This window comes from Eupeodes corollae, chromosome 2 (genome assembly GCF_945859685.1).
Source record: "Eupeodes corollae chromosome 2, idEupCoro1.1, whole genome shotgun sequence".
Taxonomy (NCBI): domain Eukaryota; kingdom Metazoa; phylum Arthropoda; class Insecta; order Diptera; family Syrphidae; genus Eupeodes; species Eupeodes corollae.
The window spans coordinates 92,978,759-93,039,706 of record NC_079148.1 but is presented as its reverse complement, the minus strand read 5'-3'; the positions used below and the strand labels follow the sequence as shown (position 1 = coordinate 93,039,706).

Sequence of the window (60,948 nt, the reverse complement as noted above, 5' to 3'; positions counted from 1 at the left end):
ATCTAGTTTACACAACTTTAACGCGATTTTACAAATTAATACAGTCATTTCGATTCCTCAGAAGAATATAAATCACCATTAAACCAAAAACAAAGCCATACCTCCCAAACAACCACAAACACCATCATTTTATTCCTTGAAAGCCCATTTTTCCATCTGATGTCTCACATTTACCACAAACACATAAATCAACCATATGTCGATAGAGCCCCGATTGCAACCTCAAGGATCCAGACAGGAAATTCTAGCACAAAAAAATAACTTCCTTGTACCCCAATAAAACTAAAAAGAACCAGAGTATAGGTGGTATACCTTCCTACATATGGAGGTTCCATATGCATTTGATAGAACCAAAGAAAAGGAAGCAATAAATTGGCTAATGTAAGGAACAAACTGCAAACCGAGTAACCTAGACTTCCATTTTTCCAGCAATCCGACAACATTATTTTAGGAATTTCTTCCTTCAATTTCCTCATGAACTGACTGCTGCATCGAATGCATGTGTTTATGGTGTAGCTCCCAAAATATCTATTCGTTTGGGTGGTAATAGGTGGCTTACATTTCCTAGGCTTTAGGGATTTTCTTAGACAATTCCATTAACTAGACGAGTATACGAGTTCGAGACGGACACATTCGTTGGAAATTCACACCAAGCAATGGTTTTGTGGAAGATGCAAGTATCATTCCCATTTAGCTTTTGTTGGTTTCTATGTTTGTTTTAGAAGGCTGATGAAAAACTGAGTTTTACAGATGACGGTCTGATTTTGAACGGTTTTTACATTGCACGAATTCTTTCTCATTCGAATCAAATCTAGTGCTGGTTTGAATTACTTGACATACATAGATTCGATTCACATAAAAAAGCTAAATGGAATCGGCATCAAACAAACTCAAATTAGAGACAGAATGTAAACTGTTGATGTCCAAGTGCAACGATATATCCAACACAGATTTAATCTCAATTAGGTTTTACTCACTAAGCTGCCAGGAGATGAAGGTGAAAACAAATCAAGAGTAACCATAAACTAATATAAAGGGTGATTTTTTAAAAGCTGTAGGCTGAACACAATTTTTCGGTAAAAAAGTGGATCTTCGGCCAACTTTAAAAGTTGCAGTAGGCCATCACACCTAAGGCCTTCTGCAAAATTTTCCACGTTGTTGAGTAACAGAGGCCCAATTGCTGCGAACGGTGGCAACATTGCCTTGACGCCTTGAAGTGTTAGGTTTCACACGGCCACCACAGTGAAACCCCTGGTTTTACGACGAATGCCGGCAAGTGCACGCAGCGAAACAACAGGCATACAAAACGGCGCTGCACAAAAGGACTAGTGCTGCTCGCGAGCTCCTACGAGCAGAAGAGGAGAGAGGTACACCGGCTTCTTAGATGGAAAAAAAGATCGATCGCACGATCGAGGACGTAGAGGAATGTCACAACAGGAATAAGGTTCGTAAATTTAACACAAGGTAAATAAAACTTCCCAAGGGTTCCAGCCACGAACCGAAGCCTCTAAAGGCGATCAGGGGAACATCGTAGTAGAACCGCAGGCGATGTTGAGAATATGGAAAGACCACTTCTCGAAATTATATAAAGGCGTTGTTGAACCGCATTCTTTAAGGGAGATAGAACCACTTAACCTCGGCGACGCAGATCAACAATTCCGCCTACCCGACCTTGACGTAGTGAAGATAGCTATATCTAAACTTAAGTCAAACAAAGCTGCTGGAGCTGACGGCATCGCTGCCGAACTATTCAAAGCAGCAGGTGATGACTTGGTAGGGAGCATGCACCAACTCATCTGCAAAATATGGTCGGAAGAAAGTATGCCCGATAAGTGGAATCTCAGCATAGTATGCCCGATACATAAGAAAGAAGACCCTCTTAACTGCGCCAACCTTATCAGTGTGGCTTCAAACCAGGAAAGTCTACTATCGACCAAATATTCACACTACGGCAGATCTTGGAAAAACCCAGGAGCTTCAAATCGATACCCATCATCTCTTTATCGATTTTAAGGCCGCGTGTGACAGCATCTATAGGGAAGAGCTCTACCGAGCAATGTCTAGTTTTGGCATCTCTGTCAAACTTATCCGTTTGTGCAGAATGACGATGGAGAATGCACGCTGCTCTATCAAGTTCGGAAAAGATCTGACCCATGAATTTGATGTCAAAAAAGGTTTTAGACAAGGCGATGTCATGTGACTTCTTCAACATCGTTGGAAGATCAAAGCGAGATGTCAGTGGAGCGTTTTTGAGCATTGCGAGGGAAGCGAAGAAGATGGGTTTAGTGGTCAATGAGGAGAAGACCAAGTATATGTTGTCATCAAAAAAGGTCACTGAACGACGACGTCTTATACAAAACGTCACCATGATCAGCTATAACTTTGAGATAGTTAAGGACTTTGTCTAACAAGGCACCTCTATTAACATAGACAACGACAAAAGAAGAATAACTCTTGCAATTCGCTGCTTCTTTGGACTTGGAAGGCAATCGAGTAGTAAAGTCCTCTCTTGAGCATCTTAAATCACCATCTATAAGACACTCATCATCCCGGTTCTCATTTATGGCGCTGAGGCCTGGACCATGTCAAAGAAAGATGAGAGCGTCTTAGGATGCTTCGAGAGAAAAATTCTTCGGGTGATTTTTGGTCCCGTACGCATAGATTGAGAATGGAGTAGAAGATATAACGATGACGGCGAATGGACATCAACGCTCCAGCCCGGAAGGTCTTCGAATCCAATCGATAGGGACGGCGGCGCGGCGCGGCGCAGTAGATTAAGACCGCGACTCAGGTAGCGCACCCAGGTGGGAGAGGACCTCAACCAACTTGGCGACAGCTAGCTAAGGACCGAGCTGGCTAGAGACGCATGGTGGTTGAAGCCCACGTCCGCCCCGAACTGTAGCGCCACCTTAAGTAAGTAAGTATGTAATGTAAATTTTGTGCGAAATTTAGTCACCATAGCCGCTTGGATTAAAGTGACCATCAAATGTAGTACCCGTGGCATGATGGTTAGTGCGTTGGACTGTCAGTCGTTCTTTGACTTTCAAAGAGAAAACAAGTTATAAGTGGATAGTAGATAATTTTTAATTAATTAAAAGTGCATTTGTAAGGTTTTCTATTTAACAAGGCAGTAATCCACAATTTAAAATAACTAATCGGTAGCCTAGTGGAGCTGGCGTCCGAAGATAGCTCCAAGGGTCGTGGGTTCGATTCCCAGGCGGAGTTGACAAGAAATATTGTCGCTTTTTTTCATAATAGAGAAATAGTCGATTTTATTAACTGGGAAGAAAGGAAAATGGAAAAGGGGAAGAAAGCAGGGGTATCGAAAGATACCTCTGCCAATTCATCAGGTGATGCCAATGTGGTGCCATCAGCGGTACACAAATTCACCGCAACATCATCAGGCCATCAGTCTGATAGTCAATTTACAACAACAAATGTTAAGAGGAAGCTCAAGCCTAACCTTGTGGAAAGGAACAATGCTGCTAAGCGCGGAGCGATGCGACAAGGCGTGCAGCAAAAAAAACAACAAGAGGTGACGTCACAAAGCGAGTCGTCAGACGGTGACATCGACTACGTCTCCGAAGGTGGAGAGGGGCACTATAGGTCACCTAAAAATAAAAATAAAAATAGGTTCTCAAGCCTAGCGCCGCCAGAGCAGCCTAAAGAAAGGGAGATGGAGGTGACTGAAGCCCCCAACGACAACGAAGCCGATGAAGCGGAGCTGGCACAAGTGCTGCAGGCAAAAAAGCAGCAAATAGATGCCTATGAGGACCAGCTAAAAAAACTGAAGGAAGAGATGGAGCCCCTTCTCAGTGCACTGAAAGCCAAAATCGAAGCGCGCCGACAAAAAGAGGCAGCTGAGAAGGAGGAAAAAGCAACACAACGGCTGCAACAACAACAACAGCAGCAACAGGCGAAACAAAAAAAGCCAGAAACAAAGCAACAAAAACAACAACCACAGCAGCAACAACAAAAGCCCGCTACCAAAATCACTGGGGCGGAGCAAAAAATGAAGGCTTTACCAGCAGGGACAGGCCCAATGCCTGAGGGCCCATCCACCTCGAGTAAGGCCAAGCAGCAGCAACAACAAGAGCTACAAGCAAGGCAGCAGCAGCAGCAGAAACAGCAACAGAAGCAGCAGCAACAGCAGCAGCAACACCAGAAACAACCACAGGCTGGAAAAGAAAAAATACCACCTATTAGGACCCATAAGGTTGACATACAGGACATTAAACAGGTATGTAAGTCGGCCACTAAGGGCAAATTTTTAATTAAAATTCTTAACGAAAAAGAAAAGAATTATTCGGTCCAGTGCTTCTCACTGGCCGAATACAAGCTAGTGAAAGAATTGTTAAAAGAGGCCACAGCTGAGTTCTTCAGTTACACGCCAAAATGTGAAAAGTTTAAGACCGTCCTTCTCAAGGGCATAAGTTCCTGCACGGAACCGGAGGAGCTCTTAGCTGAGCTCCGCCAAAAAGCCAGTGACGATCTCGATTTTATCGGGGTCAAACCTTTCACTACGGTGAAGTCAAGACGAGGGGGTTATAGGCTGCCAATGGTCCTGGTAACATTATCGCCCCAAAGCAGTTTTAATAGTGTCGAGAGAATCACATCTCTCGACAATCAAGCTGTACGCTGGGAGACATTAAAAAGGCACGACGACATTCTACAATGTACGAAGTGCCAGAGGTTTGGCCATGCCAATGCCAACTGCAATATGCAGTTGCGTTGTGTGAGGTGCGGAGAAACCCACAAAGAAGGAGAATGTAAGCTGGGGAATGAGCGGGTTGAGGATTTGACCCTGCTCAAGTGTGTCCTTTGTGGAAACCAAGGGCACCCGGCTAACTATAGGGGTTGCCCTAAGGTCCAACAAATGAAACAGAAACAGGCCAGCCAAAAAGCCGAAAAAAGTCGAACAGTTAGTCGACAGGCTCCAACACAAAAATTCGTAGATCCCAAATTTTCCTACGCCCAAATGGTGTCAGGAAATGGGAACACGAGACAGACTCCACCAACGGTTGCCCCAAAGGCCCCTGTGCCTAAGGCACCAGAGGTGCAGCCTGACATTGTAGCCTTGTTGTTGAGCATTCAAGGTCAACTAACAGGACTGCAAAGTCAGATAAAGGAGCAAGGCAAAAGGGTAGATCATCTCTACTCTTTGTTGCCTGGCCTGGCGCAATTTAGATCATAATGGGCGCGCTGCCGGAGACGCGCCTTAAAGTCCTAGCTGTGAATGTAAATTCACTGATTAGGATTGAACGAAGAGCCAATATGTTCCAATTGTTGACAGACTACAGTCCCGATGTGTTTATGGCTAGCGAAACTAAGCTAAACCACAAACACAAATTGACTCATAAAAATTACAATATCGTAAGAAGAGACCGGCCCGACTCCACTCAAGGGGGCGGTGTCGCTCTTTTTATACGAAAAGGCATTAATTATAAAGTCATATACAACAATGAATTGCGAAAGCTCAAGACGCTAGAAGTTTGCGTTGTATGCATCTCTCTCACTCAAGGGAAGCGGATGTATATGATTGCGGCTTATGCGGCTGGAGCTCCGCAGGTTACTTACTTTGCTTCAGAGCTCGAGATTCTTTTTAGGGAACTGAAACTGAGCTTGGAAGAAAACTATTTCATCTTGGCCGGTGATTTGAACGCAAAACATGAAGATTGGGGAAATCAACATAGAAATCCCAGAGGTAATCATCTTTTTAATTTGATGAATCTTTACAGCGTTGAATAATGGCGTCGACCTGCTGGCTACCGAAAAGCCATCGTATCCAAGAAGCGGCTCCTTTCTGGATCTTTTGCTGTACGACACTAGACTGACAGTAACAGACAAAGTGGGTAATCACCCTCGAAACTGCTTACAGACAGTCGAGTACGACAGTGATCACTGCGTAATGCAGATTCCGAACGAACGCGTGGAGTTGGAGGAATACGTTGCAACGCACTCTTACAATTACAGTAAGATGCGTTGGCCTCGTTTCACCAACGCCTTAGCGAGAGAACTTCGTTCGAGTGACATAGCCCCACCAAACAACAGAAACCTGACAAATACATAAATTGACCAACATTTACAACAGATGGACGAAACAATAAAACGAACGATGGAACGGACAATCCCAAAGTACAGAGAACGGGACCAAATGGACGCTTACAGAAACGCGACAATCGACGCACTGCGAAAGCACAAGAGTGGCTTACTGACAAGACTCAAAAACTTGTACAGACGACTTACAGACCCACACGACTTGGAGGTTAGGACACTGAAGTCGTCAATAAAAAATGTCAATCTGTTGATTAAGGAGAACTACAGGCTATCAATTAACAAGTACTGGGACCGCAAGATCCGGTCAGTTAATTCGAGCGACCCTAGTATGTTCCCTAAAATCAACAAGATATTCAGAAAAAAGAACGACAATGACCTTCCGAGTCTGAAACTCCAAAGAACCGAAGAAAACAGAGACGTACTCATGACAGCGCAAATAGATCCAGAAGAAGCCATCTTTGACGATGACTTTTATATAATTGAAGATCCGAAGGAAAAAGTGGAGGCGGTGGGAGCTGCTTTCCAGCAAGTGTACAAGGTGAATGTTAGCATTCGCCCCAACCACGACCTGGAAAACAGAGCCCTACTTAATCACTTTTACCTTCGAAATGATATGACACAATGGCGATCTGAGAACCGCGGTTTCATGCGGTTCAATGACGATTCCTTGGCAAATGCCATAATCGCCGAGCAAACGGAACCAATTCCCTTGTTAGTGACGAAGGTTGAGCTTCAGCTCATCTTCAATTCAATAAAAAACAAAAAGTCAGCAGGTGTCGATGGTATATCCAACGTTGTACTAAGACATTTACCGATGAAAGCAATTGACATATACACCACTCTCTTCAATAATGCACTGAATAATGCATATTATCCAGCGCATTGGAAGACCGCTGTGGTTCATCCTCTCCCGAAAAAGGGAAAGGACAACTCCAACCCGTCAAATCTTCGGTCGATAAGTCTTCTTCCGAGCATCAGCAAAGTTTTCGAAAAGATCATTAATAGGGCTCTGACTAAGTGGGCTGCGGACAACAAAATAATTCCGGATAAACAGTTCGGGTTCAAGGCGGGTCATGACACAATTCATGCTGCGTCTAAACTCGTTTCTGATATCCAATGGAATAAATCAAAACAACAATGCACAGGTGCTGTTCTGGTTGATTTGGAAAAGGCCTTTGACACCGTATGGTTAGAGGGTCTTTACCTAAAACTGAGCAGGCTTGGCATAAGCAAGCCATTGTTGTATATACTTTATGATATGCTTAACGGTAGAAAGTTTGTTGTCAAAAGTGGCAATGTAACTTCTACCACAACATTCTCAATTAAAAATGGTCTTCAACAGGGAGCGGTGAATTCGCCGATTCTCTTCAGCATTTACACCAGCGATCTGATAGGTAGTCTTACAAAGGCAATTGCGTACGCCGACGATCTAATTGCGTACAGAACGGCCCGAAAGGTTGAGGTTATTAGAATTCTCTTGCAGCGTGATTTCGACAAGATTCAGCGATATTGCGACGACTGGAAACTGAAAATAAATGTCCAGAAGTCGGAGACAATTCTGTTCCGGACTCCGTTGGCTGGGGCCACGAGGGATACGTGCAAGAATTGGCGCAAGATGGTCATCGTTGATCTTCATGGGCAACCATTAGCGAGCAAAAGTGTAGTGAAGTACCTCGGTATCTGGTTAGATCAGTATTTATATTTCGACAGACATATAAATGCTGCTCTGAACAGGGCCAGAGGAGCCTTTGCTCTGACGAAACGGCTGTTTTTTAGCAGTCGGCTTGACCCCAGAGTGAAGGTAATTTGCTACATGGCCCTCATACGGCCAATGATCGTTTATGGTTGTCCTGTGTGGTTCAACGTTGCCCCTTCCCAGATGGAGAAGTTTCGGGTGTTCGAGCGGCAGTGTTTACGACGCTGTACCGGCTTATATCGAACAGCCGAGTCTTCTTATGTGCATTACTATTCCAACGAGGTCCTATACATCGGGGCTCGAATCAACAGAATTGACAATTTCGTGATAAAACTCGTTCGAGGTCACATTGCAAGAGCTATGTCTTCGACCAACAATTTAATTTTCGGGGCGTTCTATCCGAACGACGAGTATTTTGAAAGTGCACGCTTGAGCGGGTTCATTCCACCAGAGGCATTCCTCTTTTTAGACAAATGCGGTCTGATACAGGATAGATTGGCAGTTCCGTTAATCTACCACGTCAGACGAAGAACCGTGGATAGGCGACTCCTGTACAATCGGGACGTCATGGCACAAGGCGGAGCAGAGCTCCTTCGGTTCAGTAGGGCTGTGTCCGAACGGGACCGAACTGATAGGGTGAAGCAGGAGAACCAGTTTTGGTGGCTTCAATCGGCACTTGATAGTGGGTAGTCGGGATGGGGTTTTAAGCCTTGGCCGGCTTACATACTTGTTTAATAGTATTAGGGTTTAGTTTTAAGTAGAATAGGCATGGTGGCACGAAAAGAAATAAAAAAAAAAATACAAAAAATACAAAAAAAAAAAAAAATTAAAAAAAAGAACATTAAAAAAAAAAAAAAAACATGGATTAAAAAAAAAATAAAAATAATAAAAAAATAGACAACAAAATATGAAAAACAAAAATGTTAGATAGTTAGATTTGCTGCTGTGGTTGTTCTAGTTTAAAGTAGTTTATAGGTAGAATAGTAGTTTAAGTTAGTTTTTAAGTTTTATTTAAGGACATTATTTTAAGTAGTTTGTAAGTAAAAATAAATAAAAAAAGGTTATTGATATTAGTTTTTTCAAAATTTTCTAATAAAAACAAAACAAATAAAATTTAAATTGAAGTAAAATAGATCTTAAGGCCGAAAGGCATTAGTCATTAGTGTTATAGTTTAGCTTAGAGTGTCCGTATGGGACCATTAAGTTAGTTGTAAGTTATGGATAATTAGGCTAGTTTTATGAATTTTTGTCTAGCTTTAAGATAGGTTTAAGATGGAATAAATAAAAATGAATTTAAAAAAAAAAAAAAAAAAAAGTGCGTTGGACTGTCATGCCATAGGTCTAGGGTTCAATCCCTGCCTGTGCCACCGTAATTTTAAAAAAAAAATATATTTTCGCGGGTACTGCCTCTTGCGAGGAATTGACAAATCCTTCAAGAGTAATTCTTGTCATGGAAAAAAGCTTTCTCAAATTAGCAGTTCGGATTCGGCTTAAAATTTTAGGTCCCTTCCATTCCTGACAACAGTACTCGCACACAGGAATGGTTGAGAGTTGTAAGTCACTAGGCCCTAATTCCCAAACGGACTGTTGCGCCACCCAATTTATTTATTTATAGTCCGTTTTTTTTTCATAAAAAAATAAAATCAAAAAAAAATAGTACGCAAATTTTGGTAAACATTGAAGTTTCTTTCTTGATATCTCTCAAATTAATTTCATTCATCCAATTTGTAAAAATTTAAGAAATGCTTCTTAAATTGGTAAAAATTTGTTTTCGACTTAAAATCTATTTAACAAAACTAGATTTTTAAACTAATTTTTTTTTTTATATGAAAAATATTGTTGGTAATTTTAAAATGTTTAAGAATAATTCAACTGACAACATTTTTAACAAACCACGAAAACCTATCTTAAGCAAAAGAAATCGACAGACGCGATGGGAAGTCATGAGTGGGGTTCGCATACCAGCCCCTTTTTTTCATTATGCCAAAGCAGCAACCTAGGTTAACATTTTGGTGTGAATTGTGGAGTGTTTATGACTTTTCTTAGATGACGAGGAACAACATTTCGGTCAACGATGGGCGTTACAGATTCATGTTAACCGAAGTTGATGACGTGGATTAGGATAACCTTGGGATCATGTACCGGGTTGCCAAAAAGTGTTATCAACCGTCTTGGCAATGTCAAATGGAACGATATTATAGTAACAATCAAGAAATGATTTAAGTACTGAAGGTAATAGTTAAGCTGCAACCCGAAACCATGAACAAGGTCTTGGAAAAATGTATTATAAGAAAACTTGATTCTAGGAAAAACCTTTTGGACAACCATTAATTATATGCTATTTACTCCAACCCTATCATAAATGACATACTATACTGATCTTATATTCCAACGTATATCCTTAAACGTTCATCAGATTCATCACCATTTCTTGTGCATGTGTTATTAACTATTTGCTGTAGGACTTTAATTTGAAAAGAATTGGTGAATTTTTAAACCTAAAACTACTTGAATGGCACTTTTGGTTGGTTTTCAACCTAACCTGCAACAACAAAAAGAACAAGCTGTCTGTTGCAATTAATGCCATCACTTTATTTTATATTCATGGCATAAAAGCATGTTTGCTTATATGGCCAAAACCCAAACCAACCCTAATCTAATCTATTCCTTTCTATTATTTATAAACTATCCATGAGAATTTGATTATCGGGCAAATCCATCTTCGTCGACTTTATATAAACAGAACATACATAAATATGTAAGTAGGTTATAGGTATCTAGTCTTTATTCCGAAAAGGTCTCCCTTTAGTAATTATCCAAACATTCGAAACTGTTTCAAATCTTGTCTTATGCGATAGACCGAACACCAAACTACTTACACACTCTTCCTTATAGTCTCTTTGGTTAATTGAAAAGTGCAGTCACAAAAGAATTTAAATAATCGAAACACTTGTCTAAGCATCCTTTATGTTTGGAGTCTGCGCAGATATTAGTCATTGCCACATATGAACCAGGGATACCCATTGAGATTTAAAGGAATAGAGGTTAATTTCTCCAGATCTTAGTATGTTACACCTAAAAAGTCGGAACACATTACCCATTCCTGGCAAATATTTATTCAAACAAATATTGTGGCCATTAACATTTAAAGTGAAGGCCTTTTGAGCTTAATCATAAGTCCCCATTTAAAGCCAAAGACAAAAAACAAGAAAGTTCTGCTAAATAACGAGTCTCTGTCCGTACTGAAGACTGCGACAGAAATGGGCCTCGAGGCTATGATGATTTCAATAATCATTAAGGCCCGAGTGTTACGGGTTTTCATTGGGCTACTTTAATAGAGCATAATCAGTTGATGGTAAAAAATGGAGACACAAGAGCCATAACGACAATTAATGAACGATGTTATTGTCACCAATCTTTTTGATAACTCTTCTCTGAACAATTTCAAAAAGACTTACGTTACTGGAGATATGATAGGGATTGTCGAACAGCATGCCCCGGGACCCTTACTTACTTTCTTAAGGTGCCGCTACAGTCTTGTGTGAACTAGGGCCACCCAACAAACTTCTCCATCTATTTCGGTCCCTAGCTAGATGTCTCCAGTTTCGCATTCCAAGTTGGGTGGGGTCACCTTTCACTTGTGCGCGCCACTTGATCTTTCTCTACTGCGCTGTCCTGTGGGTGTGGATTTGAAAACTTTCCGGAACATTGGTTTAGTCGTTGGATTTTTACCCTTCTGGCTAAGTCTGCGTCGTTGTGCAGCCCGTACAGCTCGTCGTTCCATCTTCTCCTCCACTCCCCTTCTATGCATACGGGACCGTAGATCACACGAAGAACTTTTCTCTCGAAGCGGCCCAAGGTGCTTTCATCCGCTTTTGTCATAGTCCATGCTTCTGCACCGTATAGCAGGACGGTGATGATCAGGGTCTTATATAGCGACACTTTGGTCTTTCGAAAGATGGCTTTGCTACTCAATTACTTTCTTAGCCCAAAGAAACAGCGGTTATCAAGAGTTATTCTGCGTTTGATCTCAGCGCTGGTGTTGTTTTCTGCGTTTACAGCGGAGCCTAGGTAGACGAAATCCTGAACTACCTCAAAGTTACGTCTGTCGATGGTGAAATTTTGACCAAGACGTTGGTGGTAAAGGTCCTTTCTTGACGACAGCATGTACTTTATTTTGCCCTCATTAACCGATAAACCCATTTTTGCCGTCTCTGCCTCAATACTCACAAAAGCCCCATTGACATCACGCTAAGTTCTTCCGATTATGTCAATGTCATCAGCATATGCTAGTAATTGGACAGACTTTTGAAAGATAGTGCCTCTAGTGTTGACGTGTGAGTTCTGCAATGTTTTTTCAAGTACGAAGTTAAAAAAATCCCATGACAGCGCATCACCTGGTCTAAAACCTTTTTTGACATCGAAAGGTTCTGTTAAGTTGTTTTCAACCTTTATGGAGCAGCGTGAATTCTCCATGGTCATCCTGCACAAACGGACGAGTTTGGCAGGGATGCCAAAACTAGACATGGCTCTATACAGCTCGTTCCTGTATATGCTGTCATATGCGGACTTGAAATCGATGAAAAGATGGTGGGTTTCGATTTGGTGTTCTTATGTTTTTCCAGGATCTGCCGTAATGTGAATATTTGATCAACTGTATACTTCCTTGGTCCTAAACCATAAGGATAAGGACCTATCAGGTTGTTGATGATGGGCTTTAGTCGTTCACATATTACGGCAGAGAAGATTTTATAGGCGATGTTAAGTAGACTGATTCCTCTATAGTTGGTGCAGTTTAGAGGGTCTCCTTTTTTCAGGATCGGGCAAACAATACTGAGGTTCCATTCATCGGGCATGTTTTCTTCCGACCATATCTTACAGATAAGATGGTGCATGCTCCTAACCAACTTATCTCCAGCTGCTTTAAAGAGCTCGGCATTCAAGCCATCTGCTCCAGCGGCTTTATTAGACTTCAACTTAGATATGGCAATCTTTCCTTCGTCTAAGTCGGGAGGACGGGATTGTTGGCTTTCGTCGTCTATATCGAATGGGTCATCCTGCCTGACAGCGGGATTCAGTTCTTCGTCGCCGTTAGGCAGTCTGCAGAAGTGGTCCTTCCATATCCTCAGCATTGACTGCGGTTCCACTATGATGTTTCCACTTTCGTCTTTGCAGCCTTCGGTTCTAGGTTTATGTACCTGTGAATTTCGTTTCACCTGTTCATAAAACTTTCGAACCTCATTCCTGCTTTTATACCTCTCAACATCTTCAACCGCACGCTTTTCATGCCCTCTCGTTTTCCTTCCCTTCTGAGAAGTCGGCGTTCCTCTCGCCTCTTCTGCTCATAGAGCTCATGAGTAGCTCTCGTCCTTTAATGCAGCGCCACTTTGCGTGCCTGTTGTTTGGCTGCATTTTTCTGCCGACATTCCTCATCCAACCAGGGGTTCCTTGTTGGTGGCTGTTTGAAACCCAGCACATCAGAAGCGGCTTCTCTGATTGCATCTTGGCAATGTTGCCACTGGTTTTCGATACATTGTGTTGGCGGCGGAGAACTTCGAAAGAGGTTACTTGTAACTCGGTCGGAAAAGGATTTGGCGATCTCTGCCCACTTGTCTTTATTTTATGGACTTAAAACCATTAAAAAAAACAGAAATTTTAAATCGTGATGCTCTTTCGAGCTGGAAATCAAACCAACAATAACTTTTTTATTCATATTCATATTCATATTCATATTCATATTCATATTCATATTCATATTCATATTCATATTCATATTCATATTCATATTCATATTCATATTCATATTCATATTCATATTCATATTCATATTCATATTCATATTCATATTCATATTCATATTCATATTCATATTCATATTCATATTCATATTCATATTCATATTCATATTCATATTCATATTCATATTCATATTCATATTCATATTCATATTCATATTCATATTCATATTCATATTCATATTCATATTCATATTCATATTCATATTCATATTCATATTCATATTCATATTCATATTCATATTCATATTCATATTCATATTCATATTCATATTCATATTCATATTCATATTCATATTCATATTCATATTCATATTCATATTCATATTCATATTCATATTCATATTCATGTTCATATTCATATTCATATTCATATTCATATTCATATTCATATTCATATTCATATTCATATTCATATTCATATTCATATTCATATTCATATTCATATTCATATTCATATTCATATTCATATTCATATTCATATTCATATTCATATTCATATTCATATTCATATTCATATTCATATTCATATTCATATTCATATTCATATTCATATTCATATTCATATTCATATTCATATTCATATTCATATTCATATTCATATTCATATTCATATTCATATTCATATTCATTTTCATATTCATATTCATATTCATATTCATATTCATATTCATATTCATATTCATATTCATATTCATATTCATATTCATATTCATATTCATATTCATATTCATATTCATATTCATATTCATATTCATATTCATATTCATATTCATATTCATATTCATATTCATATTCATATTCATATTCATATTCATATTCATATTCATATTCATATTCATATTCATATTCATATTCATATTCATATTCATATTCATATTCATATTCATATTCATATTCATATTCATATTCATATTCATATTCATATTCATATTCATATTCATATTCATATTCATATTCATATTCATATTCATATTCATATTCATATTCATATTCATATTCATATTCATATTCATATTCATATTCATATTCATATTCATATTCATATTCATATTCATATTCATATTCATATTCATATTCATTTAAGGAATCCATATATTTAGGCTTCGAATGCAATAAGGGACTAAGAAGATTTTCGGACCGAATAAAGTAAATAAAAGTAAAAATTCGAATAATTTAACACAACCACGGTCAGCTCCCCATTAAATCAAGCCTAATCCATTTTGGGGTTCAAAAAATGAACACCTTAATTATTAATTTCATGGATGAAAACACTGTGACCTAATTAAAGAGTGATTCCTAAACAAATGTAAACTTAATATTGTTCAAGCATGATCGTAGGAAATACCACAAATTCGTTTTGACCATTGAACAACATAAAAATTGTCGATTAAAACAAAATGCTATTTAGGTAAAATAGGAACAATAAGAAGAACTGCCGGTGAACTATAAAATTTAGCACCTGACATCCTTAAAATTATGTAGACACTTTCGCTTAGTTCAATTTGTATTATCAATATACTTGGTACTTACTTCTATTGGATTACACTAATAAAACCGACAACCCGTCAATCTTCATGACGAAGCACATACAACAAAAACAGCCTTTCATCGATGTTCAAAATGCATCACGGAAGCACACAAGTACGAGTCTTCTTATGGAAGGTATGCTCCTCGATGAAGTTACATATAGATTTGGATTTTTTTCTTACTTGTCCTGATTTCTTTTTATTGATTCTGATTCCATCAAGGCCCATAAGGAGTTGAGCACATTGTCACCTCATTACATTTAACATAAGACAAAGCCTTTGCACCCGTAGCAGAGCAGTCGTTGAATTGAAAAAAAAATGAGAAAAAAAGGACTCTTAGGATAAGCTTCCCTGCATTGGTAGCTTGGTAGGTCGTATAGGAGGTATAGTGAATATGAAGATTTCCCAGGTCCCTTGTGATGCAAGAGGAAACAGTTTGGTAATCACTCCAAATGGAGCGGTGATTTTAATGCTCTTCTTGTTCGTTTTATTTTCTGTTCTTTTTTTGTACCCCTGGTGTCAAAAAGGGATAAGTTGGCAAAATGTTTTTTAAATTGATTGCAACTACCATTGTCTACGACGACTTTTATTTTTGCCTCACTAGAGTTTCTGTTGTTCAGCAATGATTTTCTCAGTGAGCAAGCTTTTATCGTTTCCAATTGATTTTTTCTGTTTAACTGCGCCAAGGAAGCAACGGACGACGAACGACGGATGTTGAAAGGTTATTGACTGAAATGAAATACAAAAAAAAAAAATTGGCAAGATGATAGAGGTTCCATTTAAATGGCAGTTTTAGGTGTTCTAAATTGCAGTTGTCCAGTGTTAAAATTGACTATGACGAGTGAAAAATTATCCGCAAGGTAAACAATTTATTTCCTGTAATATGTCAGAGAATTCTCCTCTTGTGATGTTTATTTGTTGAAAGGTGTTATATAGGGTGTTTTTTAGACGTATAGTTTTCAAGAAGAAATAAAAAAACATTCAATTAAGTGTTCTGAAAAATAACTGAGCTTAACTATAAAGACGAGAAACTACCATTTTTGAACTTTCCAAAGGAAGGGAAAAAAAGGTTTTAAACATCTGGTAAAATTTTGAGAAAAATCGAATGGACAGTTTTTGTTTATAAGAAAATAAAAACCTAAAAAAAACATTAATCAAAGTTGGTAAAAATTGATTTTTGACTGAAATATCTTTTCAAAAATTTGAAATTATGGCTTCCACCTAATTTTATCTTATAGGAAATATTGTTTTTAATTTACAAACAATAAAAATCAAAACAAAAAAATTGATAAAAGTTGGTAAAAATTTATTTTCGGCCCAAATATCTTTTCAAAACTTTGGGGTATTGACTTTAAACTACATTCATCTTTTAAAATTGTGTTTTCAACATTCAGTTAAATTTTGAGAAAAATCGAATTGACATTTTTTTACAAAAAATAAAACCTAACAAAAAAACAATAATAAAACTTGGTATAAATTTACTTTCGACTCAAATGGCTTTTAAAACATTTAAGATATTGGCTTCAAGCTAATTTTATCATTTAGAAAATATTGTTTTTAACATTTAGTCAAATTTTGAGAAAAATCGAATTGACATTTTTTTATAAAAAAATAAAAACCTAAGAAGAACATTACTTAAAGTTGGTAAAAATTGATTTTCGACTCAAATATCTTTTCAAAACTTTGAGATTATGGCTTTCAACTAATTTAAGCTTATAAGTAACATTATTTTTAACATTCGGAAAAATGTTGACATAAATCGAATTGACAGTTTTTTGACAGAAAATAAAAACCTAACAAAAAAACAATACTAAAACTTGGTATCAATGTACTTTCGACTCAAAAAGCTTTACAAAAATTAATAAAAACATTGTCTCTAACTGTTTTTATTTCACAGAAGATATTATAGAAAACCAACAGTCAGTTTTTGAAATGAAATCTACACAAAATAATACTCAAATTGGTAAAAATTGATATTCGATTCTTAATATCTCGTGAATAAATGAAGACATTGACATCAAAATAATTTCATTCTGTGTATTTGTTTATAAATAGACGTACAAACTTTTAAAAAAAGCTACTTAAATTGGTAGATATTGGTTTTTAAACTATTGCATAATAATATGTAAAATGATGTTATTTTTAGTTATTTTTTTGGAAAAATTCAATTGACAACTTTTTTAATAAAACACAAAAAGATACAAACAGGACAAGATAAATCGACAAACTAGATGAGAAGTTATCAGTGTGTTTTGCATCACAGCATCTTATTTCGGTACCAAATTTACACGATTTGGTCTATCTACAAAATTGATCTTAAACCAAATGAAAGCTGAGTGAAAGACCAACTCCAAGAAAGTATTGCCACATATCTAAAAAAACACAACAGTCTGTGGACATTGGTCGGTTGATTCTTTATAATTTAGAATGATTTGATTTGTTGTTTCAAGTTGGTAGCTCTGGCCTTTTAATTTGAAAGTTGTAAAACTCAGTTGGCAGTTGAAATGTCATTAAAACAGTTGAAAGTTTTCCATTTAAGATAATTGATTGCTTATTGATTACTGCTTTTATTTTCTACAAAAGTACTGATTCAAACGTAGAGATTTGATGGTCGTTATAATTGGTTAAGCACACAACTATTAAACAAGTTGTACACCTCCTTTTTTGCCGACGATTGATGGACATGACTTCAACGATAAGAGCTTTCACACAACACGATCTACAATGGAATCTTAGAGCGAAGAGTTTCCTAGTCACGTAAAGGGTGCTTTTTAAAGGCTATGGAAAAGTTTTAAAAAAAACTCACGGTATATATATAATTATTTTTGAAGATTATTTCATGTAAAGAATGACCTTGACCGCGCCTCAAATGATCCATCCTCTTAGTTAAATTTTGGCATAGTCTTTAAAACATTTCGGCCGGCATCTCACGAATAAATGCTTCAATCTTGTCTTCCAATGCGTTCATTGAAGCGGGCTTGTCTGTATAGACATGAGCTTTAACATAGCTCCACAAAATATAGTCTTAATGCGTTAAAAAGCATGATCTAGGCGGACAGTTGACCAGTCCCGCATGTGAAATAAAATGTTTACCGAACTCGCTTCTCAATAAGTCCCTCGTTACGCGTGCTGTGTGGCATGTGGCAACGTGTTGTTGAAACTATATTTTATGCAAGTTAACCTCCTGGATTTTGGAAAAGAAAAAAGTTGGATATCATCTCACGGAAGGGATCACCATTCACAGTCACGTTACGATTCGCAAATCTTTGAAGAATTACGGTCCAATGATGCCACCAGCCCATACACTCAAATTGTGATTTCTTCTGGATGTATTGATAGCTCTTGCAATGCTTCTGGCTGATCTTTACACCAAAATCGACAATTCTGCTTATTTACGTACCCATTGAGTCAAAAATTAGTTTCGTCGCTGAACAGACTTTTTCAGTAAAAACGTTGATCTTCGGCCAACTTTCCAAGAACCCATTCAAAAAAATTTTAAGTTGCAGTTGGTCGTTCGGCTTCAATTCTTGCACCAGCTGTATTTTGAAAGGCATCACACCTAAATCCTTCCGCAACGTTGTTGAGTAACAGAGGCCCAATTGCTGCGAACGACGACGAATCAATAATTGATGGTCATCATCAACACTGGCCGATACAGCTACGATATTTTCTTCAGTTGGCACTCTACGTAAGCGTGTTGGTGGTTTAATGTCCAACAATGTAGATTTGGTGCGAAATTCAGCCACAATAGCCCGAATAGCCTCTTCAGTGGGTCGATTAAATTGTCCATAAAATGGAAGAAGTGCGCGATGAACTTTCTTAACAGAGCACGAATTTTGATAATAAAATTCAATAAATTGCAAGCATTGCTCGTTTGTAAGACGATTCATGGTTAAATTTGACATTGAAACAAACTACGAAACGTGTGTCAGCTGTTTAAACCAGAGTTGCCAAAAAGATAATAGCTAAAAAATCACCCTTTAGCTCCACGTTTTGGCGATGAAGATTGAAGAACAGCCAGTGGCGGTTCCTGGTCTTCAGTTCTGGGTTGGCTACTTTGATCAAAGCTAAATGTAATAAAAACAAACAATTTTATTTATTTTTAAGTTATTTTTTTTTCATTAAAAACTTATTTATTTATATAAAAAATCAAGTCGTCGTCAAAAATTTTTCAAGAACTTGCTCATAAAAGCTTTCAATTTTTCTTAACTCTGACAAAATATGTTTTTCTATTGAAATAAGAGTGCTTCTAAGATACATCTTTATTCTTTTCAACGCAGAAAAAATACGTTCGACTGGTTGTAGCTGGAATGGTATAGATAAGTTTTCAAAGTGAATAAACTTGTTCAGTTTAATTTCGGTATAGTTGGCATATAATACGGTCAATTAATTTATCAGTTGACTGAACTAGGAACTCAAATATTTCTGGGTAGAATTCAGTCAGTTTTGTTATCAAATCATCAGGAAAATATTGATTTTGGCGATATTCTAATATTTTTTGCCGTTCATCAAATTGAAACATTTCTATATGACTCTCTTTTAGAGTCTTTATACGTTGTTTTTAAACTCCCCAATTTAGGACAACGACGCCAATTTTAATTATTAATAGTTTTTCCGTAAATGTTCTTCAGCTGTAGCAAAATCCATTTTTCTTCTTAAGATTTAGTAATATAAAAATAAAAACATGAGAATTGTCCTTGCAAATAGGCAAGTGTCCAAGACATTCTTTTTTGATGTTCTTTTGTTCTTTGTGTGAGAAAAAGGACGCTCTTAAGCATATTTGTATCTAAGCGTGGACATTGTGGCTTTTAAATAGCGAGATAATCTTAAGAATACATTCAGTAACTCAGAGATTATGTTTTTTCTTTACAATACATAGAAAGGCCTTAAAATGGTGGTTTTCTGTGTTCCCGCTTAGGCTTCACTTTCTTATAGTCCAGTCAACGACGAGCCAAAAATTAGTGTTTTCGTAAATGTCACAGGTATAATATACCAAAAGTCAAGGGCCTCGAGCTAAGTACAGGAAAGAGGTTTGATATACCTCTTTTTATATTTTTGTGAATATTTGCACATCGAGCTGAAAAGATTAAATTACAAAATTAGAGTAAAATAAATTTCCTATAAAAAAGGTTATGTAGATACCCTTAACATGTTTTTTCAGAATTATTGACTTTTCTACTTCCCGCATCTCCCTTATAAATGATTCTAGCTAAAATATAAAAATATTCTTTTATAGGCAATTTAATTGCTAGTAACTTGCTTTTAACTTTTCCATTCATATGATTCGTTTAACAAGCATTTACAACAAGTTAAAAAGGGTGACATTTACCCCCTTCTAAGGTCCAGTTTCCGGCCCCTGGGCTGGGGAGTTTAGGAATGTTATGCATACCTGGAGGTAACGCTTAGCATATACAAAAATAACCAAGAGAACATTATTTCTTGCAAGCAAAATTATTTCGTTCACTGGACTGTCTATGCCGAATAATCTATGAAACCCAGCAAGATCAAATGATATTTTCTTATTTTAGAGCAGTAATGTACAATGTAAAAGATCGCATAACCCCAAAGAAAAATACAGCCGTACGCTACTAACACATACCCCACCCGCCCATACACTTCATTTTGGATAGATTATTTGTATGAAAATCGCACTGTAGCTATGTACCTATGTAGTGTAGGTTATCAAAAGTAAAAAGAATCATCGAAATAAAATTATGAAATCTATGCTCGGTAGGTAGGTACCTATACAATTTTTTTTTTCAATATAAGAACCCTTATTTTGCTGGACTAAATGGTGTATGTTAAAAAACTTACATGAAACACATTGACACTCATTTTTTTGTAACAATTGAATTATGTTTTAAAACACGTAGGTTTTATCTATACCTTACCTATAAAGCTTATTTATTTTAAGAAAAAAGTTTTTGATAATAAATTTAAAAGGAAAGTTCAAATTCGCCTATAAAGTACTGCCACATGAAATTGCCACGCTAATAAGAACTTTTAAATAACGTACTATCAAAAAAAATGAAAAAAATAAAATTAAACAGATTCATTGACCACCTTTAAAATGCTTGTAAATATTTAGAAATGTGTCGAAAATATTAATACGTATAATTTAATTTATGACAGTTAAAAGTTTTTTTTTTTTAATTAATTCCGCCACTGAAAAGAAAACTACTATTAAGTTTCAAGATAAATTCATTCAAACAGAACATTCATCAACTGAAAATTAGGTTTAAGATAAACGACCAAGCAGTAAGCAGTAAGCACACACCATCAATTTTTTTTCTCGGGTTTTTCTACCCAAATAGAGAAAACCATATCCCACAGCTACAGTCCCAATGCATTTTTTTCTCATGTTTTTCTCCACAGGTTCAGGATTGCCATGTTTTTATAAGCCTATATCGCATTAAAAAAAAAGGATATATCATGCAATTTGGACTCTGGCAACCTAGCAGCATGCCTAGTTTTTATGATTTTCGCATTGAAACTGTCTCGCTACAAACGACCAAGCAGAAACACACATTTTCTTCTCGCATTTTTCTACTTGTTGCGTTGGCGCATATTAGTAGCGCCAACATTTGTGAATATTTTTTCGGTCTGTTCTTAAAGATAGAATGAGATAGCATATCGGCACATCGGGAAGATTAGTATAGTTTTGAATGTCATTTAATGGCGACAAATTTTATCGCCAACTCTAGACTGAAATTAAAAGCATTAAAAAGTAACTTTGTATGGTATTAATATAGCACGTACGGGTTGCAGTAAATGGCTCTATTTATATAGGTTTTGCTGGTTTTATAATGATTTAAGCACATTGTTAAGTTATGATTTTTTGTTTTATGCATTCAATCTTTATAGAAATAATTTGTTTGTCTATTTAAGCTGAAATTTTAGGGTTGGCGCAGCCAACCTAGCCAACTGAGAGGAATCGCCACTGAGAACAGCATGCGATTTGACACCGTTCGATTATTTCTAAATGGGTACGAAAAAGTCAGTGCTTACTTATGCTGAGAATCTTTCAAGGCGGCTATTTGAATGACAAAGTCTAAACCTTACTATGAAATAAAACTTTTATAATGTCACACTATTTATCTATAATCCAATATCACTGATTTATGTAGAACAAAAGTTTCCTGGCCGTTTTATTTCTCAAAAAGGTGTTTACAATATTTATTTTTAAAACACTGTTTAGAGCTTGGTACTTTCATGGAATTCAATTTTCGTTTAACAATCCTCTTTAATTTCAAATCTAAAAGTTGAAGCTATTTTGAAAACAAAAATAATGTATCTTCTTTTTAGGATGAATAAGAATAAACTGCCCAAGATAAAGATGACTAACTATAGCCCCTATTATGTATAAACTGTACTACCACTACCCTAAAACATTCCCCATATATTTCTATACAAATAGGGGTTACAAAAATACCATACGGCATAACGCCTTAAATTTCTTTTTAAAATATTTTAATATATTCACCTTAGCATTTACTACACATAAAATTGCTATTTACCAAGCTACCCGCCCCACCTAAGGCCCCTCTTTTTAAATACCCGATAACCTGGATTGTTTTCTTTTTTGTAGGTAAACGTAGATAGGTAATATTATAAGAAAACATTACATTGTTCTCATTTGCATACCTATCTTCGTTTGAAAAGATTTTATCGTTAAACACCTTAAAGCTATCATGTGTTAGAAAGCATCTGCCATAGTCAGTTACGACACGAGAACTTCTTCGGTATCAGCCTTAACAGATTTTCCAGCCCTCCCGCCTGAGGTGTAAGCTAAAGTCCTTCGAGAAAACAAAGTTAACGATAAAAACGAAAGTAAACACAAATAAGCAAATAAAAAAAACTTCTGCAAGTTGTTGTAGGTGGGTGTTTTTTTTTTCTTTAAATTGGGAATCTTAAGCATTTAAGCCTATTACCAACAATTTGCCACGGATTATATTTAAATTAACACAAACATCTCATTGAGTTCGGGATTATGTTTGGGCTTTATACACGTACATTGTACCCATTCGTAAGGTATATGTTAGTACGTCTACGCACATTATATTAATTCGAGTATAAGCTTTTGCGTAATATCGTCTGAGGAATGCGTGACGTCCCATTTAAGAGATATAGCATACAATGTACTGTAAACAGATTGCGTTTGAACAGTTGCAATTATGTTTAATTATAAACATGTTGTGCACAATGCATGTGAAAAGAAAGTTTATAATTAAAAACAAAAAAACAAAAGAGTTCTTAGACGATATTTACCTAATCACACAATTTCATCATTGAGAATGTCCCTTACTTTGAAAATGTACATTAGAGGATTTAAATCCTTTTTTATTATAGAGAAGTCCTTTCAAAACTTAAAAAAAAAAATATTTTATGGGTATGCTTAAAAAAACTTCGGATTTTGAGGTTGATTTTAACTATTTTATATTCTTCTATGAAATATATGTATAACAAAACGAAATTCAAAAATCAGTTCGCTCTTAAGACTGTCAAAGACAACTTTCTCTTTTTCCTATTCTAATACGGTGGATCTTTTTGGAAAAAATATTAGATTTTTTTTTGTTTTTACCCACGATAAAAGTAGAGACACTTAAGTTGAACCCATTTCCAAGTTATTTCTTACACTCATATTCAAGTTTTAGACCCATTGGAAAACATTCTTGCATTCATAAACCATTTGGACATGTTGGCTGTCGGAGTTTTTTTTTGTAAAAATCTAATTTTTTAACAAAAACACAGATAAGTGAAACTAATCAATCAAATGTTCAAATGATTTAAAACAATGTTATAAAGATTGCTGAGTATAATGACATTTGCAAGTCTTTTTACAAATTTAGTCATGAGATTTCCACCCTTTTGTTACATTGGATTAAATTTTACCTTCAAAATAGAACCTTTGAAATAAATTTTAGAAACTGTCTTTCAGAACCTCTTGTTACTACGCAGAACGAAAAAAGTCATAGTTCAGTCAATACTCAGCCGATAACCAGGGTAGACAATAGCACAGTTTTCAGTTGTCAATTTTGGGATCCGACATTTTTTACAACTTGTTATTTAAGAGGACAGCTGCGGAAGTCAATATAATAACTGCAGTAGTCAATGTACCTACTTTTTAGAAACCAAAGAGAGAGCATGCGAGGGTGCGGTCGAAGATGTTGAGGGGTTAAAAGATGGAATGAAGTTCGAAATTTTTATGAACAGGTGAAACGAAATTCACAAGTACCTAAACCTGGATCCTAAGGCTTCAAAGACGAAAGCGGAAACATCATAGTGGAACCGCAGTCAATGCTGAGGATATGGAAGGATAACTTCTGCAAACTGTATAAACGTGACAACGAACCGAATTCCGCTGTCAGGCAGGATGATCCATTCAACATAGACGACGAAAGCCAACAATCCCATCCTTCCGACTTAGATGAAGTAAAGATTGCCATATCTAAGCTGAAGTCTAATAAAACCGCTGGAGCGGATGGCTTGAATGCCGAGCTCTTTAAAGCAGCTGGAGATAAGTTGGTTAGGAGCATGCACCAACTTATCTGTAAGATATGGTAGGAAGAAAGAATGCCCGATAAAAGAATCCTCAGTATTGTTTGCCCGATCCTGAAAAAAGGAAAATTGCACCAACTATAGAGGAATCCGTCCACTTAACATGGACTACATAATCTTCTCTGCCATAATATGTGAACGTCTAAAGCCCATCGTCAACAACCTGATAGGTCCTTATTAGTGTGGTCTTAGACCAGGAAAGTCCACAGTTTATCAAATATTCTCATTACTTCAGATCCTGGAAAAAACCCAAAAACACCAAATCGACACCCACCATCTTTTCATCGATTTCAAGGCAGCATATGACAGCATCTACAGGGACGAGCCATGTCCAGTTTTGGCATGCCTGCCAAACTTGACCGTTTGTGCAGGATGACGATGGAGAATTCACGCTGCTCCATAAAGGTTGAAAACAACTTGACAGAACCTTTTGATGTCAAAAAAGGTTGCGGATTGACTTGTTTTAGAAACACCAGTGGCAATGGACATTATCTAGCGGTGAAAGAGCCGAAATTTAAATAACGCCGAGATTCCATTACGATCTTAAAAAAACTATCCAGGAATAAATTTTCAAAACCGACTTCTTTTTAATAAACAAGGTAGACCAATCCGTAAAAAGTTAAGGATGGTAATAGGTTTATTAAAAACTTTATTCAAGCCGAAATCTATGTTCAAAAAAAACTAAAAATTCTGATGTACAAAACAATTACTAAGCCGATCTTAACATACGGTTTTTGAGCTTGGTTAGCAATTTTACCTAGTGTAGCAAAAGAAGCAAAAGAATTGGAGATTTTGAGAGGGAAATATTGAAATTTTGCTGTCGAATGATTAAAAAGCCAAATAAAAAGTGGTTTTCATACAAAACAACTCAGGTTACATCATTAATGAAGTAACAAACAGATCCGCTTCCAAAAAAATGGAAAGAATAAGTCTCACTACAAATCCACTAATAAGATCCTGAATGGACTTAAATATCAACGACAGTTTAGTTGACAAATATTACTTATCGCCATTTAATATTCTTAATGTCGGGTCATCTGATCTATTAAGACCAGATACAAAGTTTAAAGTTTTAGAAAAGAGTTTCCTCATTTAATTATGGATAGTAACATCCATAATTATAAAATGTTATATTAGGTTTATAAGTTTCAATAAAAGTTATATTTGATAATTTGGTAATAAATGGTAATCATGAGATATATCTCTATACTCTACTACTTTCTACACTAGCACAGGGAATTTTCCTAAGAAGTGAAGTGAAAACATCTTCTCTTTCCTTTCGATCCTCCCTATGCGGTATCTAGTTGAGATGCAGGAGCTCGCTCGAAGTCTCATAGAAATTATCTCCACACTGTTCTCATCTCTACTCCAAAGTTATGACAGAAACGTTTGTAAATTAATCTATGAGTTGACTTTGAAGCTTCCTCTATACAGCGACTACGGAGTTTTTCATCAACCCCTGCAATTAATTTATGCAGTTTAAGCCTGTGTGACATTTCAAAGCCAGCTGATTGATTGCATAGAGGGCTTCTTTCTTTGGTAATGTGCATTTGCAGAACTTTGATGATGTAGTCTATATTTAGTTTTAAGGATAAGGAATAAAAAGCGGTGATTGTCTAGTTTCCAGCAAAACCATGTAATTTCGTGTGTTGTAGGGGAGAAGAAATATTCTATAAATAAAGAATCTTAGCAGTTTTCCACAATTTCGTACTGTTTGTACCCTTAATCCTATGAGCTGCGTAAAGCATGATAGACCCTAACACTGCTTTAAACACACGAAATTTACTACCATGTGCTATGTTCTTGTTTGAGAAACACTTAGCTTAGGAAGTTTCGAATGCACTTTTTGCATTCAAAAGTTTTTCTCTAAGATGTCTTTCCATACTAAGATTATTTGTAAAACAAACTCGTACGTAATTAAATTTTCTCACCACCATTGTCGTTAAGGTCATCCAAAAAGAGCGCAAATAAGTTTGGACTCAACGCACACTCCTGCCAGATACCTGTTTCAGTCTAAAAACCATTCAGAGATTCCGACCCGTGGCTTAAGTATCATTGTATATATTTTTGAATACTTTTCTTTTTGCTTCGTAGGAAGTTCTCGGCAATGCTTTTAATAAAAAAACCCGCTTGAAACTCCTTCAATAAACCATTATGTGGATTACAAAAATTAAGCCATCTCACTTAGGAGCATTTAGCCTCAAAAACCGGACAAAATAAAAAAAAACTATTGTGAATGTCACTGAATTTTACTATCATATTCAAGCAGAGATGGCAGAAATGCGATTTTTTTATATACTACATTTGTTACGTCTGCTACATAAATGAGGTAGTTAACGTAGTTAAATGTAGCAGACGTAGCGGTAGACGTCAAAACGTAGTTTGAAATGTCCATTCAACCACCAAATTGACAATTTGCATCGAAAAGATAACTGTGAAAGTGTGAAAAACGAACTCTCGAAAATTCGAAACATGGCTTAACCCAGATCATTCCAAAAAATTGATAGATATCATATACACTATCCTGTTAAAATGAACGACAAAGATAAAACGGATGATTATTAAATTTGCAATTTTCTTTCATAAAACTTCGAATTCCTTAATTTAGTTCATTTACGCAACATATTTGGTTCTTATGTATAGTTCAGTCTTTTTCAATCGTTATTCGTTACTTATTCTCTCGTTTTTTTTTTAAATTCTTTTTGAAATTTAATGTTTTTGTGAAGGTAGCAGACGTAACAAATTAAGGGTAAGAAATGAAACAAATCAAATGTGTAGTTTATCCAATTAACTACACGTAGTTTACCGAGTAGATTACATGACGTAATCTACTCTGCCATCTCTATATTCAAGTCTTAAAACGGACTCTTTTACTCGCGATGCGCTTTTTTTTTGCAGTTGGTGTTTTGTATATTGGTTGAAGGGAACTGTGGAAACATTTAAGCTATGTATTCTAAAGACCGTGGTATGTATTTAACATAAATGTAAAAGTTTTGTGGTTATATTGCGATTTTTTGTATTTTCTCGGGGGAAGCATTGAAACATGCGAAAAATTAAGAATGTAGTGTATTTTTTTACAAGCTAGTGTTTTTCTTGTAGTGCCGGGTGTTGTCGGATTAAAAATGTATTTTAAGTATAAACTAGAGATTTTCAATCTATACTATTATATAAAAGCGAAATCATTTTAAAGTTTGTTACGCACGATCTCAGAAAGTAGTCAACCGATTTATTTGAAATATATTTTATTATTTTCTATATTGTTATCACAGTGTTTATGGCTTTAATTTTTTTTCATTACTTATTTGTCAAACTTAAATATTATTAATTTTACATTTTTTGTCCATTTTTTTTTCATTAGTTGACTTAAACAACCATTCATACCTATACAATAATCGACAAAGATTAGCATTGCTTCATAAAGTCAAAATTGTTGCGCAAATTTTAAGCCTTAAATCATTTCTAATACAACCTGAAAAATAAATAAAAACAAATTATAAAATTAAAAACTTTTTGTATTTATTTTATCCAGAAAATTAGATTCCATCACAATGCGAGGTCGCTGCTTTGTTTCATTTTATTATCATTCCAACATTTTTAATTTTCTTTTCTTCCCATGCTGTTTCTCTCTTAATATGTGTTCAATTTAATAGAAGAAGTGAATAGATTATAATTCTTCCAATTTAAAAATAAAAAAGTTCTATTATAATAGCTTGAATTACTAATTTTGTATCACTTCCTCGAACAATAAAACTGAAAATAAGTTAAAATTTTCCTTACAATTAACTCGAAGAAGGTACTACAATGACGTCGATAAAAAGAGAAGAGCACACAAATGTGGGTAAGTCAGTTGCACTGATGAATACAAAATTTTCGTTGTTACATTTTGCGAAGCAAGGCGAGCACGGGTCGACTAGTATATTATAAAAGCCAAAAAAATTTTCCTCATCTTTCCTCCTTAAAAAAAAGCACTTTGAAGTTAACATGTTTCTCTCCAATAATTTAGCTTTCTTTCTAACTTTTGTTGCTTCCTTTTACATTCGACAGCAAATTTAATTGAAATACCTCGAAAAACATTTATACATGCTTTTTAATGAGAACACAACAAACATAAATAAATAACATAATAATAAGTTGTCACATATGGAATGTAGCCTCCAAAAAATGGTTAATTATCCCCAAAACGATTTTCAAGCTTTTAGTCGTGATTTGCAGCATTTCAAAACTGATTTAAAGCAGAGATTGATATCATCTATGTATATTAAAGAGGGATTTTCGAAAAATAAGGGTTTCCAAGAATTAACGGATAGCAGTAAACGACGAAAAACACAACAAAACAAAGAGCTAACCTTCGCCGCTAGCGTTAGTCAACGGATGTCGGGAAATGTTGAAGACTTTAAACTTATACATATAATAGACACAACTTCTTAACCAACAAGGGCCACAAAATTTAGAAAAATGATAGATACCGCTCAGAAACCAAAAATAAAATACACACACCCGAAGAAGCTTTAAATATCTTTGTTGATGGTGACTTTACAAGAACACAGTGAAAATTTATTGCACGACTCAAACAAGAGTATTTTCCTTGCTATACTCTCATTAGAGAAGCAAAGAAACTATGCTATTTAAAATCAGTGTGCAGAAATTGTGCTCCAAGACTCACACTAGTACTAGACTTTGTCTTTATCTTGAAGATGTTCTCCAAAACTGTGAATTGGAAAACTTGTTATTAATTTCAAAATGAGTTTGTGATGGCTCTCATCAAACAGCTTATCAACAAAAGTTTTTAGATGACAATCGAGACGCAGACGATTCGAATATTTTCCAATATTCTCTAGTCCCATTGAGATTGCAGTCGCATGTTGAAAACAAAACAAAAAAGAGGCTGGGATGCGACCCACACTGATAACTTCCCATCGCGTCTGTCGATTTGTCTTGCTTAAAAGTTTGTCTTTATGTACTCGTATCAATTTTAACCAAATTTTCGTACTCTTTTTGTAGATTTTATTTTTATATGAAAAAACGGACTGTTGGATTTTTATATTGAAATTACTGAATATCGAAAACAATATTTTCTGTGAAATAAAATAAGTTTCAAGCCAATATTTTTAAGTTTTGAAAAGCTATTTTAGCCGAAAGTAAATTTTTTCCAAGTTTTAGTATTGTTTTTATTTTAGAGTTTTATTTTTTGTAAAAAAAACTGTCAATTCGATTTTTTAAAAATTTTACCAACAATATTTCTTATGAGATAAAATTACTTTAAAGCCAATACTTAAAATTTTCAAAGAGATATTTGAGTCGAAAATCAATTTTTACCAACTTTTATACATTTTTTTAGGTTTTTATTTTTTGTAAAAAAACTGTCAATTCCATTTTTTTCAAACTTTAGTTGAATGTTGACAGCAAGATTTTTTGAAAGATAAAAGTAAATAAAAGCCAATATCTCAAAGTTTTGAAAAGATATTTGAGTCGAAAATCAATTTTTACCAACTTTTATAAATTATTTTTTTTAGGTTTTTAGTTTTTGTAAAAAAACTATCAATTCGATTTTTTTCAAACTTTAATTGTATGTTGACAACAAGATTTTTTGAAAGATAAAAGATAATTAAAGCTAATATCTCAAAGTTTTGAAAAGATATTTGAGTCGAAAATCAATTTTTACCAACTTTTATACATTTTTTTTAGGTTTTTATTTTTTGTAAAAAAACTGTCAATTCGATTTTTTTCAAACTTTAATTGAATGTTGACAGCAAGATTTTTTGAAAGATAAAAGTAAATAAAAGCCAATATCTCAAAGTTTTGAAAAGATATTTGAGTCGAAAATCAATTTTTACCAACTTTTATAAATTATTTTTTTTAGGTTTTTATTTTATGTAAAAAAACTGTCAATTCGATTTTTTTCAAACTTTAATTGCATGTTGACAACAAGATTTTTTGAAAGATAAAAGATAATTAAAGCCAATATCTCAAAGTTTTGAAAAGATATTTGAGTCAAAAATCAATTTTTACCAACTTTTATAAATTATTTTTTTTAGGTTTTTATTTTTTGTAAAAAAACTGTCAATTCGATTTTTTTCAAACTTTAACTGAATGTTGACAACAAGATTTTTTGAAAGATAAAAGTAAATAAAAGCCAATATCTCAAAGTTTTGAAAAGATATTTGATTCGAAAATTAATTTTTACCAACTTTTATAAATTTTTTTTTTAGGTTTTTATTTTATGTAAAAAAACTGTCAATTTGATTTTTTTCAAACTTTAATTAAATGTTGACAACAAGATTTTTTGAAAGATAAAAGTAAATAAAAGCCAATATCTCAAAGTTTTGAAAAGATATTTGAGTCGAAAATCAATTTTTAAAAACTTTTATAAATTTTTTGTTTAGGTTTTTATTTTTTGTAAAAAAAACTGTCAATTCTATTTTTTTCAAACTTTAATTGTATGTTGACAACAAAGTTTTTTGAAAGATAAAAGTAAATTAAAGCCAATATCTCAAAGTTTTGAAAAGATATTCGAGTTGAAAATCAATTTTTACCAACTTTTATAAATTTTTTTTTTAGGTTTTTATTTTTTGTAAAAAAACTGTCAATTCGATTTTTCTCAAAATTTTTCAGAATGTTGAAAACAATATTTCTTATAAGATAAAATAAAATTGAAGCCTTAATTTCGAGTTCTTAAAAAGATATTTGAATCGATATTCAATTTTTACGAACTTTGAGTAATGTTTTTTTTTAGATTTTTATTTTTTATAAAAAAACTGTCAATTAGATTTTTCTCAAAATTTTATCAGATGTCAAAAACATTATTCTTCGTTGCACAAAATTGTTTTAGAGGTAAAATCATATTTCGGTCGTAAAATTTTGGATGTGACAAATTTTTTTTTTCAGTTTTATTGATTTAAAAAAAAAAACGTTATATTGATTTTTTTCAAAAAATATACCTGTTTGGTATCACGTTACAATCTATTTTATAAAATTTAATTCAAGTCTCTAGCATTTTTGGTTCGTAAGATATTTAGGGTTAACCAAAATTTTCACCATTTTTTCAAACTGCTATAGTAAAAAAACCACCCACGCAATTTTCTTGAGAGCCCTTTCTGCATCTTTCTGCCTTATTATCTGTATAACAAAATTTATTTGAAGTCGATATCTCTTCTGGTTCTTGAGCTATGGACGACGAAAAAAACGTCGCGAACGTACGGACGTACGGACGTACGGACGTACGGACGTACGGACGTACGGACGTACAAACGTACGTACACACGCACGCACAGACATCTTTCTAAAAATCTTTTATTTCGACTCTAGGGACCTTGAAACGTCGAGAAATGTCAAAATTTTCAATTTGACAAATCGGACCCATTACAATAACTTCCTATGGGAAGTTAAAAATTGGCAAAATCCGACACTGTCATCCACTTAATTTAGCCGCCCAATCCGCATTCAATTTCTCTATAAAACTGCTGATATCACTAAGGACGAAAATGGCAAGCCCAAACTACAGAATTAAAGAACGTGGTTAAAGAACGAAAAGAAAGAATCCAAAAGGAACACAGAGAAGGGCAGAATTAATAAAAGATATGCCAAAAGCTAGCTTTGGGAATTCAAACTCGGGCACAACACGCCTTGAAGGTTCTTCGCTGAACCGCTGCTAGCCGCTGAAATCACAGGTATAAATAAATAATTTATAATGAAGCTAAAGGTTATTCCAAAAGCGATGTCATCCATCCACAGAATTATTGCCATGAAGTCTAAAAAATCTTGCAAGGAAACTGCAAGAATGTATGTAAAGCATTACGGTTATCATCCAATGACGCCAACTCTTCATAAAATACTTGGTCACAGCTCGACTATAAGAAATTTGCCATCCTCCATATTGGCCAGTTATCCGAGAAGGCTGCCGAGGCCCGTAATAAGCACTTCCGTTCATACCGTCAATATTTTGCAAGAACATTTTTAAAGACATCGGATCCTTTGATAAGTTGTAAACCTAAACGAAAATGCAGTAAAAGCCAGCCCTACAGAAGAGAAACGTTAGACCTTTTTGAGCCGGAAGAACCAGACTATGAATAATTCGAAGAAACATTAAGACTCCACAGTCTAAAGAATCAGACTAAGTCAAAAACTATATTTTGTATGAAGCGTTAAAAAAACTTATTCCACGATAATTGTCTGGGTTTTGAGTACTTCCTTTTTTGTGGATAGGAAAGATTAGGGACTCCTTAAACCCTTCTGGTATAGATCCACTATCCAAAATATGGTTAAACTCCGAAGTAATCTTATTTATCAGCTCATTGGTGCCGTACTTGTAAAATTCAATTGGAATTTCGTCGGAACCAGCCTCTTTGCCATCCCTTAAAGTATTTGAAACATCTGCAGTAGTTATTCTCACATCCAATGTACTATTTTTAGTGCATGGTTCTACATAGGATACTGTTGCTTTGACGGTTAATGGATTCAAAAGCTTTTTAAAATGCTACAAAAGATAGAAAACGGACTTTTTGTGGCGTTTTGAGGCTATGTAGCTTGATGACATGTGGTTCTAACTAGACTTGCCCACTTGTCACTCATCAATTACTTCACAAATTCCATCTTTAAGGATTTAAATCGTTTGTAGAGTATTGGTATAGACTTTATCTCTTATGTCACCGTAAAGAACTAATATACTTTATTTAACATGCCAGGTTTAGAACTTGCACTTGTACATTACATTTTTTAATCAGAAACTAATCAAAAAAGGTCCACTGTATCTTTTGTAGCTTTAAATCGGATAAAGATTTGGTTGCTTTCTACTTATAGAATGCAATATTGCTTGATGAAGATGATATACATAAATGGTTGCAAAGGATAACTTAGTGGCAAGTTATACGTACATACATACTCGTATACATAGACAAAACATTTTGTGGGACTGTGATTGTATAATATATATGTTCTTGGTGTGCTTTGAGATTGATCTACTTTAAACGGATTATTATTTGAGAAAGTTCTTTGAGGTATTAATATTGCAAACTATAAGACATTACTCGAATTTGTATATGTATCTACGTTATCGGTCTGGTTATACAGGAAACAATAAAACCATAATACAATTGAATGGGAGAATTAACTAACGTTCTGTTCAATTCGTTATTCAAAACCATTGATTGAGTACACGGACTTTCTGATAATATTAATTAAGTTACTATAGAAAGATAAACCTTTAAAGGTAAATATTTGCAGATAAGATGCATACAAAACAACAGCAATATATATATAAAAAAAAGAGCAACACAAACGGAAAAAGGCAACAATAAAAAAATACCTACCAGAACATAGTGAGTGCATTCCCATCACTCTTTCTTTCATTTTTTTTGTACAGGTGAGTGGCTCAGCAGATTCATGCATTGGGTTAAGTTTTTTTAAAGCTCGATCAATGGTGTGTATGTGTTGGTTCATTCAATAACACTTGGATTGTAGATTACTGTCTTGATTGTCGGGGTCCAGACTAGATTTTTGCTGAGTTTAACCATCTTACTCAGCTTGTCAATGAGCCTACTCGTATATCAGACGTTAACGGCAGAGCAGAAAATACACTTGACTTGTTTCTTACTTCTAATCCTGATAAGTACACAATCAGTGTATTGACGCTTCTAGGCACATTCTCGAGTAAAAACTCTCCAGTTAAAGAAAGAGTTCTCCTAAGAGAACCGTTTGGCAGTACGAGAAAGCCAACTGGGACGGTCTCAATAATTTCTTCATGATCTTTAACTCGTCGCTATGTTTCCTCGGTAGCGACTTAGACTCCAGTGCAGATATGATTTCTAGTGTGATTCATCTCGGAATGGAAACGTTTATCCCGAATAGGGTTAAAAGTATTAAACCCTAAGTTAAATCATGATTCGATTCGAGCTGCAAAGAGGTTATCAAGGAGAAAGAGGTGAGCTTCCGGTATTTTAAAGCCAACCCAACAGGAAGGCCTGCAACGCCTATATTCGAAGGACCAAATTTTTACATGACCAAAAATTACCAAAAAATACTGCAATGTCCCGAAGGCAAAAAGAATGGGCATTTGTAAAAAACATGAGAAATTCTTCCTCGGTTCCTACGATTGTTGTCAATGACACTTATTTAGTTAGCTCTATTGATAAAGCCAACTTATTTGCAAGAAAGTTCACCGAAAATTCCTCCTTACCAGATAGTGTCATGACTCCCCCAGTTTTTGAACGCGTAAATGATTTCTATGCAACCAACCTTTTTTCGTACTCGAACTGTGCTGAGAGTTCTTAAAGATCTCAACATTCATAAATCCGCTGGCCCAGATGGTATCCTCGCTATTATTCTGAAGAGGTGTTCTTCCACGCTAGCAAAACCATTGCGTAAGCTTTTCCATCTATGCTATTCTTCTGGGCTAGTTCCGAGTAGTTGCATTTGTTCAGCCAATCCCAAAAACGCGAATCTTGACATCCTCGGAATGTGCATCAGCAACCAACTTTTATTCAGCGATCACATACGCGATGAAGCTAAAAATGCCGCAAGTTGTCTAAGTTTTTTGAGACATTGCAAGAAATTTTTCTCTCCGTCTGATCTGGCTGCAATCTACAAAATAACTCTCTGGGCTGGTGCTCCAGTAACTTATTTAAGCCTCTCAGTATTCAAAATAGAGCTTTTAAAATGATTGGTGACATTAACATCATCAAATCGTTTAAATCACTCGAACATCGATGCAAGGTTTCTTGCCAATTTAACCGTAATACCCTTGCTTCTAGGAATGCCCATCAGTTTACCCTTTACTAGTGAAATTTTATATATGCTTACTTACTTAAGGTGGCGCTACAGTCCTGTGTGAACTAGGGCCTCACCCAACAAACTTCTCCATCTAGCTCGGTCCCTAGCTGAGCTAGATGTCTCCAGTTTCGCGCTCCAAGTTGGGTGGGGTCACCTTCCACTTGTGAGCGCCACAAGAGCGGACGAGTTTGACAGGGATGCCAAAACTAGACAGGGCTCTATACAGCTCGTCCCTGAAGATGCTGTCATATGCGGCCTTGAAATCGATGATAAGGTGGTGGGTGTCGATTTGGTGTTCTTGGGGTTTTTTCAGGATCTGTCGTAATGTGAATATTTGATCAACTGTGGACTTTCCTGGTCTAAACCACACTGATAAGTACCTATCAGGTTGTTGACGATGGGCTTCAGACGTTCACATATTACGGCAGAGAAGATTTAGCAAGCGATGTTAAGCAGACTGATTCCTCTATAGTTGATGCAGTTTAGAGGGTCTCCTTTTTTCAGGATCGGGCAAACAATACCGAGGTTCCATTCATCGGGAATACTTTCTTCCGACCATATCTTACAGATAAGTTGGTTCATGCTCCTAACCAACTTATCTCCAGCTGCCATAAAGAGCTCCGTATTCAAGCCATCCGCTTCAGCGGCTTTATTATACTTCAGCTTAGATATGGCAATCTTTACTTCGTCTAAGTCGGGAGGACGGGATTGCTGGCTTACGTCGCCTATGTTGAATGGATCATCCTGCCTGACAGCGGAATTCAGTTCGTCGACGCTTCTCATGCCCTCTCTTTTCCCTTGTGAGAAGTCGGTGTTCCTCTAGCCTCTTCTGCTCATAGAGATGTGGATGTTGAGGTGTGGAAAAAACGAACTGGCTACCATGACGATTTGCCCCGCAGCAAAATCTATGAGCCTGAATCCGTTGTCGGAAGTGTTGTCGGTTAGGCTGTTCGCCCCGATTATTCGCCCAGGACAATTTTAATATCGTAGCTTGGACACTGCTCATATGTTTTGTCTAAGAGCTCGAAGAACATATCTTTGGTTTTATCATCTTTCTTTTCTCTGGGGGCGTGCGAATATCAGGCTAATGTTGACGAATTTAGACTTGAGGCGCATGGTCATGAGGCTCTCATTGTTGCACCTATAGCTCAAAAACTTGCCTAAGTCTGGCTCCAATGACGAAGCTGCATCCAAATAAGCGCTTTAGGTTTTCGTGGTAGCAGTCACCATAGTAAATACCGCAGTTTTTCATCCTCTTTTTGCCCGGCCCATCCCATCGTATTTCGCGGTGATGTCTGTTTTATAGCGGTCTAGAGCGTCCGCTAATTCTTCGGCCGCACGTGGTCTGTTAAGGGACCTTACATTCTACGTGCATATCCCAAGTTCGTTGTCCTTAATTCGTTTGCATTGGTTGCCAACAGTAAATCCGTCCCTATCCGAGGCTTGTTGATGCTTCGCAACTATGAAAGCTTTTACGTGGTCAGCAAGTCACACCGACGGCACAACCCCCAACCTGGAGGGCCAGATCCTAAGTACAATTCCAAGGATGGAGAGCCGAATAAGATGGTTCCGAATAAGTCGAAGAAGCCCTATAAGGTGTTCACAATGTAGTGTAGAACTGTAGACGTCACCGTTGATTCCATCTCCTGAATTCCTCCGCTGCCGTTTGGATAAGGACAGGTGCCTTATTGGCAACACCTCTTCCCCCTCTCTCGTTTGCTGCCCCCAACAACTTTCAACTGGGATTGGAACCCAATCACAAGTTGAGGTACTAGGTACCCGATGTTCACCACGGGGAGGTGATAGTAGGAGTTGATAGACAGATGTGGGTTTTGAGAAAAACCTGTGGACGTTTGTGTATACCTAATTTACCATTTATAGGTTGGTGGTAGTAGACCTACACTATACATTCGAAGAGCTCTTATACGAACCAGGATGGACTTATCAAATGGGTTAATTAATAAGTAATTGAATCCAATTGAAAGCAATAAAAGGAACTTGTGTAAATAACCAATCCGATTTTTGTTTGTATTAAGAAAGAATGAAACCTTTAAAAAACGTTAAACTCTTTACAAAAATTTACAGAAGCATCTGCCTTAGTTTCGGACCAATTTAAAAAATCTCATGAAAATATCATCTATCCTTTCATAGGAGTTTCGTAAACAATGCCTCAAGTTTGAATACATTATTTGAGCTCAGTGTCCGCCCGCTCGCTGCCACTCTCCGCGCACCGATTCACCAACCCATGAACTAAATATTCCTTTCTTTCCCTCTGTTATATTCACACACAAGATATGATATAGCATGGTGCATTGTTTTTCCATTTTCACATCATAGTACCCAGGTACTAAAAAGGAATCAAACAAAAACAAAAATTCTCCCATCAAAAAATGATTTTCAATTAATCACATGACCAGTCACATGCCAAAGGTAATCGAAAGAATTCCGCACACGCATTCTGCATCAGTTTCCACAGGAATCAGAATCAGAATCAGTATCAGGACTCACAGAAGCAACAACGTTTCTATATACGACTAGGACCTACTCGTCCATATATGTAGGATGGATAGGAGCTCACAAAAAAAAGAGACACTCAGAGAAAAAAAAGGATCCACCACAAATCAATTTCATTTTTGCGCTATCCTGTGGAATAACAGTTCCCATCCTCCAGATGTGATGGTAACCGAGAGTGAGTGTCCTTCCCTGATGGAAACTCTGAACATCTCGCACATTTAATTGAATTTCGGATAGAAAATGTGATTCAGTGCTTGATCTAGAATTCATTTTTGTTTTTCTTTTTTGTATTTTTTTCCGATTTGATTGGAGTGCCCTGGAGCAACTCGTCCTGTGCCATGTGGCAAGGAGAGAAAGAGCTTGATGGGCTTTTTGATATTTGTTCTCAATTTTTCTTCCTGAAGCAAATTTGGCTGGAAGGAAACTTCGATGCCATAATTTTTTATCTCAAATTTTCCAAAAAAAAAAATTACATAAATGAAACGACAAAACTAAATTTACTAAGAAAGTCTTTAAAACAAACTTGTCATCCTTTCATCATTCGGCTAAGCTCGATGCTCGAGAGCCATATTTAACATCTTTAGGAAGATGATCTAAGAGTCCATTGAGATATCCAATTAGGCAAAAGTGTTCAGTTCACTTTAAGAATTCGTAGCTTATTTAAATGCCAATGCTAAATGGTATCTTCTTTTAAGTTGTGGTAACGGTAATTAGTGTCATTATTGAATGTCGAATAATTTTATCGTGAAAACTCAAAGCTATTTTCGTTCCGGTCCTATGATAGAATTTGTCATTAAACTTCAATTATGCCTCGGGTCAATCAAAAGCCAATTCGATTTTATTCACCCCTCAAAAAATAAATAGGGTAGGTGAGTAAGGAAAACATATTCTTTATTTTTGTCAACGATAAGGGCGGATGCAATGAATTCACGCGCCTCACCGCGACACCAAGTGGAATTCTGAAAATAAATTAGCTTGCCAAAAATAACGTTGCGTCTTCGACGTTCGTTGTCGCTTGTGAGGAATATTCTTTCTGAGGGTCTTACATTTATTAAATACTTGTCATTATTTTCCTTAATGAACTTTTACAAATTTTCATGGTTTTAAAATTCTTAAATATTGTTAAAAGGGATTGTTCAAGTGGATTGCCTGAAGGAATGGAAGTACCGTCTGTTATAACATTTATGATAATTGCCATTTGACATTTGTTGTAAACTTAATTTAAAAGTGTGTTAAGCTATTTAGTTTGACTATTTGTAAAGTCAATTGCCAAAGACCTAAAGATAATAATGGTTACGTTAGGAATTATGGTTTTTAAGAGGAATAAAGAGAGTTTCGAAGCTGGGGAATCATGCTACTAAAGTTGGGAAGAAACATCTAAATTGAGAGATTGAAAAAATGGAAGGGTTTTTAATTTTTTGATGGACAGAGTCTTAGAGATTAGAACTTTGTCAATTATATTTTCAAAAAATGGGAATTAATTTTTAAATAAAAGTATTTAATATTTAATGTCAAACTTTTTTCAATCTCATTAGTTATCGACTTTACAACATTTATACTTAAATCCCATAAATCACAAAAACGCTTGAGATTGTTTATTTGTAACTACAAAGCTATGGGATTATCTGCCAATAGAACAATGTCATCCGCGTATAGGAGCATTTTTATTAATGTTTCACCAAACTTAATACAACCAAGGAAATCTTCGGATATGTCGTCAATATATATTGCAAACATTAATTGACTTAATCCCCAGCCTTGTGGAACACCAACAATTGTATTGAAGAAATTAGACATTCTACTTCCATCCCATACAGCAGCAGAGGTATCGGTTATAAGAAGCTTATATAAGTTGAAAAATGTTGTTGATAAGCCTAGGGTAGACATTTTATAAATTAAAGAACTCCTGTTAACCGTATCAAAGGCCGCTTTCAAATCGACAAAAAAAAACGTAAATGTAAAGATAGACCCGATCGAAAACCGGCTTGGAAAATACTTCACCCATTTCGTCAACCTATGGTATAGAAGATGGGTGAATATTTTCCGAGGGCACGGTAAAATCAATATGCCCCTGTAGTCTGGGCGCTGTTGATCACCTTTTTTAAATATTGCGCAAATCGATGCTATTAAAAAAGATGTCGGAATAAATTCTTACTCAAGAAGCCTGTTAAAGAATAAATTAATATGAGCCAAAAAATGTATTGATGAGTTTTTGTCAAATTCAACATGAATACCGTCGGTTCGCGCAGACTTACATTTTTCATTAATTTCAAAGTATCTTGCAACTCTTTTATTGAAATTGTCAAGTTCCGGAATTTTCACTAAAGGTTAATCATATTCCAACGTTTTTTGAACCGATAACAAATCAGCAAGTTTTTCAACTGGCAACACCGAAGATGCAACATTTGTACAGCCACCTAACAACCTTACCTTTGACTACAATGTTTTTGAGTCCTTACATTATGAGAGACCGGTTTGCTACACCATTAAAATAAAGTTTCCGTTTTTGAACTAAAAGCTGTTTATATTGTTTGCTCGCCTCTAAGTAAAGTGTTTTGAAAAACACGGAATTATTTTTCGCGAAACACTTTTTGCGGAGTTTCATGCATTCCCAGTCAAACCATTCAGCCACGAATATGCCACCACCTTTAGGTTTTTTTCTCATACTAGATGCTTGCCGTACAATATCTTAAATATTTTTACTAGCCTGGTCACTACTCGAATTTTCTAGTTCAGGCAGGTAGTTTAACTGAGCGTCGTCGTTTGTACACTTCCGCCCGATTTTCAATCCACCTTATGCTCTTAATTGCGTTATTTGTCCCCACCCTCACCCCTGACAATATAAGAGAAGTTACTGTTGACATATGACCATGTTAATTTGCAGTTTGAACCTCGACGTCACTGATAATACTAAGCCAGTTTCCTCTCACGAAACCGAAATCATCAATAAATTCTAGAAGTTGCCCCCCGCATCTATTAATTACTTCATCCATACATTTTCTAACATCTTCGAACACATGAGAAACATTTTGTACCAGTGAAGCTAGGTTCTGAAAATTTCCGATTCTTCCATTGAGATCTCCTAGTATTAAAATATTTTGTAATTCATTGTCATTAATCAAAAGCTGTAATTCTGTAAATTCACTTAACCAATTATTGCAATGAAGATAGGTGGGAATAATGTAATATGGTTATTTCCATGGTTTAGTTCTATAACAGTTTTCATTCCTATTGATATGATTTTAACAAAATTATTTAAAAATACTTACAAATTATGGGTTCTTCATCTTCTTGAAGAAAAGTTTCAATTAAAATAATAATATCAAAGTTTAAAATTAATTTGAAAAAATCTGGAGATACAAACATTATAAGATAAAATTTTTAAATTTAAATTTAAATGATAGACTAGACGGCAACTCTACCCTAACTTTTATGTTGACGTGACTGTCGATTCTGCTTACCATCGCGATCTCCTTGAGAAACAACTGGCACTGACATCGTATAGTTCTGACAGCTATTAGTGTTGTTTGTGTCAAAGAATTGCAATGTTCTTGATGTGTTCTTAACAAATGTCAATTCATCAGTATTGTTTACAACTAACCCTCGTGAAAAATTATAAGAAAACGAAAGCTTTTTGATATTTAATTAAACTCCTCTTATAACGATCTTTTCAGTGGGTGCCAGTTGAAGTAATTTCATTTTAATTTGGTAAAGTGCATTTCTTTTTTGGCGTGCAATGATGGACTGTTCGCGATGTACAACAATTCCACAGTTCTTTAGTTGTGGTGTTTTTTTTTTTTAATTCATTTTTATTAGTTCATTCTTAAACCTATCTTAAAGCTAAACAAAAATTCATAAAACTAGCCTATTTATCCATAGCTTACAACTAACTTAATGGTCCCATACGGACACTCTAAGCTAAACTATAACACTAATTACTAATGCCTTTCGGCCCTAAGATCTATTTTACCTCAATTTAAATTTCATTTATTTTTGTATTTATTAGACAATTATGAAAAAAACTAATATCAAGATCCTTTTTTATTTTTACTTAAAAACTACTTAAAATAAGGTCGTCAATATAAAACTTAAATCTAACTTAAACTTCCTATTCTACCTATAAAGTACTGAAAACTAGAACAACCACAGCAGCAAATCTAACGTGTTTTGTTTTTATATTGTATTTTTTAATGTTTTTTTTTAATTTTTTTTTTATATCCCATGTTTTTTTTTTTATTTTTATTTTTTTTTTGTTTTTTAATTTTTTTTTGTATTTTTTTTTGTGCCACCATATCTATTCTACTTAAAACTAAATCCTAAACCTATAAAACAAGTATGTAAGCCGGCCAAGGCTTAAAACCCCATCCCGACTACCCAACATCAAGTGCCTATTGAAGCCACCAAAACTGTTTCTTCTGCTTCACCCTATAAGTTCGGTACCGTTCGGACACAGCCCTACTGAACCGAAGAAGCTCTGCTCCGCCTTGTGCCATGACGTTCCGATTGTATGGGAGTCACCTAACCACGGTCTGACGTGGTAGATTAACGGAACTGCCAATCTATCCTGTATCAGACCGCATTTGTCTAAAAAGAGGAATGCCTCTGTTGGAATGAAGCCGCTCAAGCGTGCACTTTCAAAATACTCGTCGTTCGGATAGAACGCCCCGAAAATTAAATTGTTGGTCGAAGACATAGCTTCTGCAATGTGACCTCGAACGAGTTTTATCACGAAATTGTCAATTCTGTTGATTCGAACCCCGTTATATGGACCTCGTTGGAATAGTAATGCACATAAGAAGATTCGGCTGTTCGATATAAGCCGGTACAGCGTCGTAAACACTGCCGCTCGAACACTCGAAACTGCTCCATCTGGAAAGGGGCAACGTTGAACCACACAGGACAACCATAAACGAACATCGGCCGTATGAGGGCCATGTACCCAATTACCTTCACTCTGGGGTCAAGCCGACTGCTAAAAAACAGCCGTTTCTTCAGAGCGAAAGCTCCTCTGGCCCTGGTTAGAGCAGCATTTATAAGTCTGTCGAAATATAAATACTGATCTAACCAGATACCGAGGTACTTCACTACACTTTTGCTCGCTAATGGCTGCCCGTGAAGAACAACGATGACCATCTTGCGCCAATTCTTGCACGTATCCCTCGTATCCCTAGCCAGCGGAGTCCGGAACAGAATTGTCTCCGACTTCTGGACATTTATTTTCAGTTTCCAGCCGTCGCAATATCGCTGAATCTTGTCGAAATCACGCTGCAAGAAAATTCTAATAACCTCAACCTTTCGGGCCGTTCTGTACGCAATAAGATCGTCGGCGTACGCAATTTCCATTGTAAGACTACCTATCAGATCGCTGGTGTAAATGCTGAAGAGAATCGTCGAATTCACTGCTCCCTGTTGAAGACCATTTTTAATTGAGAATGTTGTGGTAGAAGTTACATTACCACTTTTGACAACAAACTTTTTACCGTTAAGCATATCATAAAGTATATGCAACAATGGCTTGCTTATGCCAAGCCTGCTCAGTTTTAGGTAGAGACCCTCTAACTATACGGTGTCAAAGTCAAATCAACCAGAACAACAACTGTGCATTGTTGTTTTGATTTATTCCATTGGATATCAGAAACGAGTTTAGACGCAGCAAGAATTGTGTCATGACCCGCCTTGAACCCGAACTGTTTATCCGAAATTATTTTGCTGTCCGCAGCCCACTAAGTCAGAGTCCTATTAATGATTTTTTCGAAAACTTTGCTGATGCTCGGAAGAAGACTTATCGACCGAAGATTTGACGGGTTGGAGCTGTCCTTTCCCTTTTTCGGGAGAGGATGAACCACAGCGGTCTTCCAATGCACTGTATAATATGCATTATTCAGTGCATTATTGAAGAGTGTGGTGTAAATGTCAATTGCTTCCATCGGTAAATGTCTTAGTACAACGTTGGATATACCATCGACACCTGCTGACTTTTTATTTTTTATTGAATTGAACATGAGCTGAAGCTCAACCTTCGTCACTAACAAGGGACTTGGTCCCGTCGTCATTGAACCGCATGAAACCGCTGTTCTCAGATCGCCAATGTGTGATATCATCTCGAAGGTAAAAGTGATTAAGTAGGGCTATGTTTTCCATGTCGTGGTTGGGGCGAATGCTAACATTCACCTTGTACACTTGCTGGAAAGCAGCTCCCACCGCTTCCACTCTTTCCTTCGGATCTTCAATTATATAAAAGTCGTCAAAGATGGCTTCTTCTGGATCTCTTTGCGCTGTCCTGAGTACGCCTCTGTTTTCTTCGGTTCTTTGGAGTTTCAGACTCGGAAGGTCATTGTCGTTCTTTTTCCTGAATATCTTGTTGATTTTAGGGAACATACTAGGGTCACTCGAATTAACCGACCGGATCTTGCGGTTCCAGTACTTGTTAATTGATAGCCTGTAGCTCTCCTTAATCAACAGATTGATTTTTTTTAATGACGACTTCAGTGTCCTAAGACCCAAGTCGTGTGGGTCTGTAAGTCGTCTGTACAAGTTTTTGAGTCTTTTCAGTAAGCCACTCTTATGCCTACGTAGTGCGTCAATAGTCACCTTTCTGTAAGCGTCCATTTGGTCCCGTTCTTTGTACTTTGGAATTGTCCTTTCCATTGTTCGTTTTATTGTTTCGTCCATCTGTTGTAAATGTTGGTCAATTTCTGTATTTGCCAGGTTTCTGTTGTTTGGTGGGGCTATGTCACTCGAACGAAGTTCTCTAGGGCGTTGGTGAAACGAGGCCAACGCATCTTACTGTTATTGTAAGAATGCGTTGCAACGTATTCCTCCAACTCCACGCGTTCGTTCGGAATCTGCACTAAAGCAGCACAGTCCATCGCACTAACCATTTTTCTTTTAAATAAAAGGTAAACATTTTGGTTAACCCTAAATATCTCGCGGACCAATAACGCTAGAGACTTGAATTAAATTTTATATAATATATTGTAACTTGATATCAACCAATTATATTTTTGGAAAAATTCCAATTAACGGTTTATTTTATAAATCAAAAAAACAGAAAAAAAAAAACAAATTTGTCACGCGAAAATTTTACGAATACAAATTGATTTTATCTCCAGAACAATTTTGTGCTACGAAAAATAACGTTTTTGACATCTGATAAAATTTTGAGAAAAATTGCATTGACAGTTTTTATACAAAAAATAAAAAAACAATAAAAAAAACTTGGTAAAAATTTACTTTCGACTCAAATATTTTCAAAAATTAAAAATATTGTCTCCAAACTTTGTTTTATTTCACAGAATATATTTTTTTTGATATTTATTAGTTTTTTTTATACAAATTCAAGTTTTTTTTTATAAAAAAAATAAAATCTACAAAAAATAGTACGCAAATTTGGTATAAATTGATGTTCCGTTCTTGGTATCTCTCAAATAATTTTCATTCATCCAATTTGAAAAAATTTCAGAAATGCTACACAAATTGGTAACAATGTGTTTTCCACTAAAAATCTATTTAGGAAAACTAGATTTTCAAACGAAACTATTTCTTGATATGAAAATATTGTTGGTAATTTTAAAATAGTTAAGAATAATTCAACTAACTACTTTTTTAACCCAACCAAACCCTACAAACTTTTAAGCAAGACAAACCGACGGACGTAATATGAAGTTATCAGTGTGGGTCTTTTTTAAAAATTATTTGGGCGTTACAACATTCGTTTTTGGTTGCTTGGCATTTAGTAATTTATTCGTTATGGTTTTGGGCTGAAAATTGAAACAAAGGAAACAACACATAACGCATACGAGGTTCCCACAAAAACAGAAATGCGTGTCTCCAAAATGTTTCCAAGTTTTTGAGTTTCTTTTTGGACTACCGTCCTTTCTGCGTTCACAACATAATAAAAATAAATTTATGAAAAACTTATCGAAAAATGTGCAACTATCCTACAAAAATTCTTGAAATAAGTATCATCAAGTTTGTGTGCAACGTTGTCAAAATCGTTTTGGGCTAAATAGTGCTAGGATTTTTTTTTATTATTTTATTATTTCTTTCCAATCACATGACTTAATTTGTCCTGGGATTAAAACCAAACATTGCCAACTTCTTTGGGGTAAAATCTTAATCATTTATTTTTCAACCAATACATTTGGGAATTACCAAAAGTTCCTATGCTTCATAGAGAGTGTTGACATGAGTGTTTGTGTTTATATTTGTGTGCAGTTTTTGAAGTTTCAAAAAACATACATATATAATACAACGATTTGTATTTTCATGTTCATTGTAAAATATTTTTAGTAAGCTTGTGAACCTTATACATATCCTTGGAGATAAGAAGTGTCCCGCCCGGTCGGTCGGTGGTCCTCTGATGCCATGTGGGGTTGGTTGGTCTAGATACACAAAAAATATTATTTTTCCTGGCCCTCTTGTTTGTACATAAGTGTATAACCCCATATGGGGATTTCCTGCAATTTGGATGTGTTTACTTGGCAGCATCCTTGCGGCACAAAGTCGTCTTCCTATTTTCTATTTTGTTTTCAGAAAATAGATGAGTCATAGGGCAAAAAGCAGCAGGATAGTTTGCTAACAAAAGTTTTGCTCTATACCCAATACAAGCTGGGTAATGTCCTGGGTGTGTGTCTATGTACGTAAGTGAACTGCAAGAGTGGTGGATTTTGAAGATGTTCAACCCGGATCAAGTTTAAATTGAAATTTATTGTTAAATCTTAAAATTCGCCTTAATGATTAGAAATGACAAGATGTTGAGTGACAACAAAAAAGATTTACGCAAACATAAAAATAGAACAAGAAAGTTAGTCCTTTTGAGAAACTAGGGGGCTTATCTAAACATTATATCCTGTAAGTAGATAATTTGCTAAGCAATAACTTTTTAGGCAAGTAATATATATTGCTTTTTGAAATAGGGTTTGAATTTTTGATTTGTTTTTAATTTTCTTAGCTTTTTGTTAAGTTAAAATACGTATTGATAATTGAAAAGCTAATAAAGACATGTCGATTAAAAAAACTCATTATATGTATAGTACCATTTGGCTGATTTTTGATTCAGTAAACTCTCCCATCTGAATTAAAAGTTTTGGAGTCTCGCAACCTTTAAACTTATCCGTTGTAAAATCCTGCTGCGGTTATAGATTTGAGTTTACCCCGAGTATCGAAATCAGAGATCTTCATTTTTATAGGTTGATATCTTTGAAACCTCTCAATACCCGTGTTTTGTTGGCATTCTATAAAAAGTATAGCAGAAAATATCCAAGAAAACCCATCGACAGTAGGCAGATTTTTGTATTTAAAAATTGGTACACTTGAAAGAAGACTTGTCAGAATAATAATATAAAAAAAACGCAAATAGAAGAAAGTTTTGTGAAATTCAAAAGTTAAAATTAACTTCAACAAAAAAACTATTTAAAACTAATAAAATTGACAATTTTCAAAAAGAAAAAGAAAGACAACATCTAAAACATAAGATTCCATAAAAATACAGCCTTGACATAAAATAAAAACTTCAAGAAGGGGGTTTGTTCGTAGACTACTAGATTAAAATGTGGTTTTGAAGCGAACTTGAAACTCGCTTCAATTCTTTTTACACCTGAAATGAGTTGAAAGGTCACCTTCCACTAGTGCGCGCCACCTGATCCGCGTTCTTCCTCTACTTCACTGTCCTGGGGGTGTCGATTCGAATACTCTCCGGGCCGGAGCATTGGTTTCCATGCTCTCTACATGACCCAGCCATCTTAGTCTTTGGACTTTTACACTTCTAGCTCGTCGTTCCATCTTCTCCGTCATTCCCCTTCGATGCATACGGGACCGTAGATCACACGAAGAACTTTGATCTCTGCGCTGGTGTTGTTTTCTGTGTTTACAGCGGAGCCTAGGTAGACGAAGTCCTTGACTACCTCAAAGTTACGTCTGTTGATGGTGACGTTTTGACCAAGGCGTCGGTGTTGTATGTCCTTTCTTGACGACAGCATGTACTTTGTTTTGACCTCATTAACTGTTAAACCCATTTTTGCCGCCTCTGCCTCAATACTCACAAAAGCCTCTTTGGCATCACGCTGAGTTCTTCCGATTATATCAATGTCATCAGCATTTGCCAGTAATTGGACAGACTTTTGAAAGATAGTGCCTCTAGTGTTGACTTGTGAGCTCTGCACTATTCTTTCAAGCACGATGTTAAAAAAATCACATGACAGCGCATCACCTTGTCTAAAACCTTTTTTGACATCGAAAGGTTCTGTTAAGTTGTTTCCAACCTTTATGGAGCAGCGTGAATTCTCCATGGTCATCCTGCACAAACGGATGAGTTTGGATTGTTGGCTTTCGTCGTCTATGTTGAATGGATCATCCTGCCTGACAGCGGAATTCAGTTCGTCGTCTCGCCGTTATACAGTCTGCAGAAGTGGTCCTTCCATATCCTCAGCATTGACTGCGGTTCCACTATGATGTTTCCAATTTCGTCTTTGCAGCCTTCGGATCTAGGTTTTATACTTGTGAATTTCGTTTCACCTGTTCATAAAACTTTCGAACCTCATTAATGCTTTTTAACCTCTCAACATCTTTCACCGCACGCTTCTCATGCCCACTCTTTTTCCTTCTGAGAAGTCGGCGTTCCTATCGTCCTTCTGCTCATAGAGCTCATGAGCTGCTCTCGTTCTTTTACTTTTATGCAGCGCCGCTTTGCGTACCTGTTGTTTGGCTGCATTTGTCTGCCGACAATCCTTATCAAACCAGGTGTTCCTTGTTGGTGGTTGTTTGAAACCCAGCACATCAGAGGCGGCTTCTCTGATTGCATTGCATCTTGGCAATGTTGCCACTGGTTTTCGATACATTGTGTTGGGGGCAGAGAACTTCGAGAGGGGTTACTTGTAACTCGGTCGAAAAACCATTTCGCGATCTCTGGCGATGGTAGCCGTTCGACGTTGTACCTTCGCCCAGCACCTCCCAGCACTTCTGTCTTCGTCTTAACATGCCTACTGTAAAAGTAATTTGGTGGAAATAGCGTTACACACCTTAGTACGCACCATCGTATATTACCTCCATCATAAAGAGTTCACTATGGTTGCTTTTCTTGACATTGAAGGTGCCTTTAACAACGTGGACACATCTGCAGTTCACTTTTGGAGTTAATTCATTAAATGCTGACTAGCAGAATAATTAACTCAAAACTGGGCAACTCTTCTGTCAGGCGATTCATTAGTAGAGAGACAACGCAAGGTGGTGTTCTATCTCCTTTCCTCTGGAACCTAGGGGTAAATGAAATCCTAACTAGTTTGAATGCGGATGGTTTCAGAATGATTGCCTATACGGACGACGAAGTTGCTATAGCACTTTCAGGAAAGCATCTTAACAACTTGAAAAAAAAACTCTTACAAAATGCCTTAGACAGACTAATACTTTGGGCTGATCGGTGTGGACTGGGTGTTAATCCACACAAAACCAATCTGGTCTTATTTTCGAGGAGATACAAAATTCCATATGTCAATCGTCCCTATATTAAAGGAACTCAATTAAAATTTTCAGACGGAACTAAATACTTGGGTCTTGTCTTAGATACAAAACTAAATTGGAAACGCCAGGAAAGATTCCAAAAGAGCTACTGTAGGTCTCTTTTCTTGCATAAAAGCTATTGGTAATAAATGGGGCTTACAACCCAGAATCACGCATTGGCTATACGCATCGGTAATCAGACCGATTTTAATATACGTTATTGCAGAATGGTGGACTGCTTTAGAGAAAGCTATAAACCGAGATAAATTAAATAAAGTCCAACGTTCAGCAGACCCCATCTGCGGCACTGGACACCTTACTCTACCTAACATCTCTTGACATATTTAGCAAACAAATAGCGGCAAGCTCTGCTATTAGCCTCAAAGCTTCGTCGCAGTGGACTAACTACAACTACAACAACCTTAACTGCAATTCGACAGAAACTTCCAGATTTCTATACCTCCCAGATCTTTCCAGGTGGAACTTTTGGAAACAAAAGAAGTCTTGTCCTGGCTTAAAGAAAACGTGATATGAACATCTGATATCCGTATTTTCTCAGATAGTCATGCTGCTATAAAATCTCTGGATGGCACAACAGTTTAATATTCACCTTTGCTCGGTACCGCACCATAGAGACATTCCAGGTAACTTTAAGGCAGATAAACTCGCTAAACTAGAACGGTACAGTGCAGCCCATCCTACCACAGTTGGCAAATGCTGGCATACCAGTCGCTTATTGTAAACTGTTGCTAATGAAAGACGCTATGAAGAAGGCAAACACAAGGTGGAACAACATCACCACGTGTCAGGTCACAAAAAACATCTGGCCTAGATTTAAAACGTTCAAGGTGCTTGCTTTCTCTAAGCAGATTTCATATAAGCTCGATAATAGGTGTCATAACCGGACACTGTCTAATAGAAAAGCACGCCACGCGGTTGGGCAAATTCTCAAATGACTTTTGCAGACACTGTATGAGAGGAGGAAACATTTTCATCTTTTCTGTATATGCCCTGCTCTGACTCAAAAACTCAAGAATTATTTAAGAGAATTCTTCTGTAACGATCTAAACGATGTAGACTATATCAGCATAATCAGTTTCTCGCGTTTCGTAAGGTACTCAGACTGGTTCCATTAAGCTTAGGAGGAAGCCTCAAGATTCATGTGTCCGTTTCCATCTTGGACACCCATTTTAACCTAACCTTACCTAATATTTATATACTAAAAGTAAATTTTATGTTCCTTTCAATAATATTATTCGCTATGTTTTTGGCCTACGAAGCCATGACTGTGTTGAGTGTATCCAATTTTGGTACCACCCTGCTAGAAATGTCCTACTCTTTGATTTACTTGTAAGCAATATACTGTTTTGACAAAATTATTTTCCTTACCTCAAGAAGATCTCTATAAACTGTGGAACTCTCTCGTTATTATTAAGTATTAACGAATAAGTAAATGAAATGAAATAAAATCATTATTTTATATTTTCTTATTATTTGCGTACCTTTTTAAAGAGGTTTCGAATAAAAGTTCAAAAAACGTAAAGTAAATTAACCCCAATTGTCAATGGTTTTAAGGTTCTACGAATTAGTTAAATTTTATAAAATTTCAAAGGAAATTTAATGCACGCCAATTTATGCATACACCATTAGACCAAACATAATTTACATAACCGAATTTCCTCTTATATTTAATCAATTTTACAAACTAACCAACATCTATTTGATGACTAGAGGAAGCACTATCTCAGTGTTTTTGTGTGTTTATTGCGTTTTGGAATCGAATTTAAATTGATTCCATCACTAAACAAAATGGCAAACTCGTAAATAAATTTGAATATCCCACCGTTCAAAATGCCATCCTGTATAAAGTTCCACTTTCATCTCGCATATGTTCGACAAATAACCACATTTAGTCCTTGTACTCGCACACAAATTGATACACCCACTAGTATAGGTATAAACAGGATATTCTGTGATGCTGCAAAGTGCAGCAATAATTGAAAAAATATAAAGTTAAAATGCCATGAAAATGATTTTATATCGAGGAAACGTTTAACTTTTTGCGGTATCTCTATGTTTGTATGAATTCTGACAGAGTTGGCTCTGCTCTGGGGTTCTAGGAAATGCATAGAAAGGACTGCGAAAAAAAGGCAAACTTTGTTGCACTTCTTATGATGGGATGTTAGGGTTTTTTTTGTTTTTTTGGAAATGGAAGTATAAATAGGACTGCAATATTATTTTTCAAAGGAACAACCACATCATGGTTGAGTTGTGTTTTGAAATTATCTGTGAACACATTATTTACGAATGTTCATAAATAAATATTTTTTGTTAACTTTCTATTCCTGTTATTTTGAGTTCTTTATTTTAGAAATAGACTTTCAAGGACATATATCTTTTCAATATAGCAGCAGGATGGTCAATACTGAGTGTTGAGGAATGTTGGACGATTATTTTTTGAAAATGAAGCTGGGAAAAGCGTTACAGAACCGACTTAATTTTTAACTAAAATTGCAGATTTGGATTATTTGAACAACCTCTGGTTTCCGAAGAACCCCAATCATGCCACTGCGTCCATCAGTTTTTGATTCATCGAATTCCCTAATCGTGCCGTCTTGATGGTGAAGTTGATTTGCCGCCTCAGAGCCAATATCATCCAGGGAATCTATTCAGAAATACACGACTCATGAGTAAATAAGTCAAAACATAATAGAGTAGGGTTTTTGAGTCTATAATATTAACTTCGCGATAGGATTGCTTGGTCATAATGCTTTTGCACCATTGGTGTTTGCTGAAAATCTTTGGTCGATAGGTGTTTAAATTCTACTTTTAGTGTATGAGCGAAAAAATTGGAGAGAGACGTTAAGATTACAACCTAACAACGAATGCTTTAAAGTCCAAGCAATATGTTCGTCCTTCGTCATTTAAGATTAATTTCCACAAACCAAGTGACCTCCGATATTTTTGAAAACATTTATTACGTTGTGATATCAAATTTATTGTTGAGTCAAGGCATTACAACAGAATTGCCTCTTCGGAACTATTTGATTGCAGTATCTACGATGTTTATCGTCGCGATCGATGTAAATCATCAATAGAACGTTGAGGAGGAATAATTATTGTTGTTTGATCTCATCTTTATCCTAAAGAAGTACTTTTACCAACTACGGACATTGAAGTCTGAAACAGAAAAAGCGCCGACTTGGGACTTTCCCGTGACCACCACTTTATGATAGCTGCCCTAAAATTGCGTACAGCTACAGTTCGAAGATCCAACGAAATAACATGAGCCCCCGAATTCAAAATCGCCAGACTAAAGGATCCCACGACCCGTCAAATATTCAGGGAACACCGGTCTCACGAAATGAGAACAATCAGCAGCACAGTACATGGCGACATCGAACACCTGTGAAAAATGTTTTCATTTCAGGTGCTGACAGAATAGTCGTTCGAAAAGAAGGAAGCAATAACAACAGTTAAGGGGTGATGCACAAGGGCAAGAAAGAAATGAGCTGGAGTCCTCGTACCACATGAAAAAGAAAAGAGAGAGGTTCATCGCAGTATGCGCCGTGAGAAGCGTAACTACATTAAAGCATTTTCGCAAGAAGCAGAAGATGCTGCAAACAGGTGCGACGGCAGGACCGTTTAGAGAATAACCAAAGAGCTGACAGGTGCACACAGCTCATAGCAACACCTGGTGAAAGAAGTAGACGGTACTGTGATAAGTTCGATGGATGAGCAAGTCAAGAGATGGAAAGAACACTTTTCCCCGGTTTTAAACCGATTGTTTGCAAACAAACTAGTCCCCAAATCCGCACCGTACCTCCCAGTAAAGATGAGATCGTTGCTGCAATTAAAGCACTTAAAAACAACAAAGCGGTAGGACTTGATGAAATTCCCGCAGAGCTTTAACAAGCAGCGCCAACGTCATCAAGTGAACTGCTACATCCGCGCCGCGCTGGATCCTCCTGTATTGATCATATCAACACCCTGCCGATCATTAAACAGTCCGTTGAATATCGATCTCTACTACACCTGCTATTCATCGCTTGCGAGAAGGCCTTTGAAAGCGTTAAAAGGGAGTATATCAGGTTAGCTTTACCTGGTAAGTGTCACGTTCTGAACGATGGTAGGTTGTCAGATGATTTTGAAATCCGTAGCGGAGTCAGTCAGGGCTGTATTCTGTAGCCAATATTGTTTTTGTTGGTGAAAAGCGATGTACTGCTAGCAGCTTTGTCAGGTAGCGGAGGGATTCAATGGACTTTGACATCCTATTTAAAGCACTTGGATTCCGCGGACAATGTTTCCTTAATCCCTCATAGGATCATGGATCTCCATCGAATGACAACAAGTGTGGAAAGAGAAGCAGTAGTTTTGGGGCTAAAAATTATTCCAGCAAAACAAAAATGATCAGAACTCGACCATCCTCTCAAATAAATATTTCCTTGCAACTGGTGGAAACAGTGGAGAACTTTCAATTCCTCCGAAGGCGGAACCGAACAAGACGTCATCTGCCGCATCGGCAAAGCAAAAGCGGCGCTCGGTATGTTGTCGAAAATTTGGAGGAATAACTCTATCAGCTTAAGGGAAAAGCACAAATGTCGAATCTGTGCTTCTTTATGGGTGCAGCACTTGGATGTTAACTTCAGCCATTTTAAGAAAGCTGCAAACATTCTTGAATAGATGTCTTCGTAACATCCTAAGGATTTTCTGTCCAAACCGAATATTAAATGAGGATCTCATAGAAGGACAGGTCAGGAACCTATATATTCTATAATACGAAGTGGTAATGGATTGGATATACGCTTCGAAAAGGTAACGACTGCATTACAGGCTAAGTAATGCAGTGGAATCCGCTCACACAAGAAGGAAGACGAGCTGGACGACCGAGAAGCACATGGCACAGTACAGTCGAGTCGAAATCAGCGTCACCAGGCAAAAGTTGGAGGGAGTTGAAACACATCTCCCGAAACCGTACATGATGGTGCGTAGGCGTAGTACAGGCCTATGCCTCTTGAGATTTAACAGGTCCGAGGACTTAAGTAAGTAAGTAAGTAAATAAATGTTTTTCTGATATTGATTGGTTTAATGAATTAATGATTATTGTATTGATGGAAATTGTATTAATAGGTCCTCGTTCATTCCAAAAAAACAAGCAGTTTGGTCGTTTAAAGAAAGAAACGTAATGCATACGTGAACTACAATCAATCTAAAAATCAATAGGATTAACATAATTTTAGTAAACTACGTAAAGGTTTTATAGTTCTTAGTAAGTTTCTATACAGAGCTTATATCTTTAAAAGTGTTTAACTTTTCTTGAACTTCATTTAAAAAATTAATTAGGTGGCGCAACAGTCCTTTGAGAACTAGGTTCTAGTGGCTTACAACTCTCAACCATTCCTGCGTGCGAGTAATGTTGTCAGGGATGGAGGGGATCTACAGTTCTAAGCCGTTTCCGAACTGCTAATTTGAGAAATCACTTTTCATGACAAAAATTACTCTTGGAGGATTTGTCAATTCCTCGCAAAAGGCGTTACCCGTGAAAAAAAACTTTAGATGGCACAGACAGACCTCTGGCATGTCAGTCCAACGTTCTGTCTAGATGTATTCCATTTCAACATTTAATAACTCCGCCAATTTGTAGAAGATTTTCTCAAATGAACAAGATTTTATCAGTATAATTTATGTGATTTATTTCAAGCCTGATTTAGAATTCAAATGTGCATCCCATTTGGTACACACAGAGCAGAACTTTTGTGGGAATTTCGGGCTTTATATCAGCTATTTCATGCTTGTATATTAGCTTAGTTAGTCAATGTTATTTGGCTCCATTTCAAAAATGTTACTTTCCGAATGATATCAGAAAAAATTCTGGTTGTGTTCAATTCAAAAGAACAAGGAGGCTACTGTGCGTTAAAATCTTAAACGGACGCTTGGGACCCTCTTCCCCGGGAGGTCTCTTACTAGTTATCAACAACCAATTTCCACAATTCAACAATCGTTTTCAATATAAAAAATACGTTCCCAAGCTACGTTTCTACATAATTTTCTCCAGCAGCTTATTTATTTTTGAAAGACACAGAACAAGTATACTAAAACTATCAACTTCTACTTTCAGTCTTTTTTAGGGGGTCATATTTTTATCCGGGAAGATTTTTGTGCTTGATAAAACCTTCTTTATTGATATGGCAACATAAGTTCATCTTTTCGAAGTATTTTCTTTCTCTATAAAAATATAAGATAGACTCGTGCCATGCCTGCTCTTATACTATTAATAATATCTTCAATCCAAAAAAGCAAAGAGTTGGTGGTTGGTTCAAGTTTGCACACTCGACCTTCATAGTGTGCTAAGCTGTATATATATTCTCAAGGAGTAACATATCTTCCTTGTCTTCGTCGCATCAAGTAGGCACATGACATGGTAATGTCTCCACTTATTTCTCTACAATCATGCAATTCACAAAGTCAGTGAAAAACTTATGCTGTGCACGGGGTCTTCGTCTTCGTCTTACAATGGAATGTAACTTCCTACTTCTTGGTTTTATATTCTGTTCTGCTCCGTTCTGGAATCTGCAAAGTACAATACGATGGCGACGACGAGACGTTCTCGCAGTATAGTATGATCCACTGTATATATAGAGACACGAACGCAAAAGAGATGCATTCCATTGATATTTCAGTTTTCCACTTTTTCACATCCGGTGTATGTTGTGATGATAAAAGTTAGGGGAGGATTTTGTGTTTTTGCGCTTGCACTAGAAACCTTTTTCACTTTAAAACCCACTTAAGTGCTAAATCATGTTCAAGTTGAAAGATTGAAATACAACGCGCGAATGCGACTCAGAGACTTTGCCGGCGTTAAGCTGTTACGTGACCCAAAAGGACACTTTTCAATTGGCCAGGTGTAGAAGTTCGCTTAAGCACAAGAATTTATTAGGGCCCTGCAAAAGGGACCTTCAATTAAAAACTTTACAGTTTTCGACCGGCATTGGCATCGGCGTGGCGGCGGGCGGCGGCGTACAAAAACACAAACCCAAACTCAAACACATGCATTGTGTTATAAGCATGGACTTTCGTGTTTAAGCGAAAAAAGTGTCCTTTTTCTAATATCCCTAGGATAAAACATGAGATTAAAGTGGAAAACTTTCACAACACACTTACCTACAAAAATACATATATACACTGAAAGAAATTCTTATGAAGCACTCTGTTGAGCCAGTTAAAGATTTCGTTTAATTAATGAAATTCCTGCAAAAAAACACATTTTCAACGTTTTTCGGAATTCCTAGCTTAAAATACGGAATTCATTTATTTTATTTTATATTTCGAAAAATTGGACCGATTACAAATACTTTCTATGAGAAGTTCAAAAATAAATAGGCTTATGACTGTTCTCAAAATCTATTACAAAATGTATTGGCTCAAGGAAAAGTATAATAAACTATTAGTGCAATTTAGCTTATTATACTTTTCCTTGAATCAATCAAAGAATAAAGTTTTTGACAATTGGTAAAAATTTGATAAAAATCGAATTGACAGTAATTCCTACAAAAAATTAAAACCTAAAAGAAAAATTTATTAAAAGTTGGTATTAAAAAGGTATTTGATTTTCGACTCAAATATATTTTCAAAAATTAAAAACATCGTCCAAAAACTAACTTAATTTTATAGAAAATATTGACATATTGATATTCGATGAAGAATTAACTTCATGTCCTTTTCCGATCGAGTCTCTGATAATCTTTTAAGGAGTCCTATGCTGCCTGCATTAAGCAGTGGCAACATTGCCTTGCAGCCATCAGAGATGCCGCCTCTGAAGTGCTAGGTTTCACACGGCCACCACAGCCAAACCCCTGGTTTGACGACGAATGAAGACAAGCGCACGCAGCGAAACAACAGGCATACAAAACGGCGCTGCACAAAAGGACCAGAGCTGCTCGCGGAGAGAGGAACACCGGCTTCTTAGATGAAAAAAAAGAGAACATGAGAAGCGCGCGATCGAGGAGATGTATGGATGTCACAACAGGAATGAGGTTCGTAAATTTTACCAAAAGGTAAAAAAAAACCTCCCAAGGGTACCAGCCAGGAACCGAAGCCTCTAAAGACGATCAGGGGAACATCGTAGTAGAACCGCAGTCGATGTTGCGAATATGGAAAGACCATTTCTCCAAATTATATAATGGCGATGACGAACCGAATTCCGCTGTAAGGGAGATAGAACCACTCAACCTCTGCTACGCAGATCAGCAATTCCGTCTACCCGACCTTGACGAAGTGAAGATAGCTTTATCTAAACTTAAGTCAAACAAACCTGCTGGAGCTAACGGCATTGCTGCCGAACTATATACTGCGCCAACTACAGACGCATCAGTCTCCTTAACATTGCGTATAAGATCTGCCGTATTATGTGAACGTCTGAAGCCATTCGTCAACAACCTGATTGGTCCTTATCAGTGTGGCTTCAGACCAGGAAAGATCACTATCGACCAAATATTCACACTACTGCAGATCTTGGAAAAAACCCAGAAGCTTCAAATCGATACGCACCATCTCTTTATCGATTTTAAGGCCGCGTATGGCAGCATCTATAGGGAAGAGCTCTACCGAGCAATGTCTAGTTTTGGCATCCCTGTAAAACTTATCGGTTTGTGCAGAATGACGATGGAGAATGCACGCTGGTCTATCAAGGTCGGAAAAGATCTTACTGATGCATTTGATGTCAAAAAAGGTTTTAGACAAGGCGATGCACTGTCATGCGACTTCTTCAACATCGTTCTGAAAAGAATTGTGCAAAACTCAACCTTCAACACTAGAGGCACAATCTTCCAAAGGTCCATCCAATTACTCGGATCCGCAGATGATATTGACATAATTGGAAGATCAAAGCGTGATGTCAGTGTAGCGTTTTTGAGCATTGCGACTGAAGCGAAGAAGATGGGTTTATTGGTCAATGAGGGCAAGATCAATTATATGCTGTCATCAAAAAAGGAAATTGACCATGGACAGCTTTTACTTTGAGGTAGTTAAGGACTTTGTCTACCTAGACATAGCTTTAAACACAGACAACGACCCCAGGCAGCGCCGAAATCAGACGAAGAAAAAATCTTGCAAATCGCTGCTTCTTTGGACTTAGAAGGCTAAAAAAACAAATTGAAGGAATACATTTTATTAGTATTAAGCAGTTTTCCATTAAACGACTTTTTAATATTATATGATGAAATTTATTAACTAAATAATGAAAAAGTTCAAAGGTTTCTTTGAAATGATGTAATGAGTTGTCACAATTTAGCAAAAAGGTGTTAGTTAGTTTATTGATTCTTAGAGAAATCAATTTAACATTTGCTTTCTCGTGTAAGTCTAAGGTGGAATGATATCTTGGAAGATTAAGCATCATTTTTAGAAGCTTGTTTTGTGATATTTGTAGTTTTTTAAGATGACATTTTGCACATTTCCTCTAAACCTGGAATCCATACAGAAGAATTGCTTGGAATACTACTTTTTGAATTATCATTTTACTGTCTTTGCTAAGACAGGACTTTCTATTTATAAAAGGATAAACAATTTTTATAGCAATGCTAACTTTTTGCAGAGTTCTGGCAATATGTTCTCTGAAAGTCAATTTTTGGTATAAGTAAATACAAAGATATTTCATACAGTAAAGGACCTAGTACTAATCCTTGCGGGACACCAAAGTTGACTTGGTAACAGTTAGATGAACAATTGTTGACGAAAACACTAAAGTAACTATTGGACAAAAAACTATGGATAATTTTTACAAAATACGAAGGAAACCTAAAATATGCCATCTTATGCACAACTCCATCGTGGCAAACCGAGTCAAATGCTTTTTCTATATCAAGTAGAATAAGCCCAGTCGGTTTTCCAAGTGATCGATTTTTCTTAATAGGTATGTTCACAGAGTCTAAATACCTGTTGAGTAGTACTGTGATGCGTTCTGAATCCAAATTGTTCATTTGGAACTATCTTAAGCTCATCAACGATGCGTAATATTTTACATTTCAAATTTTTTTTCGAAAACTTTGCTTATACAACTAAGCAAACTTGTTGGTCGATAGCTTGTTGTGAGTTTTGACGGTTTTCCAGGTTTAGGAATCCGTATAACCTTTTCATATTTCCAATTCAATGGAAAATATCAATATGTAAAAATTCTAGCTCTGCTTTTGGTAGTTTTTTAAGATATATGTTTTTAATGTTGTCTAGGCCATCAGATTTTTTGACTTTTAAGTTTGAAACGATGTATTTGACATCCTCCCTGGTCCCTAGGACTTTCAATGACTTGTGAGTGAACTGTATTTGCTGTATCACTCGCTAGCATTTTAGTTGGATCAACACTAAGGTGTTGAGATACAGAATGATTTTTCAGGCTTTATCTGAGTTTTGATACACAACTTCATCATTATTTTGAAGGTTAGGTATTTGTCTGCTTTTATTTTTGATAATTTTTGCTATGTTCCAGAAAGGTTTAACCAATTAAATTTTCTTTAAGCTAACGAAATTACAGTTGATGACGAAATTTTCATATTCTCACGAAACATATTTTTTTCAGTGTATTTGTACATACGTGCACCAAATACTGTACTTATCCAACCGCTCCACTGGCTGCACTGGGCCAAATAGAAAACGAAACTAACGAGAGGGTACGTGGATAACTTTTGGATAATTCATTTAAACGAGGCGATGTTTCAAAGCAAAATCCTTTTGGGGTAGCGAAATTTTATATATCGGTCTAACTTTTTATATAGATTTCTGTTTTTATTTTAAAAGAAAGGTCGATGATGCATTTGGGTGGAAAAGTGTCTATGTTGTTCATTTTTTGAATTATATCTTGTTAATGAAATACCACTACAAAGCCGATGTGGTGGTGGGCAAAAATGACAACCCAGTATAGATATAAGTTTTATGTATGTGAGATGAGAAACGAATTTAAACTTAAAGTAACCTTAAGAATAAAATTATTCGAAAGACATAACATGTGTGGAATGTGGATTGGAAAATGCTCATAAATGTGAGAAATTGACGAATCAAATTTAAAAATCATTTGAAGTTTTTGAGGTTTAAACGGTGCGCACATAACATTAGTTACTTAGCTACCCAAGTTTTGGGCTTTCTAGACTCTTTTAAACTTCCCATTGGAAGTTATTGTATAATTAGTCCGATTTTTCGAATTGAAAATGTTGACATTTCTCGATGTTTCAAGGTAACTAGATTCTGAATAAAAGGAGATGTCTGTTTGTGGCTGTGTACGTTCGTAAGTACGTACGTTTGAGAAGCTTTTTTCGCTGTCTATATTTTGATAACCGGTAGTGATATCGACTTCAAAGAAATTTTGTTATACAGATAATGATGCACAAAGGACAACCAACAAAATTGTTTGGGTAGTCAACCCTGAATATGTTTTATATTTTGTTTTGCAGTGTTTTTTCGATTGAATTCGTGATGGTTTTCCAAATCTTTTTCTTCAATATTTTAGTTGAGATATTTAAAAAGGGTGATTTCTTAAAACCTGTAAGAAAGTTTT

At 36.2% G+C, this 60,948-nt stretch overlaps 1 protein-coding gene across 1 annotated transcript; it reads left to right on the top strand.

Annotated features, from left to right (window-relative positions):
* Positions 1 to 3,295: 3,295 nt before the first annotated feature.
* On the top strand, positions 3,296 to 52,889 carry LOC129945121 (putative uncharacterized protein DDB_G0274435). The gene is made up of 3 exons (XM_056054781.1): positions 3,296 to 3,877; positions 3,965 to 4,128; positions 52,667 to 52,889. The coding sequence occupies exons 1-3, from the start codon at positions 3,296 to 3,298 to the stop codon at positions 52,887 to 52,889; spliced, it is 969 nt and encodes a 322-aa protein (XP_055910756.1).
* The last annotated feature ends 8,059 nt before the right edge of the window (positions 52,890 to 60,948 follow it).

Coding starts and splice junctions, on each gene's coding strand:
- LOC129945121 (XM_056054781.1), top strand. CDS start 3,296: ATGGAAAAGGGGAAGAAAGCAGGGGTATCGAAAGATACCTCTGCCAAT. Junction 3,878..3,964: donor CAGCTGAGAAGGAGGAAAAA/GCAACACAACGG, acceptor CAACAACCACAG/CAGCAACAACAAAAGCCCGC. Junction 4,129..52,666: donor CAGCAGCAGCAGCAGAAACA/GCAACAGAAGCA, acceptor AATTGCGTACAG/CTACAGTTCGAAGATCCAAC.